Consider the following 72,089-nt stretch of genomic DNA (forward strand, 5'->3'; position numbering starts at 1 on the left):
GAAGCACTTAGGTCAAGATGCATTAGTTGCCTGTGGAAGGATTCTACAGCTACAATCCAAGTTCCAAACGCTGCCTACAGCCACATTTTATGAAGTGCATTCTAGAAGCATTAATCCCACTAGATATCCTGGAATAACAAAAGAATTCTTCACACAAATGAATTTAGAAGATTCTAAGTATTATGTCCATATCACAGAAGATCAATAATTTATTAAATTATCTTAGACATATTTAAATAAATAAACCAGTTTATCATTGTTTAGTAGTTCTCAAACTTTTGACTTTATAATTAAAGAACCATTTAATTTATCAGTGTTCTGATAAATACCACTTGGGAAAACTTTTACTTTTTGATCTAAGAAAATGGACCTGTCCTAAGTAAAGTCAATCCCCTTCATTTTCAGCACCCCCTTTTATTGCATCTTCTTGAAGATTCTTCAGTACGTTAATGGTAACATTTTTCATCCCTCATCAAAATGTTTTCCCCCTCAGAAAGAATCCTGAGATTAGATGTTAATAAGTATACTATCCATGAGTTAGTGTATTGTAAGCTCTATCCAAATCTTTATAAGACTGGCCACTGTTTCAGTGTGGGTGGTATTTATTTGGCCTGGTATTTATTTACCTTGATTAACTGAACTAATATTTATAGTCAGTCTCCTGTAGATGCTAATAATAGCAGTATTTTAAAGGTTCTATATTATCCTCATGAACAGAAAAGTGGCAAGTATATAACTCTGAAGTATGTAAAGTTTGGATTTAGGCCTGGTAAAAGAGATGGCTTTATAAGGATAACTTTGCACTGAAGTGGACAGAAATATAAATACCAAATCTGATTATTAGCTATTTAAAGATGATCAAAATTATCTTGTAAGTCCTCACCAAATCTTCACCTTCTGTAAAAACATTTTTTTGGAAAATGTAGCTAAACCCCTAAAAATGTAATGAATACTTTCCAAATGGCAGATTTTATGTTAATATCTGAAGAATATGTCTGAGGACAGGTCTCTAAGTATCAAACTAGTGTTTTGATAAATTTTTTGAACTAAAGAGGAAAAAAGTTAGACATGACATTATATTAGTGTTCTTCTATATGGTGGACACCATGTCTGATTTGTGTCTGCAAATACTATTTGATCTTGCACATACAAGACATTCAATGCACACATACATACAGACTTGGTTAAAGTCTGAGAAAGAAACTTAGCATCTGTTGCCATAAAAGAGTTTATTTTTTAATATTTTTTTTTATTTTTAAGCTTTATTTTATCACCCTTATCAAACAACACACATCAGAAAACGTATCAACAGTGCATCTTATGGTAAGTCAGTTTACAACAAAACTGAACAAGGCAATTGTGTTTACAGATAAAGTTTTCAGCAAAAAACTATATGCAATACGACTAATTGAAACACAGTGTCCATACTTTTTAGGTATATAGGAAAGTGGAAAATGAAAGTTCTTTGCTACTCAGCAAGAAAAAACAGGTTTAAAAGACTTGAATAGAAATCAGAAATATAGGGATTTGAGAAAAGAACTTCTTGGTACTGATACACATCTACATTTCTAGTCCCACTTAGTTATTAAAAAAAAAAAAAAACCACAAAATAATAAGACATCACCAAGAACAGAGAACCATAGTGCCAAGAAATGCCAAGACCAATACGCTATTGAAACAACTGGTAGAAATGTTATAGACAACTATTCACTATGTACTGTAATATTCTTGTAGTTCTCAGGTGAAGGTAAACCAACAGGAGAGAATACTCCTTATAACTGGCTTTGGTTTAAGTGATCGTTCACATTTTTTCTAACCATACCTTCTAATAAAAAACATAGCAATTACATGTTATTGAGGGAAAATAGTAGTAAGTTTTAATATTCACAACCAGCCACTCCAGTGCTGATATGGGAAGCCATAAACTGTTAAAAATCTATTAATCATAACTGGATTTCAAAGAGTGACCAAAACATAACAAAGCCCTTTGGGGAAGAATGAAGAATGAAGCGTGTTACATTTAAAAATTGTTTTCTAACCACAGGGCCCTTTGGGGGGGGAAAAAAAAAAACCCCTTCTACTCCAGATTTGCCACTGTTAAGAGGATATAAAGGAATGTTAAATTACTTAAGATTTTTTTTTCAAAAAAATTAAGAATGAAGGAGTTAAATCCTGTTGGAAAAAGATATGACAGCTTTACACTCAGCAAAGTAAATGTTCTACAGAGATGCAGCTTAACTTTTTTTTATTATAATAAACACTACTTACTTCATAAGGTGCTATAACACTGCAGCTAGTGCATACTAATGCCACCCACTGTATGCACTGTGCAAAGGGAAATACGGAGATGGCTAATCCCGTTTCTTTCTGATCCTTGATTTGCATAAGTGTTGATGCATAACAAATACACAAAAGATAGAGTTTAACTTAAATATTTATTTTAAAATAAATATTTATTTATTTTAAAAATATCAGATTATTTTTCTCTCCAAAACAAATTTTGAGACAATAAATATTAGGGGGAAAAAAGAATGATTTATGTTGTCATTAATGTGTAAAATAAATAAATATATATGTTTATAGATGCTTAAATTATTTTTTAAAAGAGAATCAAGAAACTAAAACTGTTTGACTCAAGAAGGAGAATTAAATAACTTGGGGTCTGAATTGAAGGAAAACTTATTTTCTAATATTCTGCCTTGTTTTGCTTTTGAATTTTGAAGAATTTTCTTACAAGAATAAGCACTTTTAAAAAACTATATGATTAAAACAAATAAGCAAATGCCCTAAATCTAGATTCATCAGAAATTAGCTCATCAAGTCTTCTAATAAGAAGTTAGACTTTTAAGAATAGGAATGATGAGTATTGAAATGTGTATAGTTTAGAAACTTTTCTAAAGATTAAAGGGAGGAAAATACATTTGACTACTGATTCTAAACCGTTGCTTTTCTGGCATTTTTTTCTATCAATTCCATACCTCCACATTTCATACTTCTACCTGAATTATAGACATGTAAACATTGTGACTGAAAGAAGCTGAATTTGGGGGAACCACCAATAATTTAGTTTTGGCTTCAGGAGTATATTATCTCAAATTAATGTATGATTCTACTATATGAAGAAAATATTTGACTTTTTCTCTTCCATATTTTCAAAAATATACTGTAGTTATTTAAGCACTATCTATAGACACAAGTGACATTGCTGTAATTTATTATCAGAGAAAATCAAATATATATTTGCCCTTAAAAATTACTTTCTTAGAGTTAAGAGATTCAGTTCAGTAGAATCTTTTGATGCCTATCTAACAGATCATAATACAATAAATTGTCTGATGTTAAACTGTTATATATCATGGGAAGCAATAAGTCATAGTAGAAGGTAGTAACAAAGTTGTCATTCAGGAGTCCCAAGACTTAAGTTCCAATCCTGCCATCACTGTTAAACTGCAGGGCCACCTGCCAATTTCCTCATCTCTCTAGGTAGCTATTTCCTCATCTGTAAAATTATTATAGTATCTCCAAGGTATCTTCCAGTTGGGAATTTCAGTAGTTCTATGACTTGTGACTCAGAGGTATATACAATTGTTTCTCATGAATCATAAATCATGCTTTGTTGCTACCTTATGGCTTACTAACTTAGAGCCCAATTTTCTACAAGCTTAAAATTAACTTTGCTGCCAAAGTCCTTATCAAATCAAATGTGGAGAAATTGAGAAATCATGACAAAAAAAGAAAAGTTAATATACACCCTACCATACTAATGTTGATGACAATTCTAGAAAGCAAACACCTATATAAACTGTTCTCAATTGGTGTGATTATTTTAATGGGGCAGCCATATATATCACGTTTACATTTCTAAATGGTGGAGTCTCTCCTAATTGAAGGGCAGCCTGTATGTAAACTAGAATTTTATTAGTTATTATAACTTTGAAGTCTTTTTTGAGTTATGCTCGAGATATTCCTCTAAAGTAGGTGATATTGGAAATCAGAGTGCCTCATTTGGCTCCCAGATCTGCTTGTTGTTTTTGGATTTGTTTTGAAATTTTGGTTTATGTTTAGGTTTTGGGCACCTTTATTATTTTATTTTATTTTTTTGTTTTTTTATTTTTTTTAATTCACCAGTTTGTTGTTGTTTTTTTTTTTAAATTAATTAATTAATTTATTTATGGCTGTGTTGGGTCTTCGTTTCTGTGCGAGGGCTTTCTCCAGTTGTGGCAAGCGGGGGCCACTCTTCATCGCGGTGCGCGGGCCTCTCACCACCGCGGCCTCTCTTGTTGCGGAGCACAGGCTCCAGACGCGCAGGCTCAGTAGTTGTGGCTCACGGGCCCAGCCGCTCCGCGGCATGTGGGATCTTCCCAGACCAGGGCTCAAACCCGTGTCCCGTGCATTGGCAGGCAGATTCTCAACCACTGCGCCACCAGGGAAGCCCTGGGCACCTTTATTATTTTTAATGTGGAAGTATGTACTCTTACAGTTGATCACCCTCTTCACCTTTCAATACTGTGTTGCATCAGGAAGTTTAACACGTCGATGATTGCCTGGATCCTGAAAGCATTTGAGTTTCAGATCTTGATGCTTGATTTTATTTCTGAATTAAGTGAGACCTTCAAGTATGTGCATACTTTGACATATTGCTTTGACTTCCCTCTTTGTACCTTAAGCCAGTTTCTTAAATAATCAGTTGATATGATTTTCTCTGTCATGTACTTGTATCAACATTACTCCCAAAGTAGTATATTAAATGTATTTGTGTTTTATGTATTTTAAGCTTTTACCTTATGGGTATAAATAATGTTTTGTTTTGTTTTGCTTTACTTTGGTTTGGTTATTTGGACCTCACATATGAAATTTCAGTGTTTAATTATGTAGGATAATTTGACATGCATTTTGCTTACTAGTTTTGTTCCTGGCCTTTCTTTACAATTTGACCTCTTGTTTATCTGGCTTGTTTATTATAATTATTAACTTTATTTTATTACATTGCATACAGTATTAGGCATGTAATACCCTTTGGGAATAAAGTAAGGAATTAAGTGCAGAGAATTTTGAGGAAAGACCAAATAGTATAATTTCCCCAACCATTTGAGAAAGCCTGTGGCTTTGGAAATGTTCATGTCAACTCATAAAATCTGGTTATGTACAGAGAAATGTCATAGAAAAGTGGTTCAAAGCTATGAACATGATTCCTCTCCTCTGCAGTTTTATACATTCTAGTTCTAATTGAAGGCCAGATAAAACTTTGAATTAGACAAGCTGACATGATCTGACTTTACTTAGAAATACATCATCTGAGTAGTTTTTGGTTTGAATTTCACTGCTATGTAAAAATGTGTCAGTGCTTCCCAAACTTACAGAAGTGAAATCTGCTGCAATTTCAATTGATCGTCACATAGAAGCCTTGTGTTAAATTCTTGGTTGGGAAGCAATAAATAATGGTAGAATATGTGAAAGATTGTTTAAAAAAAGAATAATTCTCTGCCTATGCTAATTTCATTGAATCAAACAATATCACAGTCCTGACATAATACAACCAAACATTTATATTATTTTCTAAGTCATGTCTACTCTGGTGCAGCCATAACATGTAAATATATAGCCTGCTTTAATTGTGCTCTTCCCCACTAAGTCATAATAACATCTAATTTTTAAAAACTTATAAAAATAAAAGCTTAAAAATTAAGATTCCGTGATGATCTGCTAAAAAGAGTAGGGGTGCATTTGTTCTATTTGATTATCAAAATCATTAAAATTACAAAGCTCTGATATTCTACCTCAGTTTGTGTATATTGTATATGTCATTAAGGATATTTTAAATTTTTAAAATGGTTCAATGGCCACACTAATTTTTCAAGTAGCTAGAAGAATTTTAATTTGGATACCTTAACTTGATCATGATTAAGAAATATACCTTAGCTATTGCTCATGTCTAAATCTGAAGTATTCTATATGAGTAACCAGTACCTTTTCTATGACTAGGTTTTAGTATTTAAGTGTTTGTTGACATTGAGTTATTAAAATGTCTAGTCATTTTATAAATAACTTGAATCCATAAAAACCCAAGGCCAGCTGGATCAGTTTTTCCAACTGTAACATATAACAGTGTTCATGTTCAAATGGAAAGTTCAAATTATTAATACTTGCATTTCTTCATTCTTTTGAAAATTTTTGTTACTTTGGTTTTCTGGTTTATATTGTAATATTTTGCAGAAGGATATCTAAGTCAGTTGTTTCCAATATCTGGACTTAGCTCGTGTGTACATGTGTGTACACACTAGCACACGGATGTGGATGATAGCTGTTTACCTCTCAAGAAATATTATGCATTAGAACATTAAAAAGGTGGTCACATATTTTATGATTTCAATGAAAACTACTATTTTTTGTGAGAAGTAAAGGTTATTTCCATTTATATTTGTTATAAGATATTGGCTATATTCCCTATGTAGTACAATATATCCCTATAGCTTATTTTATACCTAAGTTTGTACTTTTTATTCCCAATTCCTATGTTGCCCCTCCCCCCTTCCCTCTCCCCACTGGTGACCATTAGTTTGTTCTCTGTATCTGTGAATCTGCTTCTTTTTTGGTATAGTCACTAGTTTTTTTAATGTTTCGTTTAGATTCTACATATAAGTGATATTATACAGTATTTGTCTTTCTCTTTCTGACTTATTTCACTTAGCACAATGCCCTCCAGGTCCATCCATGTTGTAGCAAATGGCAAAACTTCATTCATTTTTATGGCTGAGTAGTATTCCATTGTATTTATAGACCATATCTTCTTTATCTGTTCATCTGTTGATGGGCACTTAGGTTGTTTCCATATCTTGGCTATTGTAAATAATGCTGTTATGAACATTGGGGTGCATGTGTCTTTTTGAATTAGTTTTTTTGTTTTTTTCAGATATATACCCAGGAGTGGAATTGTTGAGTCATATGGTAGTTCTGTTTATAGTTTTCTGAGAAACCTCCATAATCTTTTCCACAGTGGCTGCATCAATTTACATTACCACCACCATTGTACTAGGGTTTCCTTTTTCCACATCCTTGCCAACATTTGTTATTTGTGTTCTTTTTGATAAACTTTCTGACAGGTGTGAGGTGATATTTCGTTGTGGTTTTGAGTTACATTTCCCTGATGATTAGTGGGATGTTGAACATATTTTCATATGTCTGTTGTCCATTTGCATTTCCTCTTTGGGAAAATGTCTGTTCAGTTCTTCTGCCCATTTTCTAATTGAGTTGTTTGGTTTTTTTGATGTTGAATTGTATGAGCTGTTTATATATGTTGGATATTAACCCCTTACTGCTCATATCATTTGGAAAAAAACTACTATTTTTGAGTTTTTTGTGGTCACATCACATTGTGGGTAAATGCTTTACATCCAGTTTTACTTTTTCTTTTAATCTTCACTATAACCAGTTGACTGGGCTTATTTTGTAGAAAATGTTACAACTTTGATTCTATGCATCCTCAACATAACATTCGTGATATGATATGTTAAAATACATAGATTCTGTGGTTAACTTTTTAAAAATCCATGTTTTAAAAAGTAATATGGGGACTTCCCTGGTGGCGCAGTGGTTAACAATCTGCCTGCCAATGCAGGGGACACAGGTTTGAGCCCTGATCCTGGAAGATTCCACATGCCACGGAGCAACTAGGCCCATGCAATACAACTACTGAGCCTGTGCTCTAGAGCCCATGAGCCACAACTACTGAGCCTGCATGCCACAACTACTGAAGCCTGTACACCTAGAGCCCATGCTCCACAACAAGAGAAGCCACCGCGAAGAGAAGCCTGTGAACTGCAAGGAAGAGTAGCCCCTGCTCACTGCAACTAGAGAAAGCCCACGTGCAGCAACGAAGACCCAATGCAGCCAAAAATAAATAAATTAATTAATTAAAAAATAAGGAAATTGAAGTGAAATATTTGGTAGTAAAAAAAAAAAAAACTAATATATACACATACTAATTTAATTTAACAAATATTCCATGTCTTTTATGCACTATATTACTATTGCATGTGGTGATCTATTCAGTATTCTCATGCAAATAAGCCTTTAAGTACCCCCCCCCATATGATTAATAATTGCATTAGTTTCCTAGGGGTTCTATAACAAAGTAATACAAGCTGGGTTTCTTTTTTTTTTTAATTTTATTTATTTATTTATTTATTTATGGCTGTGTTGGGTCTTCGTTTCTGTGCGAGGGCTTTCTCCAGTTGCAGCAAGCGGGGGCCACTCTTCATCGCGGTGCGCGGGCCTCTCACTGTCATGGCCTCTCTTGTTGTGGAGCACAGGCTCCAGATGCGCAGGCTCAGTAATTGTGGCTCACGGGCTTAGTTGCTCCGCGGCATGTGGGATCTTCCCAGACCAGGACTCGAACCCGTGTCGCCTGCATTGGCAGGCAGATTCTCAACCACTGCGCCACCAGGGAAGCCCCAAGCTGGGTTTCTTAAAACAACAGAAAATTACTATCTCACTGTTCAGAAGGTCTGAAATCAAGGTGTTGGCAGGGCCATGCTCCCTCCAAGGCCTCTAGGGGAGGATCCTTCCTTGTTTCTTCCAACTTTGCATAGCCCCAGGTGTTCCTTGCTTATAGATGTATAACTCCAATTCCTACTTCTGGTGTCACGTGGCAGTCTTTTCCCCTATCTCTGTCTTCTCTTCTTAGAAGGAAACAAGTCATATTTGATTAGGGCCCACTCTAATGACCTCATCTTAGATTAATAACATCTGCAAAGACCCTATTTTAAAATAAGGTCACATTCACAGGTATTAAAGGTTAGCACTTCAATGTATCTTTTGGGGGGGATACAATTCAACCCATAACAATGACCAATTCATTAATTTTGATCATAAGATCAACCTCACTTTGAAATACATTGAGACATTTCTCATATAGACTCAAATAATCAATATATATATGTTAAATATTTTTAAAATAGCCATAGAAGCAATAGTAGATACAGAGTTCTGAATTTATGTACAAAGATTTTACTTCTTGTACAGCTGATTCATAATTCACACAGGTTGCCCAAAGATTCAGAGGATTGAGGTAGTGCAGACACAGCATCTCTGACCATGATTCCATAGGAATGATCTGAGGCTCCCTATCCTAGGTGGAGCCACTAGACCAGCAGCATTTACATCACCTGGAAGATTATTAGAAATGAAGAAAATAGGTTCCTGCTCCTGTCCTACTAAATTAGTATCTTCATTTTAATAAGAGTCCTAGGAAATGCATACTCATATCAAACATAAGGAAGTGCTTCTCTAGAGAATTGTATTGTCTTTTAACTAACTATGATGTTATAAAAATTCTTGTTTCCTGGTAATCTGTTTTGCTCACTACCTAATATAAAAGATATAATAATAGGCTAATCAATGTAAATATGAAAAAAAAGATAATTATAGTTTTGTGTAAGTGCTTCAATAACTTAATTTTCCCACATATTCCAATCTTCTGTTGAACATACTTTGGTAAAATTTATTCTAAAGTAATTGGTGTAACCACAGGAAATTTTAAAACATCAGACATCCTAGTACAAGTATTCTTTTCCCCAGTCATTTTCCAAAATTCTACTGTTCTATTGTTCTTCCTATTTGATTTATTAACCTATATACAATTTTAAGAGACCGTTCCCATAATCATCATTAACAATTGCTTTTATGACTATTAAAATAGTCATATTACACTATGACTCACAGTGGCTAACATATTTATAATAGATATTATATTTTCTAATACCTTTTCTCATTCAATAGAGCACAAATGTCTCATAATTTGCAAAACTGTGTGCCTTTTTATTCTCACGTAAAATCACACCATTATTTCAATGTATTATGTGGATTTTTAAAACCTCTTTCATATTTACTTAGTCTAAGCTACATGATAATTGAAATCTTTTATTCTAAAAGAAACTGTCACTAAACAAATGTAATTTTATTAATTTGGACTATTCATTTTGATATTGCACAAAAACAAATTTTGGAGTGTTTATATTTTAACTTGCTGTTCTAAAACATTACAAATTAAGCACAATTCCAAACTATATTTCCACACAGAATATTTTTGGGCTACTTGCCTAGAAATCCTAGGGTATTAATTTTTAATTGGATAATCTTTCATCTATACTTGGACAATTGACTTGGACAATTAAACCGAAAGAGAACGTAGTATAAAGTATAAACAAAATGATTAAGAATTTTTTTTGAGAATGAAGATTGATAAACCTGGAATAATGAGACATGATGAAAAATGCAATATTATTTATATATGTGGAGCAACACTAAACAAAGAAGACAGTTTAAATTTCCCTTTTGTGACCGTTTCAGGAAGACTGATAGCGTTTTGCTCTTGTATTCAAATGTATTTTTTTCTCCAGGTCATTTGAAAATCGTATTAAAATTGCATTAGTTTTCTATTGCTGCAAAACAGATTACCACAAATTTAGAAGTTTAAAACAACATCCATTCATTATCTCTTCATTTCCCTGGGTCAGGTGTCTGAGTATGGGTACTGAATCTTGTGTTCAGGGTCTTACCAACAGGAAATTAAGATATCAGCCAAGGCTGTGATCTCATTTAAGGCTCCAGGCCTCTTCCAAACTCATTGATTGTTGGCAGAGTTCGGTCCCTTGTGCTTGTAGGATCAAGGCCTTTTTTTTTTTTTTTCTGGCTGTCAAATGGAGACCATTTTCAACTCCTAGAGAATGCCCACCATTCCCTGCCATGTTGCTCTGTCTACATTATGGCAGTTTGCTCCTTCAAGGCCAACAGGAGAGCCATCTATTGCTTCTTTGAATATCTCAATTCTACTTCTGAGGTATAGATTCTTTTTTAAAAGGGCTTATCAGATTAACCTCCCATATTCAAGGGGAGACGGTTATTCAGGACATGCACACCAGGGAGTAGGAATTTGGAGAGCCATCTTGGAATTCTGTCTACCACAAAGGTCCATGTCAGCTTCTGCCTTAAGATTCAAAATGGTTCAAGTGTAAGTTCATTCCAAGGATTGCAACCATCTATAGTAGCAACTATTTATATGGTACTTCGTGTATTGCAGATTTAGTGTAATATAACTCAGTTTTCATTGTACTAGGACGCAGAATGCAGTATTCATCAGTGACACTATGTATAACCAAAATTCATTTGTCATTTTAGGGTATATTAGACACTTGGTACCGTGATTATATGCTTCAGTTCTCATTTGGAAGTGCCTTGATGAAAAGTAAATGTTGAACTTCTAAGAGGTTCTTTGGTTTTGTTTTTTGCATTTGAGATAAATGGACAGGCATTATAAAATTGGTGTTTTGATCTGCTTTTGTTGGGCACAGCTACACTGCAGAACTTCATGCCATTTTAAAAGCACCCTAGTTGCCAATTCTTCAGAAGTCTCTTTAGTTCATAAGAAGCTGTCTAGGCTTATATATCTCGATGGAGAATTAAATAGCCTGTGCTTTTTTAGAAATTTTCATCATTTCCAAATCTCCAGTGAGTCAATGAGACCCAGAAGGAACCTCAAGTGTAATCTTGACTGTAAAATATAATCACTCCACCTGCCTGAATCTGTTTAGAAACATGTAGGTGGAGATAATTGCATTCTGCTCTTAGTCATTTTACAGTTGAATAAGGAACATGGAATCTTTGGAACCCATTTCTTTCTTCAAAAGTATAAACCTTAATGAAGCTGCACTTAAGAGTAGATATAGGCTAAACCCAACAGATTTATACTTAACCACAGATAAAAGAGAATTTAAATCAAAAGACTCCAGCAATTGCCAGTTAATCTTGTACATTTTGAACTTGATAGAATTTCTAGAGAGTTGACTCTGCTCATTTAACATCTTTCCACTTACATTTATCTACATGTAGATAGAATCATCCTGCCAGATATTTGGTGTAAGCTTATGTGAAAACTGAATTCAAATAGTGGGAGATGAAGCAGCATTCAGAGAGCAAGATTCTTATATATGGTCTAAGAAAACTTAAAGTCTTTATTTTTCCAGAAATAATTTTGGTAAGGCATTTAGAAACACTGGTTTTATTTTATTTTGATTTGCTTTCTTTGATTTAAATGTTGTTACTTTTTTTTTTTTTTTTTGGCTGTGTTGGGTCTTCATTGCTGGGCACGGGCTTTCTCTAGTTGTGGTGAGCAGGGGCTGCTCTTCCTTGGGGTGCGTGGGCTTCTCATTGTGGTGGTTTCTCTTGTTGCGGAGCGTGGACTCTAGGCACGCGGGCTCCAGTAGCTGTGGCTCACGGGCCTAGTTGCTCCGCGGCATGTGGGATCTTCCCAGACCAGGGCTCGAACCCAAGTCCCCTGCACTGGCAGGCAGATTCTTAACCACTGCGCCACCAGGGAAATCCCTAAATGTTGTTATTTTTAACAACATGTTTAATATAAAAATGTTTGTCCAAGGAAACATTTAATTGGATGGAATTTTATGAAATATTATTGATGTGATCAATTCTTCAAAGCTGTGTTACTATTACTTGCAAAAAATACAGCCAACCCAAATTTTAAAAAATGGTTTAAAAAAAATACATCTTTCTATGTAGATAAATGTAAGTTGGTATTTTGTTACCTCCTTTAGGTTTTTATTTCATCATCTATCTGGATTAATTAATTCTAGCCTATGAAAAATCTCTCAGAAAAGTATTCTGTGGTCAAATAAATCCCAGTAAACTGTATATTTTGTGCAATTTTGGAGATATATAAAACAAATTAGCTTATTAAAGTCAATGAGAAATCATGCAGAAATTGTTAATTTATTAACTTGACCTTTTCAAAAATTAACAATGAAATCAGATATATTTCCTATATTACATCTGTCAAAAATAATTGAAACATTAATTTAAAAAATATATAGGTATTATTGATCTTGTACATTTGGCTTTTTCTTCTCATTTTCTATAGTGTGATTAACTTATATATGAATATGAATGTATAGTGTGTACATATATATAATATATATACACACATATATAACTAGTGTATTTATATATACTAACCCATATGCGTACACATACCTATAAATGTTTCCATAGTTTTCTGAATATATTAACATTAAAATGTGTTCAAACTAATATCTCAGACTTAAATTCAGCAATACAGGATTTATTTTATGCTCCCCTCTTGCTTATTTGTTATGTTTTCTCTGACAGTTAAAACTTGGCTATCTTTATCTACAGCTTATTTACTTAATTATATAACCCTAGGGTGTGTGTGTGTGTATGTAAATATAAATATATAGGGGTTTTATTTTATTTTATTTTATTTTTTGGCCTGCAGTCCTTTAAAGATATTGTTCCATTATGTCTGGTTTATGGAGTTTCTGACGATCAATCTGTGATTTCTTTTTAATTATATCTCAAAAAACTTATATAAGTTTTTTGAGATATAATTCGCTCATAATACATTTCACCCATTTAAAGTGCCCAATTCGAAGTTTTTGGTGTTGAACAGTTCACACAATTGTTGCACAGTCACCATAATCGCATTTCGAATTTTTCATTCCTTCCCCGAAAAACCACCCAACTCTAGCAGCCACTGCCCATTTCTCACATCCACCCACCCCCACCTGCAGGGATTCAGTAATCTACTTTCTGTCCTGTAGATTTGCTCGTTCTAGATGTTTCATAAAAATGAAATCCTACAATATGGCCTTTGGTAATTAGCTTCTTCCACTTAGCACGTTTTTAACACTCATCCATGTTGTAGCATGTATCTAATTCATTTGTTTTTGCTAATGAATAAGATTTCATTATATGGCTATTCAACATTTTATTTTTTCATAAATCAGCTAATGAATTATTTCCACTTTTTGGCTGTTACTCATAATGCTGGTATGAACATTCTTGTACAAGTTTTTGTGTGGGTATATTTTCATTTTTTTTGGGTGTATAAGTAGGGGTGGAATTGTTAGTCCATATGTTTAACATTTTGAGAAAATGAAAATAGTTTTTCTAAAGCATTTGCAAGTTTTAAATTCCCACCAAATTGTATGAGTATTCTAATTTCTCCACGTTCACCAATACGAGTTGTTACGTGTTTTTAAATACAGTCATACTAGTGAATGTGAAGCTATGTTTCATTGTGGTCTTGAGTTTCATTTCCCTAATGACTAATGATATCGAGCATCCTTACATGTGCTTTTGGCCATTTGTATATCTTCTTTGGAAAAATGTCTATTCAAATGTTTTCCCCATTTTTAATTGGGTTATGTCTTTTATATTAAATTGAAAGCATTCTTTATAAATTCTGGATAGAAGTCTCTTATTAGAGATAGGACTTTCAAGATTTTCTCCTGTTCCCTGGGTTGTCTTTTTACTTATTGGTAATATTTATGGCAGAAAGTGTTTAATTTTTACAAAATACAATTTATGTATTTTATCTTTTATTGGTCATAGTTTTGGTGTTGTATCTAAAAAACCACTGGCTAACCCAAAGGCATAAAGACATACATCTCTGCTTTCCTGTGAGAATTTTATAGTTTTAGCTGTTAGCTAAACTACAGTTTTGTGTGGTCCCTTTTGTGCTAACTTTTGTGTATGGTTTGAGTAGGGGTCTAATATCATTTTTTTTACATGTGGATATTCTAACTAGCACCATTTGTTGAAAAGCTATTCTTGGCACTCATGTAAAAAATCAATTGACCATAAATGCAAAGATTTATTTGTGAATTCTCTATTCTATTACATTCCTATATGTGTATATTTATGACGGTACATTACTTCATCAATTACTGTAGCATTGCATTAGTCTTGAAATTCGGAAGTTCTCCAACTTTGTTCTTTTTCAAATTTTATACACACAAATGTAAGATTAAATGAAGAAATAATTATAGCAAACTGTTGAGTTATATATATCTCACATATTTCCCCCTGTGCATTGGTCAAACGTTCTTGTTTTTTGTTTGTTTTTATTGTTGTTGAAAACCAAAAAATTTAGGTTACATATTGGAATTCTTGATACTGACACCATCTCTACCCACACTTCTGGAGGGTTGCTGTTGTTGCTCACCCAGACATTTACTTATTTGTTTAGTGACGTGGTGGAACTAATTCAATGAAGTCTATTTCCCCTGTAGTGTACAGCCTCTGATGTCCTTGTTCATATTGTTTCCCCTTATTATTATCTTTTATAACGGTTAACTAGAAATAGCCCCTGGATTGATGTAAACCATTTATTGGTCAAAGACTGCACCTAAGTTCCCATAGCCAGTTAGAATTGTCCATTTACCATTGCATATGTGGGTGATTTGGGCAGAGGGGCTGCTTTCACAATCTGAGGATTTATGTTTTTGTCCCTGGAACTAGAAGACTGTATATTCCCTCTCTGATCATTTCTGAGCATTTGCAGTTTGGGTCATTCACACATTCTTCCAGATGGCCGGGAATGACTATTTTTATTTTATATTCAAGCTTGTTTTCCTAGGTGTCATCCCTAGGTCAGAGTTATTGTTCAGTCAGTGTGTGATCAGAGGTAGTGTTTAAATTCCTTGAACCAATGAGGCTTTTGCGCTGTACTGATGGTTTTGTGTGCAGCTTGGAGAATGATTTCATGTAAGCTAACATGTCCTGCTGTCATTGTCCCTAAGTGAGTGCAGCTCAGCACACATGCACAGCTTTCTTGACTACCAGAGTTGAATTTGATTCCAGGAGACCTATTCTTAGCTCTCTTCCTCATTCAGTTCACTAAAGTGGCCACTCTGCCATTTTTATTTGTGTTATGGAGCTAACATCTCCTCCTCATTGCTCTCCACCAAGATTTCCACTATTTTTAACAATGGTCCTAAAAATAGAACTTTCCATATTCTGTTTCAAATAAAAGCAGCCCCTTCAGATTGAGCTGCAGATTCTTTCATTCTTCTGGTCTGTCTCTCTCCTTGACTGAGCGCCTGCACCATTGCAGGAGACTGGGCGAGGGTGACAGCCCCTGTATTCTTTCCCCACCCACCTCACCTTATGAGCAAGTGGGGCCAGGGGCAAAAGCCAGGGCCAATATTCTCAGCATGCTGCACCTAGAGCCTGTGTAGAATAATTGGATGGGAGAAGTGAGACCCAGTATCTCAGCCACAACTGCCTAGAATTCAACTTCTACAAATGAGGCTAGAGGCAAAATGAAAAATACTGGCAGTCTGCTCCTCCCTGGTGAAATCAGACACAGACTGAAGGGCAGGGGTAGAGGAGGCCTCGGTCTTCTCGGCCACACCTGCCAGAGGTAGAGCATCCAGGTTAGAGCTTCCAAAACCCAGATCTGGAAGACGTGGTAGGGGAGCAGATTGTGGCTCAAATACCACAGATTCTCACTATTCCTACTGAAATTTGGTAGACTTTTGAAGAAATGTTTCTCCATTTTCTGTTTGGCCTTCAGAAAATTTCCAAAGATTTTAAATAATTCTTAAGAATAATCTTCACCAGTTGTTATTTTACTGGGGAGAGGGTCCACTGAGTTTTTACCTGCAATTCCAGTCCTTCTATGATTGGTTTTATCTTTCTTCCCCTGAATGGAATGCTTATTATGGAAGTTTTTTTCAAATGTTTTTTAATCTTAGTTTATAGAAACTTCATTTTGACATGTCTTTATGTGATTTTCTTTATGTTTATCCTCCTTGGGCTTTATTGAGCTTCTTGGATCACTAGTTTATATTTTTTTATTAAATGTGATTTCTTAAAATATTTTTTCTGCCTTTTACCCATTCACTTCTGGCTAACACAGTTATACATACGGTAGACTTATATCTAAGTCAACTTGATTTTTGTGTGTGTAGTTCTTAGCTTTTGTAGGAAAAGTCTGAGTTTCCCTTACTCTAGGGCTAATTAGCTCTGCAGCCAATGTGTAGCCCTTCTTGGGTCTCTAGGCAAATCCCCCTATACTCAATGATGTCACTTCACCCTGGCTAGTGGGTGCTCAGAAGATTTCTATCACTTTGTGAGATCTGGAAATTGTTTAGCTTATAAGTCCACTGTAATGTTTCTTTCCTTAGCACTTGTTATTTGCCCAGTCTCGTGGAATTTAATATGCAGATTGTTATTCAACCACAGATTCAAGGTTAGCCATTGGTCTGAAGCTCTTTCTGGAGCTCTTTTCTCTTTACAGCTCCTTCTTCTACAGTTCTCTTACAAATTCTAGGAACCTTATATCTCTGAAGTCTGATCTGTGTCTCCTCAGTGTGGCAAAATCTCTGATTCTGTGTGTGTTCCCTTTCTCCCCTGTAGTTGTTAAATTGCCTCCTGGCAGAATGCTAGGAACTTGGCCGATTTACCTAGTGTATTTCCCGTCTCACGTGGATCTTCTGCTGTCTGTGGCCTAATGTATGAAAAGAGCTGTTTCATATATTTTTACCCAAGTTTCTTTCTGTTTATTTTGGGAAGGGTGCTTTTACAATAGTTTCATTGATAAAAACATGTTTTTAAGCAGAAAAACAACTTTTGAAATTGTTAGCAAAGTTTAGTTTTATTTTTAATCTTAGACACTGCTTCCTAAATTCATCTAGTTCCATTTATTTTACACTTGAAGTCATTAATTTCTCATATTTTAGATAACATCTAAAAAGAAGTTTAATTACTTGAGTCTGTATTTGTATAGCTTTAAATTGATATCAATTATACATTGAATAATATTTGCTGCCCAAGCCAACATAATATTTCAATGCTCTAGAGATGGCAGAAAAAAAATAAAAGACCATGGTTTTGCTTAGTCTGTGGTTAAATATGAACTTTAGGAATTTTGAAAGGAACATTTGATGTTAATTACTTATTTCTCTTTGATAAGAAGATATAAATGGAAGTGTTTCTTACTTGGCATGTGTGAGAGATTTACTGAGGTAACTTCCCACACCAGAATTATACATGGGGTAAAAGTGGGAAGTGGATTCTGCATTAGGAAGCTAAGTACTGCCTGTAAAGTGTAAGAACATATATTTTAAAGGGAAGATACTCTCTGAAAAAGTGAATACAAAAATGACATTATGGGATTCCATATTTATTTCTTCTCAATAGCTTTTAAATAAAATTTTATGGTATATCAAGACAGCGATAGTTTTCTAACTGCTGGAATGGTAAAGCTAACCTGTTCTCTTTCTGCCACATTTATCACTGGCAGAAATAAAATTCTGCAATCACTATTTAGGTGACAATTTTTAGATGATGTTGAATGATAAGTAATGCATTAACTTTTTATAACTAAATCCATATAATTGTTTCAGTAGGTAATTGTTTTTCTTTTAAAAGAAAATAAAAATTATGGTGGTTAAATTATTTCTAGTGCTAGCCATTATTACCCTTTTCTTATTTTTAAGTTTTTCTTATATATTTCTGTCTCTCAGTTTGAATAATTAATTTATTGTTAGTATAAATCACAGAATACAAGTATATTCTTAAGTATATGGAATATATCAATTATTTTATAATTAAATAATAAAATTCAATTTGATTTGAATGTATTAGTGCCAATGTCTTATTTTTTTTTTAATTTTTTTTAAAATATCTTTATTGAAGTATAATTGCCTTACAATGGTGTGTTAGCTTCTACTTTATAACAAAGTGAATCAGTTATACATATACAATATGTTCCCATATCTCTTCCCTCTTGCATCTCCCTCCCTCCCACCCTCCCCATCCCACCCCTCTAGGTGGTCACAAAGCACCGAGCTGATCTCCCTGTGCTATGCGGCTGCTTCCCACTAGCTATCTATTTTACATTTGGTAGTGTATATATGTCCATGACACTCTCTTACCCTGTCACATCTCACCCCACCCCCTCCCCATATCCTCAAGTCCATTCTCTAGTAGGTCTGTGTCTTTATTCCTGTCTTGCCACTAGGTTCTTCATGGCCTTTTTTTTTTTTTTTTTTCCTTAGATTCCGTATATATGTGTTAGCATACTGTATTTGTTTTCTCTTTCTGACTTACTTCACTCTGTATGACAGACTCTAACTCCATCCACCTCATTACAAATACCTCCATTTCATTTCTTTTTATGGCTGAGTAATATTCCATTGTATATATGTGCCACATCTTCTTTATCCATTCATCTGTCGATGGACATTTAGGTTGCTTCCATGCCCTGGCTATTGTAAATAGAGCTGCAATGAACATTTTGGTACATGACTCTTTTTGACCTATGGTTTTCTCAGGGTATATGCCCAGTAGTGGAATTGCTGGGTCGTATGGTAGTTCTATTTGTAGTTTTTAAAGGAACCTCCATACTGTTCTCCATAGTGGCTGTATCAATTTACATTCCCACCAACAGTGCAAGAGTGTTCCCTTTCCTCCACACCCTCTCCAGCATTTATTGTTTCTAGATTTTTGATGATGGCCATTCTGACCGGTGTGAGATGATATCTCATTGTAGTTTTGATTTGCATTTCTCTAATGATTAATGATGTTGAGCATTCTTTCATGTGTCTGTAGGCCATCTGTATATCTTCTTTGGAGAAATGTCTATTTAGGTCTTCTGCCCATTTTTGGATTGGGTTGTTCGTTTTTTTGTTATTGAGCTGCATAAGCTGCTTGTAAATCTTGGAGATTAATCTTTTGTCAGTTGCTCCATTTGCAAATATTTTCTCCCATTCTGATGGTTGTCTTTTGGTCTTGTTTATGGTTTCCTTTGCTGTGCAAAAGCTTTTAAGTTTCATTAGGTCCCATTTGTTTATTTGTGTTCTTATTTCCATTTCTCTGGGAGCTGCTTCAAAAAGAATCTTGCTGTGATGTATGTCGTAGAGTGTTCTGCCTATGTTTTCCTCTAAGAGTTTGATAGTGTCTGGCCTTACACTTAGGTCTTTAATCCGTTTTGAGTTTATTTTTGTGCATGGTGTCAGGGAGTGTTCTAATTTCATTGTTTTACATGTAGCTGTCCAGTTTTCCCAGCACCACTTATTGAAGAGGCTGTCTTTTCTCCACTGTATATGCTTGCCTCCTTTATCAAAGATAAGGTGACCATATGTGTGTGGGTTTATCTCTGGGCTTTCTATCCTGTTCCATTGATCTATATTTCTGTTTTTGTGCCAGTACCAAACTGTCTTGATTACTGAAGTTTTGTAATATAGTCTGAAGTCAGGGAGCCTGATTCCCCCAGCTCCATTTTTCGTTCTCAAGATTGCTTTGGCTATTCGGGGTCTTTTGTGTTTCCATACAAATTGTGAAATTTTTTGTTCTAGTTCTGTGAAAAATGCCAGTGGTAGTTTGATAGGGCTTGCATTGAATCTGTAGATTGCTTTGGGTAGTAGAGTCATTTTCACAATGTTGATTCTTCCAATCCAGGAACATGGTATATCTCTCCATCTATTTGTATCATCTTTAATTTCTTTCATCAGTGTCTTATAATTTTCTGCATACAGGTCTTTTGTCTCCTTAGGTAGGTTTATTCCTAGATATTTTATTCTTTTTGTTGCAGTGGTAAACGGGAGTGTTTTCTTAATTTCACTTTCAGATTTTTCGTCATTAGTGTATAGAAATGCAAGAGATTTCTGTGCATTAATTTGTATCCTGCTACTTTACCAAATTCATTGATTAGCTCTAGGAGTTTTCTGGTAGCATCTTTAGGATTCTCTATGTATAGTATCATGTCATCTGCAAACAGTGACAGCTTTACTTCTTCTTTTCCGATTTGGATTCCTTTTATTTCTTTGTCTTCTCTGATTGCTGTGGCTAACACTTCCAAAACTATGTTGAATAATAGTGGTGAGAGTGGGCAACCTTGTCTTGTTCCTGATCTTAGTGGAAATGGTTTCAGTTTTTCACCATTGAGGACAATGTTGGCTGTGGGTTTGTCATATATGGCCTTTATTATGTTGAGGAAAGTTCCCTCTATGCCTACTTTCTGCAGGGCTTTTATCAGCCAATGTCTTATTAAACACCATTGATGCTTCTGTGATTCTTAAACTATTTGAAATATCTCTTTAAAAAAATTACAACACCTTTTAATGCATTACTTTCTGAATATTATTCTAGTGTATTTCTTAACTCATTCTGAAATGAAAAACATTTCAGCTTACAAAAAACTTTTTTTTTGTGCTCTGAGTGTTCAATATCATATGCAAATTTTCTCTATTGGTAAATTAGAATATCTAAAATTGAATCGTTTTATACTTCTCATGATAAATTTTAATTTGATGATGATGATTCAACTGATCTTCTTTATTTAAAAATTATTTCAATAGTTAAACTAAGCTTCAATTAAGTTTTTAATTTCAATTAAACTAAGTTTCTTTTCCAGTTTTTTTCCCTAATTAGGTCTGAATGTTCTGGTAATACTATACAAATTGGGCTACAAATGAAATTCAATATTTAACTCATAATAATGATCTCAAAAATAGTTTCATCAAGAGAAATGGACTGTCTAATATTTTTATTTGAAATGTCTAAAATTAAAAATAAGCTTTTCTTCTGCTTTTAATGAAAAAGTTCAGTTCAGTTCTTCTGCCCCAGCGAATCAATGTGACTGCCTAAGTTGCCGTCCATAGACTGATACTAGGATAAGTTCTTCTGATGTGTTTAACTGCTGTTCTGTTTAGATAACTACATTGCAATGCTGACAATCTCATATGTAGGGATCAATTATTTATTGAGAAACTAAAAACCTCACCTATAAGAATATCTTAAATTAATCTCAGCCAAATAATCACATTATGCTAAGAAAGTATAAAGCCACATTTCAAATTTTGAAATATTTTTAATTTTTAAAAATTATACTTTCAGTTAAAATATGGTGGGTGGGATACTTGTGACTTGGAGAAAATTACTATGTATTTATTCATCTCAACATGAATTGACGGTGATCTATTTGGAAATTCTACCTTTACTTTCATATTAAGCACTTATAAAATAAATGACACATTTGATTTGATCAATCCTGCCGGACTGAACCTACTTACATTTGAAATAATTATCGATACTATTTTTTTATCTAAAATTAAATTTCTAATCCTTGATTGTGACTTTGAATTTATTGAAACATTATGTTTGCTTCTTTTTGACTCGAACACAAGCTTAACTATACAGAATTGTGAAAACAAGTATCATAAATTAAAATTATAATGTGTTGGTTGAAGTCAGTCTTACAGAACAGACTCTAAAAGACTTTTAAGCTCTAGAAGTGGACCCTACAAACATGTAAGTTTTTAATGCTCAAATACATGTTGTTGATGATATGTAGGAAAATCAAATAATAGATAGGCACCTGAAATTAACTGTTATACATGATTGTGGTGTCAAATTTCATAGCAGCCCTCAAAAATGGTAAATATGACAGCTGGATTTAACCAGTTTATCAGAGAGCATTCAATAAAAGGACAAAATAGCAAGAATGTTATGAGCTCTGGTTGTAGAGTGGTTAGATATGCCTCAGGGAGATGCTCTGAGAGGAAGGAAATAAAGAAAGGAAGGGAAGTGACATAAAAAGTAACTGGATGGGATATCTCATTTTTTTGTATACTTGACTAACGGGTGTGCACGTTTTAAAATTCAAGGGGTTTTCTCTAGATATATGCCCAGGAGTAGGATTGCAGGATCATATGGCAGCTCTATTTTTAGTTTTTTAAGTAACCTCCATACTGTTCTTCATAGTGGCTGTACCAATTTACATTCCCACCAACAGTGTAGAAGGGTTTCCTTTTCTCCACACCCTCTCTAGCATTTCTTGCTTGTAGATTTTTTGATGATGGCCATTCTGACCAGTGTGAGGTGATATCTCATTGCAGTTTTGATTTGCATTTCTCTAATAATTAATGATGTTGAGCATCTTTTCATGTGTTTTTGGCCATCTGTATGTCTTCTTTGGAGAAATGTCTGTTTAGATCTTCTGCCCATTTTTGATTGGGTTATCTGTTTTTTTGATATTGAACTGCATGAGCTGTTTTTATATATTGAAGATTAATACCTTGTCAGTTGCTTTGTTTGCATGCACCCTAATATTCATTGCAGCACTATTTACAATAGCCAAGACATGGAAACAACCTAAATGTCCATCAACAGAGGAATGGATAAAGAAGATGTGGTACATATAAGCAGTGCAATATTACGCAACCATAAAAAAGAATGAAATAATGCCATTTGCAGCAACATGGGTGGACCTAGAGATTGTCATACAGAGTGAAGTAAGTCAGAAAGAGAAAGACAAATATAGGATATCACTTACATGTGGAATCTAGAAAAATGGTACAGATGAATTTATTTGCAAAGCAGAAATAGAGTCACAGATGTAGAAATAAACTTATGGTTACCAAGGAGGGGAGGGAGGGGTGAGATGAACAGGGAGACTGGGATTGACATATATACACTACTGTATATAAAATAGAAAACTAATGAGAACCTACTGTATAGCACAAGGAACTCTACTCAATGCTCTGTGGTGACCTAAATGGGAAGGGAATCTAAAAAAGAGTGGATATATGTATATGCATTACTGATTCACTTCCCTGTACAGCAGAAACTAACACAATATTGTAAAGCAACTATACTCCAATAAAAATTAATAAAAAATAAAATAAAATAAAATTCAAGGGGAAGGTTCAAGAAAGCAAATGTTGAATGCAAATAAGGTGGAAGCCATCTGATAATGAAAAAGCTCTGGTGTGGTTATGGAATTGTGTCAATTGTGTCGCTGAACGTGGGTGAAGGTGGAAGATATTAAAGCTGAATAGATAAGGGCTCAGAGCTAAGTTTCAGTGCTCTGTTTGACTGTCAGTGAGTACACCAGCGTTTCACTGAAGCCATGAAGAACACCCATATATACCTGAATAATTGATCAGACAACATGACCCTAATGGTAGGCAGGATTTGGGATTATGAATAGAATATAAATGATTGAAATTACTGTAGGCAAGGTAGAGAAAGTTATATTTGCTTGCAGTCTTCATACTTTGTATGGTCTTAGAAAATAAGCATTAAGGAGAGTGCTTTTATTCTCTGATGAAAGGGAAAATGCATGTTTCATTGAAGTCAAGCATGAAGGACAGCTATTTTGTGAAAATGCTGAGGTTTTAGGTAGTAGGAGAGGTTTTTTACCCAGTAAAATATTAGTTCTAAATATACAGTGAAACTGCCTAAAAGGAAAATGAGCAGTGGGGAGATGCCTCAGAGAGGAGGCAGAGACTAATACAAATGTCAGATCCTATGTATGAAAACATATATAGGCCTGGGAGTTTCATCTTAATGGTATCCTGGGATGACAGGAAAGGAATCAATTGTCATTTCTTTCTCCTGGGGACCATGTATGAACCAAGACTAAGGCCCTATGTTTAACATTTTGAGAAACTGCCAAATTGTTTGTCAAAACAGCTGTGCCACTTTGCATTCTTACCAGCAACACATGAGTTAAATTTTTTCAACATTCTTGTTGACACTGATAATGTCAGTCTCTTTAACTTTAGCCATTATGGCATTGTGTGTTTAGTGGTTTCTTATTGTTGTTTGAATTTGCATTTTTTCCATTACTTCTTGTCCACTAATGTATCTTCTTTATAAAGAGTATTTTCCCATTATGTTAATATGATATTTTATTATTTGTTTGTTTATAAGAAATTTAAAAAAAATTTTTTACATATACAACTCCATTGTCAAATATAGGTTTATGGATATTTTCTCCCAGTCTGTGGCTGACCTTTTTAATTTTTTTTCTATTACATCTTCCAAAGAACAAATGTTTTTAATTTTAAAGTACATTTTATCATTGTTTTTCTTTTATGAATTGTACTATTTTTTTAAAAAGAATCTTTGTTTTAACTAACATCACAAAGGGTTTTTTTCTACTTTATTTTAGTATTTTAATAGTTTTAGTGCCGATCTTAGGTCTTAAATCCATCATGTGTGTCTGTGGGTTTAATGCATTATGAAGTAAAAGTCAAGGTTCATTCTTTTTCCAAACAGGTATCTAGTTTCTCCAGCATCATTTATTAAAACTAGTATGTTTATTCCACTGATTTGCCCAGACACTTTTGTCAAAAGTCAATTGACTATATAAGTCAGGATCTATATCTTTATTCTATTGATCTGTACCTCTCTGCTTATGCAAACAAGGGACTTCATTGATTACTGCAGCTTTAGAGTAAATCTTGAAATCAGGTAGTGTAAGTGCTCTAAACTTTTTCTTTATGAAACTGTTTTGGCTATTCTAGTTTATTTGCCTTTCCATTTAAATTTTAGAATCAGTTTGTCATTTTATTCAAAAGTTCTCTTGTGAATTTTACTGGGAATGCATTGAATCTATAAATCAGTGTGGGGAGAATGTTGTGCCCAGGTTTTATATGTGTGTTTTGGGGGGTAGTTGTCAAAAGGGTATTACTTATCATTACCAAGAATGGAAGTCATGATCTATGTTATTAAAATATAGACATTTTCTGAGTTTTAAAAATCCTTTTATAGTTATCTTTACTGTATGTTTGGGAAAATGTAAATGAAAAACAAATAGCAAGTCTCCCTAACTTACATTTTATCATATTCTTGGTCAAGTTAACCTTTTTGCCTTACTTTTTTTTTTTTAATTAATTAATTAATTTATTTTTGGCTATGTTGGGTCTTCGTTTCTGTGCGAGGGCTTTCTCTAGTTGGGGCAGGCGGGGGCCACTCTTCATCGCGGTGCGCGGGCCTCTCACTATCGCGGCCTCTCCTGTTGCGGAGCACAGGCTCCAGACGCGCAGGCTCAGTATTGTAGCTCACGGGCCCAGTTGCTCCGCGGCATGTGGGATCTTCCCAGACCAGGGCTCGAACCCGTGTCCCCAGCATTGGCAGGCAGACTCTCAACCACTGCGCCACCAGGGAAGCCCCTGTGCCTTACTTTTTTTGTGTGTGAAATCCAAATGACACCTGATCTCACTAGTTTATGCATAAATAATGATACAATATTTATTTTCATGCACAAATTACATGGACTCAGTCTTGATTTGGCTAAAGGAAAATTTGCTTCAACACAGGAATCAACAAAGAGTTTCTTGCTTATATCCATAGTAAATAGCACCCATCTGACTAGGAAGGGTCCTCATGTAGTATGTTCCATATTCTTTCTCCTCTGTTAAGGCTTGCCCTTCATTCATCCATTCAACCTGTATTTATTGGGTACGTACTTTGTACAAAGTATTGTTCTAGGCATCTGAGTAGAGCATTGAACTCAGTAGGCACAGCCTAGGCCCTCACAGATTATTGCATTCTAATCAACATCTAAGCCCAAAAAAGCCACTTGGAAACCCTAAATGATGGCATGATAATGTCATCTATTGTGATATCATGTGTTAGTACCAAGCACTTTGTTTCTGCCATGCTCCCCAATCTATACTCCACAGCATTTCAGACCATTGATGAGTTCTGGACTGGCATAGAGAAAATGACCCTTTTCCACTCTGCCAGACTATATCCTCTAAGCACTGAAGCAACCCTACTTATGATCAGAATCTAATAATTCTCTTTTGAACAGTTTTTTGACTTGGTTCTCAAACCTTTGTCCTTAATCTCATACTTTCTCCTATACAGACATTGTGTTTGAGTTCTGGCCCTCCTCCATTTAAACACAGATGTTCAAACCCAGTCCAAGGAGCTATACTAAAGAGAAGCTACACAATACATTTAAGGCTTCACTTCTGTGCTCTATTCCTCTGCTGCAACCAAATGCTTTTTTCCTGTCTAGGAGTAAAAGAGATACCCAAGCCCAACAAAAAGAATGATAGCTATATTCTAATATTTGGATCTGTGGGGAAAAAAGGAAGGGGTATCTCTTCTCAGTGAATCTGGGTTCTTAATCAGTCAAGGATATACAATATACAGAGATAATTTATTGTTTCACATTCGAGTACATTAAAATATAAGTTGACGGTTTGCATGCTGTTTTACAAAGGAAGGATTTTATTCTAGGGTTAAAATTTCATGAAAGGAATGTAGGAATGGATTTGTTTTTCTTAGTTTATGAAGGGAAAGATTGTTAGGCAGTTCAATAATTGAGGAAAAAAGATAATTGGGGGGAGCAATCTACAGAATATTTATTGTCATGTGTAAGTACAATTGCCATTCTCTTACTTATATTTTTAATACAAGATAGCTTAGAAGAAAAATTGTAGAGCTTTAAATTGCCATAATAAGTAAGCATTAAGCAGATTAAATAAAATGGGATTAATTTTCTTCATGTTTAAATTTTTTGAGAACCAGATAATACAGCAATCAACCTGAAATTTCTTTTTCTGCATGTTTCTTTACTGTTCCTTTTGAAACTAGATTTTCCAAGTATATACTAATGGAAAGTCATTCTATCATTCTTTCCATAGCTGTATTGTATTTTATATGAAGGGCAAAGTTTGGAGCATTCTCCCATTTCATTTTAACTTCCTAGGGCATAAGACAATATTCTTGGAACATTACCAACTTTCGTCAACTAAAATATCAAATTTTCAGAAGATCCTGAACTACCAACTAGTTTTGGAATTGGCTATGTGATGATGAAGTGAGAGACTGAATTTCTGGAAATGACTCATTTGCTGCTTTATCTTATGCTTCAGATGCTTCTCTTTTAAATTCTGCTCATGACTGAAATCAATTCTGTTGTTCCATTCTCATAGGCAGCCACTGAAATCTTCAAGTATCATTTGGGTAGTGGAAGATTTAAATGACCAGGAAATGGATCCCTTTGAAGCCTTCTTAGAAACATAATTCACACCCTGGCATGTTCTGTAGCAATCAAATCCATTCAATAATTGTTTTTACATATATATATTGAGCTCCTGCTATTATTGCTCTGGATAATAAGTAGTGAACTAAGCGAAGTTCTTAGTGCGAAGAACCGCACTGTGAAGTAGTGCGGTCATAAAGTCAACAAATAAATGAATATGTAATTGTGAAATGAAGTAAAACCCTGAGACAATGCACCTGAGATAACTTGTATTCAAATATAATGTGACTGACAGTTAATTGTCAGTCTGCCCAGTTCTGTTCTCCAATATGGGCTGGCTAAAATTCTGATCTTCTAAGGGGTGGGAGATGGATGAATGTAAGCTAGGATTGCCTTGTGACTGGGACTTTCTTATTGCAGTATACAATTTCTGCCAATACAAACCACATCTAAAAATGATGTTTTTCAGTAGCCTCACAATAGTGTGACTCCTTAATAATTTTGGATGTTATTATTACAAGGTTTTACTAACTAACGTGAGTTAGAGAATATTGCTGAGTGAAAAAAGCCAGAGGTTAGAAAGTAATGTTAGGGGTTACTAATTTTAATAGGATGGCCAGGAATGACCCCTTTAAAAAGGTAACATTTGAACAGACAGCTAAAAACCCAAGGAAGCAAGCATGGGGAAAGAGTATTTTGAAGGTAGAACCAACAGGATTTCCTAATGGAATTGAGGTCCATTATGAAAAAAAGAAAAGAATTAAGAATAATACTAAGGGTCTTTTTTAAACTTAAACTACTGTTTTATATTTCAGAATCTGTTAGAAGGATAGTTTTAAGCATCAATTAATTATGGCCAATAATATGATTGCCAGTATTAAACTATGTCATTAATACACTTCAAATAAAAAATAAATTCCGTATTTCAAAATTACTTTTTGAACTTATGACTTCTGACCCTGACTTGAAACTAACAACCAAAGTTTAGAGGCAACAAATTTTTAGAGTCAACATTCCCCAGCCTATTTGAGAGGGTGACATTTGATTACTCTTTGTGTTTTTTTACTTAACATTCCTTCAAATTGTATAAAGACATGCTATTATTTAAATTAAGTGAATTATAATAGCTTTTATTTTGAGAATGTTGTAATAATTAAAGTTGTGCTGAGACATACAAAGTCAGGGATAAGAATAGATTCCTATCTCTGAATAAGAGAAAAACCCATCTAAAAATTTAATATGTTGCCATCCTGCCAAATAATACATATTTCAGAAAATTGCTAAAATTTTTCACAGAGAAAAATAAGCTTTTCAAGGGAAAAGAAAGATGTCTCTATCTCAACTTTTATTTCACATTTCTTCTAGTTAAAGTAAATAAAACAGCACATTAAAAAGAATACATATTTTTAAAAGAAGACATCATTCTTTTCATATGAATATAGCATGATTAACTTAAATATAGTAAACAATTAAAATGTCTTTAAACTTAGTTTAGTATTAATAATTTCATTGCCAACATCATATACACATAAATGAGTAACTTTTATCTACAAAGTATAATCCATTAGAAATACGATAAAAAAACCCTTTAAAAATATTAATACTGGGCTTCCCTGGTGGCGCAGTGGTTGAGAGTCTGCCTGCCAATGCAGGGGACACGGGTTCGAGCCCTGGTCTGGGAAGATCCCACATGCCGCGGAGCAACTGGGCCCGTGAGCTACAACTACTGAGCCTGCGCGTCTGGAGCCTGGGCTCTGCAACAAGAGAGGCCGCGATAGTGAGAGGCCCGCGCACCGCGATGAAGAGTGGCCCCCGCTTGCCACAACTAGAGAAAGCCCTTGCACAGAAACGAAGACCCAACACAGCCATAAATAAATAAATAAATAAATAAATAAAATAAAGGAGTTCCTTTATTAAAAAAAAAAAAAAAAATTGGGTCATTTAAAAAAATATATATATTAATACTAACACAAACTATCTCTGAGTAAATGTAATCAGCCATGTTTACTACGATATATTGGGTTGGCAAAAAAGTTCGTTCGGTTAGTGAATATGTTGTTCAGTAAAGTTCTTGGTGAAAATGAAAAATGTGTTTTTTATTGTTTCTTAAAACCGAACAAAATTTTTGGCCAGCCTAATATAATGATATATATAAATTATTCATAAATTATATGATTCTACCAAATTCTACATGATATAGTCTCTTCATTTGAAAATGTTAGTACCTAATAAATTATGTTCAATCACACCCTAACAAATTAACAATACCTTTATAATCATTAAAATGGAATGAAAATTGGTTTGAATATATGAACATAAAAACTCAGATATAAAATTTTGTGGGGAAAAAGAGTAGTGAAATAAGACTAAGATTATGAGCTATTGAAACTATTGTTAAAGTATAGTAATCAGAATAGCATATTGATAGACAGGCTACTTGAACAAAATAAATAGCTTGAAGAATTTAAGAATATACAGGTTTCTGTTCATTTATCAAGCTAACAATGAATTGTTTAATAAATGGGGTGGGTACAAATATTTAACTATTTGAAGAAAAGGGGAGAAATTGAATTGGCATCTGCTGTCTTAAGCCAAAATATATTCTAGATAGTTCAACAATTTAAATGTTCTTAAAAAGTGGAAAAAATAAAACCATAAAACCCTAGAGGAAAAGATGCATAAAACTGCTTTAATATCATAATATCTTGAGTTTAATATTTTATTTTATATTATGGCTTTTCTAAGTGTGGCATAATTGCCAAAAGGCATGAATAAAATTATTAAAAGTTGGAGCAAATGAAAACAACTTGGAGGAAAATAGTTGTTTCAATATGACAAAGACCTAATATTTATAATAAGTATATTATTCCTGCAAATTAAACAGTAAAAAGGTAACCTTACATGTAAAAACAGAAACCTTGAAAACTTTTAACTTCACAAAGAATCTGTACAAAGATGATAAAATTCACAGCAGTAATTGTTAGGGGAAAAATTAAGATACAAGTTAAATTTTCATCAGTGGGTAATAATTATATATAACATAGCAATGTTAACAAATATTCAATATCAATATAAAATAATAAAGTATATGTATGTGGGTTGTAATGAAGAAGACTCTAACATACTGGCAAGGGATAAAGCAGAATATTTTCATAAAAAATTGTGAGTTTATGTACTCATGTAAGTACATAAACTGTAAGTACAATATAAGAATATATGTACATACGTGTATATTCCTAAACAATTTACTTAGAAATAATGTGGAAAAATAACCATGGAGCAAATTGTTGCAAGTTAATGAGCTAGAAGATAAAAAAATACATTGTAATGCTGAAATGTGGCAAAACCAGGAAAATGAAACTTTTCCATATACATGTTTTCATGATCATTTTTTCCCTTAAGCCATTTGTGGCCTCCATATTGTGTTTCCTTTCCTCCAGTGGTATCATTCACAATCCATGCTCCTTCTGCCTTTGCATTTTAATCCTTATAAACATATAACTGTATTCATTCTATATATCTCTTTCCTTGTTTCTTTCTCTTTGGTTCCCAAGATGACAGCGTGGAAAATTAATCGGATTCCAACATATCAGTTTTTTTTAATCCAAAACTGTTTTTTTTGATTCACAGTGACAGTTGATATTTTAGCAGCTTGTAGTTGATGAATGGAAAGCTAATTTTGATGATTTAGGAAGAGAATCAAAGCACAATTCCCCAAGTTTTTGAAGAAATTAATTAGGTGACAGTGTGTGAAAATAAGAAATAATTATGCTTTTTCTCATGCTTCAAAGCTGGAGATAATGTAGGTTAGAGTTTTTTTGCTTAAATTTTGGTAGGTAAAAAGGCCCTTTAAATGTGTTAGGTACGTTCATTGGATTATTTCCCATCTATAAAATCTTGAATGATATCCAAATATTTTTAGAAGTAGGCATTTTATTATTTTGTCACTGAAGACTAAACCTTAGATAAAATGTGTAGCAGATGACAGCAATTAACAAATTATGAAAAGTGCTTCACTTACATTCTTTATATAAATATTTGCTTTAATTACATTTTATTAGGTCAATAACATGTATTTTCATTTTAATATTAAGATAAATTCCACAACCTATGTTACATAGCAGGGAACGTGCCTTGAAGCAATTTTCACTTTTCAATTTACAGTACACAAGACAAAATTTAAACATATAGTGACCTTTTCCTGGTGGAAGCTTAAGCTTAAGCAGCTTAAGCACTGCTCAGGAATTACCTTTTAGCATAAACTTCCAATCAAAGTTTAGATTATGCTGGAAAAAAAAATCAAGATATCCTAAATTCCATTTCCCTCTTCCCTTCTTGTGGCCTGAATTCTTTTTAAAAAAATTCATTCAGCAGACCCATCTGGATTCTATGTTTGGGAACCTTCGGCAATTGATCTCAGTGTTTTCTTGAGAAGCTCGTCCTTAAGAATCAAACAATTTACACATATTCTATCACTGATTTTTTTTTAACACTTGAAAAACTGCTTCTTTAATAAGTGATTTCTGACAATCAACAAAAATCTTCATTTATAGTTTTTAGGGCAAAATTTCTCAGTTAAGAAAGTACCATTGGGTAGATGGAAAGGGTCTGAAAAACTCATTTATTTTTAATTCTTGGTGAAACTTGTTGCTTTTTTTCTGATTATTTTGTTTACTCCTGAACAGAATTAGGATTAAAACTTATTGCTAATTTCTAAGATTCTTTTACAGGAATTTAACTTCTGTTTATTTGACAGCGATGGACTATGACTGAAAATGAATTCATAACACTAAAATATATATTTAAACCATATATATATATATATATATATATATTTGTTTTTGTTTTCAAAGGAAAAAAGGTAAAAGGCAGACTGGTACTAATGAAACAGCCCTTCTGGGACTGACGGCAGGATTAGAACAAGGAGAATTAGAAAGCGAGTATATTTCTTTACAGAATACATTTATGAATTCATTTTTTGTTTAATGTGAGTTTATATCAGTAAATATGTATATATATGCACATTTCTAAAATATTCGCTTAGAAAAATGTGGAAAATATAGATGAGTGTTTTCTCATAGCTTTAAAACAAATTTTGGAATTCAGTCATATTTTCACAATTTCATCGTGCTCTAGATTTGTGAAGGATTTTATAGTTCAGGCAAGATTTATACTTCTCTTAGAAATCTCAGTGTTGGGAGCCTCTGCTACTTTGTGAAGAGCCAGGATGATGCCTGACTTCCCAGGTTTAACTGGTTTTCTTTCCCTCCTCCTTTCCTTCCAGCCTCTTTCCATGACAGCTAGGGGTCAGTCTACCTTCTCTCTGTTCCAATCCTGCGGCCCACTCTGGAAATCCTACTTCACTAGCCCCACTCCGTCTTTTCCCCTCTTTTTCTGTTTTGTTTATTTTGTTTAGTGTTTTTGTTTTTCAAACCTTGGACATTGTCCTCGTTGGAGATTCATTGTTTTATTGAGCAACTTGGGACATAAATCTCTGTAAGACTCGAACTCTGAGGGTACACACAGTCCCTGAGAGGAGACAGGTTTGCCAATAAATAATTAAACTCCAGTGACACAGGCCTGACACGTGAAAAATGTTATGAGAGTCAGCAGATAGGCTCTGGCAGAGAGCCTGAAGAAGCCTCCCAGGGGAGAGAGAAAGAAACATTCAGCATGGGCAAGAAAGGGGAAAGAGTACAGCTGGGAAAACAGGCTATTTTCTCTCTAGGAATCATGGGTGAAACACTAGGCAGTTATAAACAGGCGTGCTTGGGACTTCCCTGGTGGTCCAGTGGTTAAGAATCCGCCTTCTAATGCAGGGGACGCGGGTTCGAACCCTGGTCGGGGAAATAAGATCCCATATGTAGCGGGGCAACTAAGCCCGTGCACCAAAACTACTGGGCCTGAGCGCCTCCACTAGAGAGCCTGCGTGCTGCAACAAAAGATCCCACATGCCACAACTAAGACCCAACACAGCCAAAAAAAAAAAAGAAAGGTGTGCTTTGCTTGGATAATACACTTGATGAAGATTGCTTTCAGTATAAGATACTAGAGAAAAGTAGAGGAAAATAAGAGTGGAGAATCTGGGGAGAGTGGGAAGCATTTTGTATATATTCTTTTCTAGGTAATTTCAACTCCTCCCTATACCTTTCAGGGTCATCTTTATGTGAATGATCAGCATTTCCATGTCAGACACTTCTTGACCTCTTGTTCTCAGTTCCAGTTTTCCCTGTTTCTATTTTCGTTCTAATTCTGTCAGTAATTAGCTGTATAAGAGACAATTTAGTTAATATTGTATACCTTGGTTTCCTTGTCTGAAAAATGGTAATTACCACTCATACATGTTATGAGAATCGAGTTCATAGATATAAGTGCTTAAACAGAGTTTAATATGTGGTGTTAAACAAATGATAGCTGTTGTTATTATTTATCAAGCATCATCATATGATATTTCACTCATCTTTAATGTGGTAGTCACCTCTTTCAATGCATGGATTATATCTATATCATTCACAGGTTTTAATATAAAAACTAGGCCAAAATAGAGATTTGATGAATGATTGGTAGCTTTAATTTATGTTAATTAAGCTTATTAATTTGATTTTCATTTTCACTACATGACATTTTTCGTGTTGCTTTTCAGCATTTTGTTCATGTTTATGATTTCCTTGGACTACATTACTATAAATATTTAAAGAAATGTAAAGAAATGAATATCATGGATTTTACATTGTTTTAATTTTCTTGCACTTAGCAAAATGTTTCAGCAAACTGTTTTGTGTATAAGGTAACATATCAGTGTCAGAAAGGGAATTACTTTGGGGGATTTACCACCTATACCTAGGAATGCTCTGGTAGCCCTGGGCCAACGCTGAAGGCAATGTGATGCTGTATAGTCAATTCGTGAGCTAGAGCAGTGCTTGAGTTTATATCTCTGATATAAAGGGATGACATACTTTTCCTATTTCTAGAATAATCTCTTTTTCCAGCAAAAGTGGTTTCCAACGCTGGGTGCACATTAGAATCACCTGGGGAGCTTTCAAATTAAGTAAGACTGGGGGGAAGGTGTTGGTATTAGTAGGTTTTAAAAGCTCTGTAGGTGATCCTAGTTGCAGTCAGGTCTGAGAATCACTGCACTACACACCTGTATCCTCTCCTCCTAACTCCCAATACAAGACACCTGTGCAGTGACAGGGTTGCCCTGGGAACTCCACGAAGTGCTTAAATAGGCCCCACAGGAAATAAATTCTAGGAAGAAGGTGTTCTTCCTCCATACTGCTCGTCGACTCGAGGCTGCAACTGCGACTCTTCCCTCGGTCTCCAGACTGCCGGCCTGCCTTGCAGATTTCAGACTTATCAGCGCTACGATAGCGTGAGTCAGTTATTTAAGATAAATTTCTCTCTCTCTCACATATCATATTGGTTCTGTTTCTCTAGAGAAGCTGACTAAGCTTTAGTCTGACACAGGCTTTATCTTTAAACCTTAGTGCCCGATTTACAGGTGGGCAAACTAAAGCCTGGAAGGATTAAATATCTTGTCCAGGTCTCTCAACTAATGAAAGACTGTGAGTTGTCTAAACTGTCTGGAGACAGAGTTTTGTTCATAGCCCTTTATGGCCAGTGAGAACATTTGGGAAGCATTGTGTGATATGGTACAAATTAAAATGAAATAGACTTGTAGTGTTTTGAAGATATGATTCAAGGTGTTGTGCTCTCCAGTGCTCGGTCCCGCCACAGAGTTTGAATTTACCCCAGTGACTTGTTTAGAGAAACTGACCCTTCAGTGTATCCTTCTTCTTGATAGAAAACACTGCAATGTCTTTATTTTGATGACAACACATTCATTACCACTATTTCCATCTTTTAAACTGTGAAAAAAAACCCAAGGGTTGGGATAAGGAGGATTAAAATAAAACGCTTAAATAGAAAGGACTACCTCGGAACTAATGGGGTTTACACAAGCACAGTTTCTCTCAATATATGCTTGCTTATATAATTTTTGCCCCAACTTGCTGTGTTAGGCCATTTTTACAGCTTTTGAACCAACATGAAGTAGCCTTGTGTTTAGCTGCCTTGTGGAATAGAGTTGTTAATTACCTCATTCACATACCTATGCTATGCGTGGGTGAGCCCTAAAATCCCCCAGGTGGACCCAGGCCATCTTTTTTGCCATCTGTTACTCAGGTGCTCTGGAGCACTTATCTTTCTTTTTTTCCTCAATATTTTCCCCATTCTCATTCAGGATGGCATTTACATTTTTATTAAACTGCAAAGTAACAATAAAAACCTAAACAGCCCCCAGAGGAAAAAATGCTTAATCATAACAGTATTGTACAATCTTTATTCATCCTTATGAGGTTCCTCAGCATCATTGTTTTGGTGTTTGTTTATAAATGCATACTTGCTTTGTAGTTAATTATAAAGCTATGAGAGTCTCCTGGTTGAAGCTATTGACTGCAAGCTCATTCCCAGTTCCTTTCTTTAAAACTTAAAAAAAAATTGCTGCCTCTGTTAAAAAATGAGTTGATGAAGTGAGGGGTGACAGAAGGAATACAATATTTATATTCTGGTCTTTGACTTATTATGGATTTTTGAATGAGTTGAAAATATATTTGTATACTCATGCAATGGCTCTCACATTTTTCTATGTATTTCTTCTGGGAACAATGATGTTTAAACAATGCAACATTGATTGATCCAGCCTTCAACAGAGAATCTTCTATTTATGTCCCAGTTCTCCCACTCTTCCCCTCCCCAAATAGGCCAGAATACATATTATTGGGGAATAAAATATCTACAGGATGATAAACATTATGGTGGATTTCCTATCAGTGTAACTCTACTCACTCTAGTACATGAAGTTAAGTCTGAGTAACTTGCGTTGTTCACGTTTGTTCTAGAAAACTGGGCTGATCTCATTCAGTCTAAAATGATTGAATTGTAGCTGATGTCATCGCCAGTTTTCTGGTTTTTGGTTTTTTGCTGCTGGGTCCTGACCCTTCTTCTATTTGATTTTCAACTGTATTTACCCACTCGTTTGCTCATGTTTGCTCACATGCAGACAGATGAAGGTAGCAACTGTGCACAGTGAAGATTTTGCCTCAGATAAACACATACTCCATAAAACTTCCATACACAACCAGAAAAGAATAGTCATCTGTATATTTCTCTTAATTTAAACCAACTCATCTTGAAAAGAAATACAGACTTTGTATCACTTGTGATTCTAGAAATATTATGGATTTAGTATATTCTATATTCCTTGCGTTTACTACAGTTGGCAAACTTGGCAACCTTCAAGGCTTATTAAATTTGTCGAAGCCTAAGGAAAAGAACAAATATATTGATGAAACTAGACTTTGTAGCGATCACAGAAGATGGCAAATGTAATTGAGCCTGTCCTAATGAAAAAAAGTAATGCCGGAGTTAAGATTGAACAGGTATAATACATTTAGCAGCCTGGTTTTCGCAAGCAGTTTTAACCTCACCGTGTTAGGTACATTTCCTTTGGTTGCATACTGGTTAGCAACCTGAGGTGACAATATTACTGATTGAAACCAGGTATGAATGCTTTAAAGCAGCAATGGGATGTTAGCAACCTGAGATGACAATATTACTGATTGAAACCAGTTATGAATGCTTTAAAGCAGCAATGGGAATACTGCCACTCCTTGCCGTATGTGGAAGAACTTCTAAACATTCCTGGCCAGTAAAAATTCTTTTCCTCTACCTTTAAATTGTTACTTTCTAGAATGAATGAGTGACATTTCCATTTTTACTTGCCTGTTGCATGTGTGTGATGTGTTATAGGAAAAATACCAAAGGACCTGTGGTTTGTGGGCTATTGACCTCCTTGAAGTAAGAGCTGAGTGTGAGTTATATCCTAGTTCTGGCATAAAAATGAGCACATCCTAAGGATATGAACACATATATCACAATTCTATATGTCCGTTACTTTTGGAAATATATAAAACTGTAATACAACATATTTTACATCCATGAAAATTCATTATATTCATCAAGTCTTTAATTAGTAAAGTGGTTCTACTTGTGGTAGTGAATCTATGATGAGATCAATATATATTTATCTTTGTCTCATAGAGTCAATAAAAAGAGCAATGTCTCTTTCACAGACACAATGGTCGTCTTGGCCATTAATGAGTGTGATTGAATTTTCTAAACTTGGCAGTGGCATAGTGATGTTTCCATGGTAAGAGGATGACTACTTCATTAGACACAGCAATTCCACCTGAGATGATTTATTCAGAATATAGTATTTTTGGCAAAGTCTGTTTCTGTTCTGTGCACAAGTGAGAATTAAATTATACTGAAAAATAAGTCCTAGGAGTCTTTGAAACTATGAGTCTTCTGTTATATTAAAAATCTTAAAAACTTGGTTATTGTTACCTCGAATGTCCTATGAAGTAAATAAGCAACTGAAAACTTTATATTTGGGGTATTTCATCAGAGATACCTCTGTATGAATGTTAATTATATATGACTTTAAAATAAGCCCCAGAAGAATAAAAGAAAGAATAAAATCAACATTATGTGCTTCCTGATGACATATATTAGGAAATGTACAGTACAACTTATAAAATAGTCTTTCTAAAAGAATTAAATTTAATCAAGTCCCTGGATCTCACCATAAAGGATCATAGTATTAAAATACTTTGATGTGGAAGCTTTCTTGGCTAAAATAGAGTAATGGGAACTAGATTTACCTTTCCGCCTGAAACGGTTAGGTTAGTGCCCTGAGAGTTACTGTAGTGGTATGGGGAAGAGCAACCCCGGGCAAAGCTGAGAAGACTCCCTGGGTTGAGGAAGTTGATGTTGAGGGGAGGAGGAGAGCCTGAGTAAGCTGAGGTAGAGAGATTTCCTAGGGCAGAGTACTGAAGAAAAGACAGCTACGCAGAGAACTCCAGGGATCTTGAGAGAGCCACCTCAGGTATCCACCTGAGTATTGATCAGTGCGTATATCTGAGGAAACCATGTGAAGCTGAGAACAAACAACCCAAAAGACTGGAGATAATAGTGCCTGGTGCTCACACAGTGCTGAGGATGGTGACTTTTCATATCCACTACAGCAGCAACCTTATACGGAAGGCTCTTGCCTCAGCTGTGGGAAATAATTGAACCTAGATAAGCATTGCATGGGACCTATCTATGTAATTATAATGTCAAGTCCTGAAAATATTGAAATGGTTAATTTTAAACTGCTCCCGTATTTCCAGTCTTGCTTTGCTCCAGTCTCCTCATTTCAACCTTGCTCACAAAATCACAGATGAGATAATGACACTTTTCTAGTTAAAACTATTCAAATGGTCCTCATTTTTCTCCAGAGAAAATTCAAACTACATACAAAGTTTAGGAAGTCAGTGGCTGGCCTGTGCTTAACTTTCCCGTCCCATCTCTTTCCTATCACATCATGTGTTGTAAATGATTTCACGTAAGCAGGAGGAAACCATACTCATGTTTAGCCAAGGATTGAGACCTTTACAGAAATGGAATAGCTACATAAATTGGGGTCACATATAGTGGAGGTTTTACAAGGTTTTTCCTTGTCTCCAAATTCTGATAGGGTACTCAGCTACTGACTGCCCTTTCTATTCATGTGGGGTCCACTTGAATTAAGAATGAAAACCAATTATTGCCTTAACATCACTCTGTTGTACTTAGGTTTGCATCATCATTCCATAAGAGCTTAAAATAATGATCTCTTGTACTTCTACTTATCTGGTTCTTAAACCAAACTTGGCACCAACAATTCTGCATCCTTATCCTGCAAAAGAAAGCAGAATCATTGTGTAGCTGTTCTTCAAAAACATTTCTGCATCCCAAATTACAGTCCACATTGCCCGCAGTACTGTATTGCATGTTTTTATAGTTATAAACTTTTTGAAGACAGCTATTTTACATACTATACTTTTAGTCTTTTACTTTTTTCATCTTCTAGTCTTACTAGTCTTCTACCATACTATCTACCTAGCAATTGTAGATAGCATTGTCTGTGATTTAGCAATTAGCATTTTACTAAATATTTGATTAATGAATGATGTTTCCTGCAGAGGAACTTTTTTCTTCCTGTTCATTTTGTTCCTTATCTTTTGATTACTTCTGATTCTTGGCTTATTGATTTTACTCTTTAGGGATCTTAGTCTTATTATTTACCTTATTCTTCCCTAGAAATGCCATCTTTATAGTTTAGGGTCTGAATTCTGAGATGTTATAGACACTAGGATTTCTGAATTATCTGCTCCCAATAGGACACTAATTATATTGAATGAGGCCTTAGCCTATTTTTAAGACCATGCCGTAAGTTCATATTTTCCTCTAAAACAAATTTAAATGTTATCAAGTGGGATTATAAGATTATTTATAAAGATTTTATAGATAAGGAAAGTTAATTGTCTTTTTCAAAATCCAATGACTTGTTTGCAGAAGAAACAAGCTTAGGTAAACCCTTTCATTGTGCCATTATTATATGTTCTTGTATTATATTTAGTTCATGGGCAGAACATAGGAGCATGGATTCAATAAGATTTTATTGAGTTCTAGGTATGTTATATTTGAAGGTGAAGATATTCAGAGATTAATGATAATACATTTGGGATTTGTGATCAAGCCACACAAAAGCTTACCTTATATATAATTCCTTTAAAACAAGCTAATGTTGGAAAATACAGACAGAAAACTCAATTTGGTTATTAGATCACTAGTAATCTAGTATACCTGTTTTTTAGTATCTAAAAAGCATAAGAGATTTCTGCCCCCTAAATAATAATCTAAGAAAGTAGTTTTCAGGTGATTTATATAGAGACATATATAGTGACATTTGATGCATAGACTCCAAATGTAATTTTTCCTTTGATTATGATTTATGAGAAATAATTTGAATGACTAAGAGATTAACTTCAAAGTAGTTGAATGATGTTCTTCAGTGTATCAAAATTATCTTTGTATCAAAATAATGATAGCAGCAAATCACAAAGACCATCTTTGTGACAGCTTAGTAACTAGGATGGCCTAGCACTCAAAAGTTGCTTTGTTTTTCTCTTTTTCTATAACTGAATAGGTACAACCTAGATTATCTTAATGAAAGTAGCTGGCAAATAGAATAATAAACACTGTTGTTCGTATTTAAGGACTCTAAAGTAGTTTGACACCTCTGTAGTATACCCATGGGTCCCTTCCAAGTCCTGATAGATGCCCCAGCAATGCCTTCACATAAGCACGTGTTCATATTTCTTATTTTAAATTTGTAACATAATACTATGTCTTTTCTCATTTAAATAATCACTTTCACACCCAAATTTGTTTTCATAAGTTTATAGTCTTTTACACACTCCCCCAAAACTGAGGATCCTTCAGCATCTCCAAACCTGAATTTACCCCTGATTGTGTATATGAATTGTGTGGCAGACATTGCTATTTAGCTGCATAATATCTCTTCCTCCCTTCTTACTAACAGAACATGGATTTTGTTTGGGAATGAAATAAATTTTGTTAAATCTACATTCTGCCCCTCATTGTTATTACAGATAGATAGGTAACAAAAGTTGAGCTCAAAACCCAAGGGAAGTTTTCTGTGGATCCTGGGTTATCAAGATGAAAAATCAACTTCTGTCTTGTTTCTTATTCCTGCCTAGCAGTAGGAGGCAGTAGATGAAACAGTTGTTTTCTTACAAGGAGACAACTATGAGACTGAAAATCTCATACTAAGCAAAGACATAGGGATAAGGAACATCAATGAGCCACTACACCTATACTGTTTCTCTCCAGGCTTTTTATTAAGTGAATACGTAAATGTCCATTTGGGTAAGCCAGTATAGTTGGGTTTCTGTTAAACACAGTGCAATGCAAGACCAATCTGTTACAAACTGCTATTTAACCTTTGGTTTCTCTGTTTTGCAACTTTGTTTTCCCATGACTTGACAGTGTCAGTCTAGTGCAGGCCCCAAATCAAGCAAGCTTATGTTAATTGAATGCAGATTATAATCACAAGGTAAATACAGAATTTTGTTTCTGCCCCCTTACTACCTTGAAAGGAAAATGTTTTGACTTTACAAAATAATGTATCTTACTGGCTGGCTTCTTTGCCTATGAAATATTGAATATTTGGTGTTAAGGTTATAACCCAAATTTACTGTAACATCAGCTAGGTTACACAGGGCAGATAAATTAGACAAGGACCATAGCATTTGGCTTAAATATTTGACCCTGGGATGCTTTAACAGTGAGTGTAAGAGTGGTAGGTTGGATATTTAAAATTATGCCCCATTACTGAAACTGTAGAAAACTGAAATTCAAAAGGAATGAATGTTAGTGCCATGTAAGTTAGCTCCGTATATATTGCCATGGCTGTGTTTTTTGCAATTATTAGATTTAATTCTTAATTTTACACATGTGTGAATAGAATCCATTTTAGGCTGGGAAGGAAAGATTCCTAAAGCCAAATATTTCTTCTCTCACTGTATTAATACTGACAAATGTTAACATATTTGGTAAACACTGGCAAACTGGGCAAAGGCTCAACTATGATGAAGTTATCAAATTGGTACATGTTATAAAGACAACCAAATTCTGAAGAGAAAAATCTGAGAGACACAGCTAAGAAGTTGTGACTCAGTTTCCATAAATATCTTGACATGTATCAATTGATGGATGAAATCTAGCAAAGTGTAATGAAAAATATTGAAACCAGCACTTGAGTTAAAATAACAAGCACAGTGATAATGAGAGAAAGTCAACATCATTCAAAAAAAAAAAAATCAGTTGAACAACACCATCTAAATATGTAAATACACATAAAATTCCAAGTCATTACAGTTTGGAGACCTTGTGAGTTAAAAACAGAACGTAGAGAAAACACTTGGAGATTCGGTTGGTCACCAGCTCTATTTGACTCGTCAGTGTCAGGACTGTGATTTAAAAAAATAAAAAAAAAATCAAGTGTGCTCTAAGGCTGATTTAATAAAGAACAAGGGGAAGTTCAGAGTTATTCTCTAATCCAATCTGGTGGTCTCAAAGTTCATTTTGCCAGATCAGCAGCCTCAGTAACATCTGGGAAATTACTACAAATGTAAATTTTTGCCACTACCTCCTCTCCCCCCTACCAGGGAATCAGAATTACTGCAGGTGGGGCCCAGTCATCTTCAGTTAACAAAAGCCTTCCAGGTGATTCTTTTTTTTTTATTTTATTATTTTTAATAGATCTTTATTGGAGTATAATTGCTTCACAGTACTGTGTTAGTTTCTGTTGTACAACAAAGTGAATCAGCCATAGGCATACATATATCCCCATATCCCTTCCCTCTTGAGCCTCCCTCCCACCCTCCCTATCCCACCCCTCTTGGTTGTCGCAAAGCACCGAGCTGATCTCCCTGTGCTATGCTGCTGCTTCCCATTAGCTAAGCATTTTTACATTTGGTAGTGTATATATGTTGATGCTACTCTCCCTTCGCTCCAGCTTCCCCCTCCCCCACACCATGTCCTGAAGTCCATTCTCTATGTCTATGTCTTATTCTGCCCTGCCACTGTGTTCATCAGTACCATTTTTTTTAGATTCCATATATATGCCTTAGCATACAGTATTTGTTTTTCTCTTTCTGACTTACTTCACTCTGTATGACAGACTGTAGGTCATCCACCTCACTACAAATAACTCAATTTCATTTCTTTTTATGGCTGAGTAATATTCCATTGTATATATGGGCCACATCTTCTTTATCCATTCATCTCTTGATGGACACTTATGTGGCTTCCATGTCCTGGCTATTGTAAATAGTGCTGCAATGAACATTGTGGTACATGACTCTTTTTGAATTATGGTTTTCTCAGGGTATATGCCCAGTAATGGGACTGCTGGGTTGTATGGTAGTTCTATTTTTAGTATTTTAAGGAACCTCCATATTGTTCTCCATAGTGGCTGTATAAATTTACATTCCCACCAACAGTGCAAGAGGGTTCCCTTTTCTCCACACTCTCCAGCATTTATTGTTTGTGGATTTTTTGATGATGGCCATTCTGACCGGTGTGAGGTGATACCTCATTGTAGTTTTGATTTGCAATTCTCTAATGATTAGTGATGTTGAGCATCCCTTCATGTGTGTGTTTGGCAATATGTATATCTTTTTTGGAGAAATGTCTATTTAGGTCTTCTGCCCATTTTTGGATTGCGTTGTTTGTTTTTTTGATATTGAGCTGCATGAGCGGCTTGTATATTTTGGAGATTAATCCTTTGTCAGTTGCTTCATTTGCAAATTTTTTCTCCCATTCTGAGGGTTGTCTTTTCATCTTGTTTATGATTTCCTTTGTTGTGCAAACTTTTAAGTTTCATTAGGTCCCATTTGTTTATTTTTGTTTCCATTTCTCTAGGAAGTGAGTCAAAAAGGATCTTGCTGTGATTTATGTCATAAAATGTTCTGCCTATGTTTTCCTCTAAGAGTTTTATAGCGTCTGGCCTTACATTTAGGTCTCTAATCCATTTTGAGTTTATTTTTGTGTATGGTGTTAGAGAGTGTCTAATTTCATTCTTTTACATGTAGCTGTCCAGTTTTCCCAGCACCACTTATTGAAGAGGCTGTCTTTTCTCCACTGTATATGCTTGCCTCCTTTATCAAAGATAAGGTTACCATATGTGCATGGGTTTATCTCTGGGCTTTCTATCTGTTTCATTGATCTATATTTCTGTTTTTGTGCCAGTACCGTACTGTCTTGATTACTGTAGCTTTGATCTATAGTCTCAAGTCCAGAAGCCTGATTCCTCCAGCTCCGTTTTTCTTTCTGAAGATTGCTTTGGCTATTTGGGGTCTTTTGTGTTTCCATACAAATTGTGAAATTTTTTGTTCTAGTTCTGTGAAAAATGCCATTAGTAGTTTGATAGGGCTTGCATTGAATCTGTAGATTGCTTTGGGTAGTAGAGTCATTTTCACAATGTTGATTCTGCAATCCAAGAATATGGTATATCTCTCCATCTGTTTGTATCATCTTTAATTTCTTTTACCAGTGTCTTATAGTTTTCTGCACACAGGTCTTTTGTCTCCTTCAGTAGGTTTATTCCTAGGTATTTTATTCTTTTTGTTGCAGTGGTAAATGGGAGTGTTTCCTTAATTTCTCTTTCAGATTTTTCATCATTAATGTATAGGAATGCAAGAGATTTCTGTGCATTAATTTTGCACCCTGCTACTTTACCAAATTCATTAATTAGCTCTAGTAGTTTTCTGGTCACATCTTTAGGATTCTCTTTGTATAGTATCATGTCATCTGCAAACAGTGACAGTTTTACTTCTTTTCCAATTTGGATTCCTTTTATTTCTTTGTCTTCTCTGATTGCTGTGACTAAAACTTCCAAAACTATGTTGAATAATAGTGGTGAGAGTGGGCAACCTTGTCGTGTTCCTGATCTTAGTGGAAATGGTTTCAGTTTTTCACCATTGAGAATGATGTTGGCTGTGGGTTTGTCATATAAGGCCTTTATTATGTTGAGGTAAGTTCCCTCTATGCCTACTTTCTGGAGGGTTTTTTATCATAAATGGGTGTGGAATTTTGTCAGAAGCTTTTCCTGCAACTATTGAGATGATCATATGGTTTTCCCCCTTCAATTTAATATGGTATATCACATTGATTTTGCGTATATTGAGGAATCCTTGCATTCCTGGGTTAAACCCCACTTGATCATGGTGTATGATCCTTTTAATGTGGTGTTTGATTCTCTTTGCTAGTATTGAGGATTTTTGCATCTATATTCAGCAGTGATATTGGCCTGTAGTTTTCTTTTTTTGTGACCTCTTTGTCTGGTTTTGGTATCATGGTAATGGTGGCCTCATAGGATGAGTTTGGGAGTGTTCCTCCCTCTGCTATGTTTTGGAAGAGTTTGAGAAGGATAGGTGTTAGCTCTTCTCTAAATGTTTGATAGAATTCACCTGTGAAGCCAACTGGTCCTGGGCTTTTGTTTCTTGGAAGATTTTAAATCATAGTTTCAATTTCATTGCTTGTGATTGGTCTGTTTATATTTTCTATTTCTTCCTGGTTCAGTCGTGGAAGGTTGTGCTTTTCTAAGAATTTGTCCATTTCTTCCTGGTTGTCCATTTTATTGGCATATTGTTGCTTGTAGTAATCACTCATGATCCTTTGTATTTCTGCAGTTTCAGTTGTTACTTCTCCTTTTTTATTTCTAATTCCATTAAGTCTTCTCCATTTTTTTCTTGATGAGTCTGGCTAATGGTTTGTCAATTTTGTTTATCTTCTCAAAGAACCAGCTTTTAGTTTTATTGGTCTTTGCTATCATTTCCTTCATTTCTTTTTTATTTATTTCTGATCTGATCTTTATGATTTCTTTCCTTCTACTAACTTTGGGTTTTTTTTGTTCTTCTTTCTCTAATTGCTTTAGGTGTAAGGTTAGATTGTTTATTTGATATATTTCTTGTTTCTTGAGGTAGGATTTTATTGTTATAAACTTCCCTCTTAGAACTGTTTTTTTCTGCATCCCATAGGTTTTGTGTTGCCGTGTTTTCATTGTCATTTGTTTCTAGGTATTTTTTGATTTCCTCTTTGGTTTCGTCAGTGATCTCTTGGTTATTTAGTAGTGTATTGTTTAGTCCCCATGTGTTTGTATTTTTTTACAGATTTTTTCCTGTAACTGATATCTAGTCTTATAGTGTTGTGGTCAGAAAAGATACTTGATACGATTTCAGTTTTCTTAAATTTACCAAGGCTTGATTTGTGACCCAAGATATGATCTGTCCTGAAGAATGTTCCATGAGCACTTGAGAAGAAAGTGTATTCTGTTGTTTTTGGAAGGAATGTCCTATAAATATCAATTAAGTCCATCTTGTTTAATGTATCATTTAAAGCTTGTGTTTCCTTATTTATTTTCATTTTGGATGATCTGTCCATTGGTGAAAGTGGAGTGTTAAAGTCCCCTACTATGATTGTGTTACTGTTGATTTCCCCTTTTATAGCTGTTAGCATTTGCCTTACATATTGAACTGCTCCTATGTTGGGTGCATAAATATTTACAGTTGTTATATCTTCTTCTTGGATTGATCCCTGATCATTATGTAGTGTCTTTCTCTGTCTCCTATAACATTCTTTATTTTAAAGTCTATTTTGTCTGATATAAGAATTGCTACTGCAGCTTTCTTTTGATTTCCATTTGTATGGAATATCTTTTTCCATCCCCTCACTTTCAGTCTGTATGTGTCCCTAGGTCTGAAGTGGGTCCCTTTTTGACAGCATATATATGGGTCTTGTTTTTGTATCCATTCAGCTAGTCTATGTCTTTTGGTTGGAGCATTTAATCCATTTACATTAAAGTAGTTATTAATATGTATGTTCCTATTACCATTTTGTTAATTGTTTTGGGTTTGTTATTGTAGGTCTTTCCCTTCTCTGGTGTTTCCTGACTAGAGAAGTTCCTTTAGCATTTGTTTTAAAGCTGGTTTGGTGGTGCTGAATTCTCTTAGCTTTTGTCTGTAAACGTTTTAATTTTTCTGTTGAATCTGAATGAGATCCTTGCTGCGTAAGGTAATCTTGGTTGTAGGTTTTTCCCTTTCATCACTTTAAATATGTCCTGCCACTCCCTTCTGGCTTGCGGAGTTTCTGCTGAAAGATCAGCTGTTAATCTTTTGGGGATTCCCTTGTGTGTTATTTGTTGCTTTTCCCTTGCTGCTCTTAATAGTTCTTCTTTGTATTTAATTTTTGATAGTTTGATTAATATGTGTCTTGGTGTGTTTCTCCCTGGATTTATTCTGTATGGGAGGGACTCTCTGCACTTCCTGGGCTTGATTTACTATTTTCTTTCCCATATTAGGGAAGTTTTCAACTATTCTTTTCAAATATTTTCTCAGTCCCTTTCTTTTTCTCTTCTTCTTTTGGGACCCCTATAATTCAAATGTTGTTGCATTTAATGTCCTAGAGGTCTCTGAGACTGTCCTCAATTCTTTTCATTCTATTTTCTTTATTCTGCTCTGCAGTAGTTATTTCTACTATTTTATCTTCCAGGTCACTTATGCATTCTTCTGCCTCAGTTATTCTGCTATTGATTCCTTCTACAGAATTTATAATTTCATTTATTTTGTTGTTCATCATTGTTTGTTTGCTCTTTAGTTCTTCTATGTCCTTCTTAAACGCTTCTTGTATTTTCTCCATTCTATTTCCAAGATTTTGGATCATCTTTACTATCATTATTTTGAATTATTTTTCAGGTAGACTGCCTATTTCCTCTTCATTTGTTTGGTCTGGTGAGTTTTTACCTTGCTCCTTCATCTGCTGTGTATTTCTCTGTCTTCTCATTTTGCTTAAGTTATTGTGTTTGGGGTCTCCTTTTTGCAGGCTGCAAGTTCGTAGTTCCCATTGTTTTTGGCATTTTCTCCCATTGGGTAAGTTTGGTTCAGTGTGTAGGCTTCCTGGTGGAGGGGACTGGTGCCTGTGTTCTGGTGGATGAGGTTGGATCTTGTCTTTCTGGTGGGTAGGACTGTGTCTGGTATTGTATTTTGGTGTGTCTTGAACTTATTATGATTTTAGGCTGCCTCTCTGCTGTTCCTGTCTTGCTAGTTGTTTGACATAGGGTGTCCAGCAGTGTAGATTGCTGGTCGTTGAGTGGAGCTGGGTCTTAGTGTTGGGATGGAGATCTCTGGGAGACCTTTTCCATTTGATAATACATGGGGCCGGGAGGTCTCTGGACCAATGTCCTGAGCTTGGATCTCCCACCTCAGAGGCTCAGGTCTGACACCCAGCCAGAGCATCAAGACTCTGTCAGCCACACAGCTCAGAAGAAAAGGGAGAAAAAAAGAAAGAAAGAAAAATAAAGTTATTAAAATAAAATTATTAAAAATAAAAACTTAAAAATTAATAAAAGAAAGAAAGAGAGCAACCAAACCAAAAAACAAATCCATCAATGATAAGAAATGCTAAAAACTATACTAAAAAAAAAAAAGACAGTACCCTAGGACAAATGGCAAAAGCAAAGCTGTACATCCAAAATCACACAAAGAAGCATATACATATGCTCACAAAAAGAGAAAAAGGAAAAAAATATATATATATTAAAAAATACGAAGAAAACAACAAAATCAATAAAGAAGTCTACCAATGATAATAAGCTGTAAATATTAAACTAAGAAACATAAAACCAGAAACAAATTAGATGCAGAAAGTAAACCCAAGTCTACAGTTGCTCCCAAAGTCCACTGCCTCAATTTTGGAATGATTCATTGTCTATTCAGGTGTTCCAGAGATATAGGGTACATCAAATTGATTGTGGGGATTTAACCCACTGCTCCTGAGGCTGCTTGGAGATATTTCCCTTTCTCTTCTTAGTTCGCACAGCTCCTGAGGTTCAGCTTTGGATTTGACCCCGCCTCTGCATCTAGGTCTCCTGAGGGTGTCTGTTCCCTGCCCAGTCAGGACGGGGTTAAAGTAGCAGCTGGTTAGGGGCCTCTGGCTCATTCAGCATGGCGGGAGGGAGGCGTACGGAATGCGGGGTGAGCCTGCGGCTGCAGAGGCCAGCATGACATTGCAACAGCCTGATTCGTGCCGTGTGTTCTTCCGGGGAAGTTGTCCCTGGATCACAGGACTCTGGCAGTGGCGGGCTACTCAGGATCCTGGGAGGGGAGGTGTGGATAGTGACCTGTGCTTGCACACAGGCTTCTTGGTGGCTGCAGCAGCAGCCTTAGAGTCTCATGCCTGTCTCTGGTGTCTGTACTGATAGCCGCAGCTCACGCCTGTCTCTGGAGCTCGTTTAGGCAGTGCTCTGAATCCCCTCTCCTCATGCACCTTGAAACAGTGGTCTCTTGCCTTAGACCATTCACTCTAAGGCAGTTCCAAACTTTTCCCCGGACTCTCTCCTGGCTAACTATGTCGCTCTAGCCCCCTTCAAGCTGTGTTCACGCAGCCAACCCCAGTCCTCTCCCTGGGATCTGACCTTGGAAGCCTGATCCTCAGTTCCCAGCCCTCACCCACCCCGGTGGGTGAGCAGACAAGCCTCTCAGGCTGGTGAGTGCTGGTTGGCACCGATCCTCTGTGTGGGAATCTCTCTGCTTTGCCCTCTGCACCCCTGTTGCTGTGCTCTCCTCCATGGCTCTGAAGCTTCCCCCCCCACCACCCACCCCGTATCTCTGCCAGTGAAGGGGCTTCCTAGTGTGTGGAAACTTTTCCTCCTTCACAGCTCCCTCCCAGAGGTGCAGGTCCCATCCATATTCTTTTGTCTGTTTTTCCTTTTTTCTTTTGCCCTACCCACGTACGCGGGGTGTTTCTTGCCTTTTGGGAAGTCTGAGGTCTTCTGCCAGCGTTCAGTAGGTGTTCTGTAGGAGTTGTTCCACATGTAGATGTATTTCTGATATACTTGTGGGGAGGAAGGTGATCTCCACGTCTTGCTCCTCCACCATTTTGAAGGCGCCTCCTCTCTTCTGTTTATTTATTTTTTAAATGTATTTTTATTTATTTATTTTTGGCTGCATTGCATCTTGTTGCTGTGCTTGAGCTTTCTCTAGTTGTGGTGAGAGGGAGCTCAGAGTTGGGGAATTTAAGACCATTATTTGTAAAATTTTAAAAACAGCATATGAAAGAAATATATTTCCCATATTCTTAACAATTAAAATATAGAGTTTAAAAAATTCAAACTATATATAAAGACAAAAATAACTTTTTCTTGCTCACCTCTCCTGTTCTCTCCATAAGTAACCACTATTAATATTTTCCTGTGTTTTATTTCAAAATGCATATGCAAAGAAAAATCTACAAACATACATGTTTACATACACATCATGACTCTTTTTTACACAAAAAGCATCATACCATACAGTTTTGTAGTTTGCCTTTCTCCTGTCATAGATATCTCATATTTTTAAAGAACAGGTCTTCCATTGATAGCTAGACTCTATCACCTTTTGTTGGGTGCTTTATCAATAAATATATCCATAGATTAATATGGAATTATTAGGTCATTAGTAAGTATATATTTTTGATACAAGTAGCCCTCAAAGAGTTACACTAATTTGTATCTCACCAACAATGAATGAGTGTGTTTTTAATTGGATATTGCATAGAAGGTAAGTAAAGGTACTGACTGACTTTTTGTTTTAAATTGATGCCTATCATGGCAATGAGGAAGGAATATATTGATCTTTCTAAAGTTTTATAAAGCTCTGATAATGATTTTTAATATCATGATTATGCTATGATTTCTATAAATGGTAAATGTTAATATGATATAGTAACTTTCAAAGCATTTTCTAGTGTATATTGAGGATCTGAATGCTAGAATTTGCTTGATATAACAGGAGCTGAACAGTAACCTTAAATTAAGTTTATAAATAGAGTCTGAATGCCCAGAAGGGGTAGGGGTCTGGGGCTTCAAAGGGGAGGAAGATAATTCACAGGAAGATGAGGTAAACAAATGTTTACTATGCCATGCAGATAATTTATATAAGAGAGCCTTATCTCTACTAATAGCTCTCTTCCTGATACAGCTCCCCCTACCCCTGTCTAGACTCTTTTAGGCAGTTAAGGGAGAGTAAGAAGTTTTTCCTGAGTCTGCTGGGTCTTAATTGCCTTCAGCTCAAAACAGTCCACATGCCAAAGTGGCATATTTTGTAGATGGCATATTCTATTCCTCAGTTATGCAAGATGAATGGGTTCTGGAGATCTAATGTACAGCATGGTGACTACAGTTAATCATACCATATTATATCCTTGAAATTTGCTAAGAGGGTAAATCTTAAGTGTTCTTACCACAAAAAAATGGTTACTATGTGAGATGATAGGTATGTTAATTAGCTTAATTGTGGTGATCATTTTACGATGTATACATATATCAAAACATCAACCTGTGCACCTTAAATGTATATAATTCCTATTTATCAGTATAACTTAAAATGTAAAGAAAGATATTTTAACACAAGAGTGAGTCTGTTGAGCATATTGACCTAAGGTGTAGATATTGGAGAGGCTTGGAGCTCAAATGGAACTATATTTGAGGAAGTATTTGCCTGTTACTTGTGCCAAGTGCCATATAGCCTGAGTGAATATCTAGCGTTATTGTCAAGAGATGCTGCAGTCAAAGGCAGGGAAATGGGAGTGAAAATAGAACACAGTGACTATTTGACCCCCCCAAACAAGAAACAAAGTCAGTATACAGTGGAAAAACCAGATCCAGAATTCAGTAAAAGAAAGTGGCCAAGAAAGTGAACAAGGGTCAAGAAGGAGGTAGGCATGAGGACTTAAAGGAACCATGAGGCTTCAATGAGGAGGTTGGCTTTCAGTTATATTTCATGGGTAAAAGTAGCTTCCTATTCGGTTTCTTTTATACTTCCAGAGAAGAAGGTCTTTATGCATGTTTAGGTGTCATGTCAAAACACTGCAGCAAGGAACCTTCATTTTTTAATGTCTACTTTTCAAATCAGAATATGTTAGTACTGTGAGAGTGCATCTAATCCATTTATCCATTGGCTGATCTCATATTTTCATGTGAGATGTCCCAACAGTCACCTTTACAGAATGCAGAGACTGGAAAACCAAATTGAAGGCCTAGTACTAAATACTTTATATGCAATAATACATCAGCTAGTTTAACCCCTAAACAACTCTACAACTCTAGGTGATAATATCTTTCTTTCTTTCTTTTGCATGGAAATGGCCATATGTAAAGGCACTTAATTTATTTATATTTATTGGTATTTGTATAGTTTCTTAAATCAAACTATAAATTCAACAGATGCAGAGATAATGGTTTAAATTTCTTGGGGCCTCTGCCCATTGCCTACCATTACTGTTCTGTATTCCAAGGCCCCTCCTGGGTGAGTCCTCCTATGAGTTTGATATTTTTAAAAATGCATAGTCTTTGAGTGGGGATGCATTTGGAGATATCAAGGTTGATTATATGACCCCCTTCTTTATCCCCCAAATTTCTCACTTCTCTATTTCAATAGCAAACTGAGTCACAATGCACAAATGCTAGTTCTTGTGGCTATATACAATTAACAAGATACCAATGGGAAAGTTTTATTTGTTGGGGTTTTGTTTGGTTTTATTTTTTAAGTCCATATCTGTGTGTCAAACTCAGAAGTTAAATAAGAATTTTCAATGCGATATTTCAGATTCTGCATTATATATCACAAAGGGACACGATATATCGATATGACAAATGCATTTCAATTATTTTCTGAACAGAAGAATAAATTATTCACTATTATTCAACTGTAGACTTGGTGTCAGGTTAAGAAAAACTGAAATCAAGATTTCTTTAAAGAAAAAAAAAAAAGGAATGTAGTTGGGTATTAAAACAAACCTCCCTAGGTGAATTCAGGATGGGATAAATACCCTAACTTTGGCCTGCATATGCTCTATGGGGTCCTGTTATTTTGCATTTTCCTGAGTTAGTTTCTGGCTATGGGTTAAGGTTGACATGCAGGACAAACAAGTAGATAATTAGGTTTACTTCAGAGACAACCTAACACAATGCTGAGTTATGCTCCAGTCTTTGGGTTTTAGAGCGACTCATAAAATGCAGTTCCAAAGGTACTTGAAACAGGCATGTAATCATTTTTCAAACCTTCTCCTCTTTCAAGAACACTCTTGAATATATCTGTCTAAATCAGAGTGTTATGTCTAATACTAGAGTATGCAATAATGGAAAGACAAGAATCATCTCCTCATCCATAATACAAATGTTTCTTAAAATGCTAAAGAACTATGTAGCAATAATATTTTAATATATTTTCTCACACCTCATACAACTATACAGATATAACCTTATTCTTAGGTACCTAAGAATGTGTTGTGGTATCTTCCCTTTATTGAATATAGGAATAGAGACATATCTGGGAAGACAGAGCTTAAGCTGTATAATTCTAAGTGTTCAGAAACAACCAGATAACCATTAAACATAGATACATAGGGAGCTATATACATGCATGTACTTTTTGTTTGCATCTTCACATAGTGTAAGTATGTTGACTCAGTAGCAGCGTTAGAAATAAGACAGATTTTCTCTGTCACAATCATTTTGGACAAAGCAACTTATATTTAGTCTCAGATCCTTGATAATACTGTACATGATTCACACTTTTACTGAGGAGTCCACTTTTACAGCTTATGGTCAGATATTTATGTGCTACAGTATAAACACAAACTGTTTTCTTTTAGAGGCAGAGGGGATCGGAAGCGACACTTAGGCCAGGGCAGTATAGCATAATAAAACGAATATGAGCTCTGGATTCAGAAGATCTGTATTTGAATATCACTCATGCTGATTCCTATTAGCTGTATGGCCTGTTGTGCCACTTTCTCCGCCATCTCCTTTGCAAGACTCGATTTAAACGTTAGAGATAGCTTATGTAGCAGGTTTGGAATCATACCAGGTACATAGTAGATGCCCCTTATTCCATCTGCCTTTTTCTTTAAAATATTTTCACTATTCTTTTTGATGTTTTAGAGACCTAGAACAGTTGTGTGTCAGAGGAATCGGGGGGATGTGTGAGATGGATTTGCCTGTTTGTGGGAACCAGTCTTTCAGTGTTAAGATTGATAAAGCTTAAACAAGGCAAAAATAGGTTGCTCAGTAAAGTATATACCTTAGCAAACAACCAAGAAAACACCTGCACTTGAAAAGAAAACCTTGAAGTGTAAATCTGTACTCTTCCTGAAGGAGCATATCAAGACTCGTATCTATATGATAATAAGTAATTACTGAAAATTCTAGTGACATTGAATAGTTGACTAATTTGAAGAAGACAATCCCAGAACATTTGGTGTCTTAGATTATTCTCATTAAGCTCCAAAAGAGTTCTGGCTGCTCGGCTCCTGTAGATAGGTGCCCAAGAGGGCTTGACTGAGCTGAAGTTTAACTATTAGTTACCTCCTGACGATTTCATGGCTGTCGCCACTCAGCAGGGGCCTGCAGGCTGTTTCTAATTTTGCTCCACTTGTTGTCTTAAACCATCTCCTGGGACTGCATGTGAATTGTTATCCAAAGTGACAGTGCCTCCCGTCACTGACAATTTTTTTATTCCTTCAGACTGAGAATGATAACCTTTTCCCCTGTATAAATGAGCCTGAGAAGTAATTATATTTTATGATGACATTGAGCTGAGATGTCCATTCATTCCCAGATTGTCTCAAGTTTCAATCCTGTAGGGAGATGACCTTCCTTAGTTTCTGGCAGCCTAACTAGATTTTCCAGGTTACATTCGATGGCATTACCTACATTATGCATTTAGCTTGATATTATGGAGCACTATTGTATATCCCCTTAGCTTCCTAAAAGGGACAGAAAACATTTCTACATGATAAGCAAATGTTAAAATAGAGGGAAAATACTTTAAGTCAGTCTGGGCCATGCATGTCTTTTCCATTTGTTTATATCTTCCTGGAGTCCTCAAAAATACCTATGCTCAAAAAGATTGGCTTATTTAGTCAGTTCTGTAAATTCTCATCTTTATACTGGGGGCGTGGGGTGACAAAGACTACTGAGAACTTTTCCTGACACAAATAAATACTTACTCCCTTGTAGAAAAAATTGGGGCCAGCAAAACTTATGAACCAAAGTTTAAAATGAGAAGCCTAGAAGACCTAAAATGTTGCCATCAAGTAAGAATAATTAAAAAGGATGTACTGATAGTCCTAAGAGGTTTCAGAGGTCTTTAAAATTAATATGGAAGTCTCTAAAACTTTATTTTTTCTATTGTATATTCTGCGTGTAGAATATTTTTTACTGGAACTTTCTGTCTTCTCCCCATGTCCAGGTTTATATGCAATTTTAGTTTTCTTTAAAAAATTGCATTCCTCTGTTATTTTGCATGTATCTTCCTAACCACCATATTTTTTTTCAAGGTGATTTTCATGGTATCTTTGTTTTTCCTTTTTCCTTTTGGTAAGCATATGTATCTTGACTGTAAAATGTACATATGCCATTGTACGGTGATGGGGGAGGCTCTGCTGTATTAAATAGAAATGCACTGCTCTTTATTCTCCAGAGTAACTTGGTATAGTTCATTTGTTTCCTTTCTGTGGCATATGCATTGTCATGCAAATTGTTAAATTAGTTTTTTAGCTGCTTGTTATTTTTCTGATATACACTTATACCTTTATTATAGTGATCCATGTTGATTTCAACTTCTGTGCATTTCTTTCCCATTCTTTTTATTTCTCCTTTTAGACAGGACAGTCTGACATCTTCAGTACATGTGGATAGACACTGCATTATAGGTGTACTCTTAAGTTTCATGTGATTTAATATGTTAAACTCTGTACTACCTTGATTCCTGGAGTAATTGAAAATCAGCATTTGTTTTTAATGCAACCAACATTGTACAAGATAGTAAAGAGAATCCCAAAGTCCTGAAATAATAGACATTGGTGCCATCTATATAGAAACCTGGAGAGAATATGAAGTAAGTAGAGGTTTGGATTTAAAACAATCTGTTGAAATTGAAATGAGATGATTAGTCAAATTTGTGATTTTTCTTTCCATTTAGAAATATTTAGAATTACTTTTATTCACTCTTAGAATTAATATTTAATGTAAATCATTACTCTGGGTTTATCAATATGATGCATATTTGATTATAAATATATTAAGCATACTCATTGATACACATTGGGGTTAAATGTAAAATGTGGGATCTAGACTGTGATTGCATAAGATTATGAAATCAAATCTGGTGAATAAGTTAACCATTCTGTTTAATTTCACAACCATTTTGACTTACCAGTCCCCAAATAGAGTGGCTTCTTGGTGTGACTAGAATGGCCAATTAAAAAGCACATTAGCTAGTCAACTGATTGCTTTGATTGCTAAATTTGATCTCTTCAGTATACGAGTCTGAATATATTGTTTTTAAAATTTTCCAAACTCCTCTATATTCAGAAATATATCTTGTATTAGGAAGAATTTTTATTTAAGCAATAATGTGTTTTGACAGATTTGCATCAGAGAAACTGAGGATATAAACAAGTTTCTATACAAAATCATTGTTCTTTCAAATTTCATGCTTTGTCAGTAATAACAAATCATAAGTTCTAAACTTGAAAATGTTTACTTAGCCTAAAGTTCTCAAATTTTCCACAAAGAACACGGAAACAATCTTTATTTGTTGCAGTAATCATTTGTGAGCCCCATTCTTTGATAAATAGGGGATTATTTTGTGGGTACAAACTAGTCATATAACACAAATCTTCCCTGGACATGGAAGAAAAATATTTTTAAAGAATGAATTTGCAACTTGGAAATGCAGAAATCTTGATTCATCTTATATAGGTGAGCAATTCATTACAAAGGTTTATGTTAATATACAGCAAAATATGACTCACTCTGTGATTTTGCTGAGCTTAGTTTTTGTGGAAAAAGCAGATTGTGTTTGATTCCTGATGAGTGAGGATGGTAGGAGCAGCCTAGCCAGATCCTTACATCACCTTTGGAATTATGTCTCTTTTTTTAAAAAAATTTTTTAGGTAAAAACTATATTTTGTTCTTTTTAAATTAAATAGTTGTCTTTAGTTGTCTTTTTTTGCTTCCTTGATGTCTTTACTGAGTGTAACAATAATGTGTCTTAAAAGAGGGCAAAGTCATAAAATACTTGGAAGAAAATGTGCAGCCAGCAAGTCACGGGATAAAAGGAGACTGAGTCAAACCAGCGTGAAGCAGTTAGTTTCTGATTGCCGCAGTTGATAACGTTAAGGAAAGTTTATTTATGAGGAACTTGTGAAAAAAATGATTTGAGGCAAATTCCTCACAGTTAATATGGTCATGGTTGATTTTTAAATCAGTACTTAAAAATCTTATCAGTGGCATTTTCTGTACTTTACACCCCTAAATCTCATTATTCTTTCTCAGCATGAAGTAGGTAGTAACATACCATCTACTGATGCCAAGGTAATCAAAGGTTTTTCCTGCTTTGTTGCTTCATTTTTAAAAACATTTTAATATAATTTTTAAAGGTTATACTCCATTTACAGTTATTATAAAATATTGGCTATATTTCCTGTTAAACCATTGTCTTTTTTAAAAAATAACTTCTCTCCTTTGTTGGATGTCCTCCTTAAGGAGTTGACCAAGGAAGCAGGTTTACGAATTAGGCATTCTAAGGTATTACTTATCTAACGTATCTTGATGCTACTTTCACCCTTGAGGGTAGATTGCCTGTAATAAAATTCTCAGGTGAAAATAATTTTCCCCTCAAATTTTGAAGTCATTTTGTTGTCTCATAGGCACTTGTTGTGATTCACAAATTTAATTCTTAATGATTTCTGGCTTTTATACTTTGTATGAAAATCCTTACCAATTTTACCCTTAACAGTGCTCTAAGAAGATATGGCATAATTTCTTAGCCATTTTGTTTAATATCATAATTATGTCATTGGTTCATATTATTTATTGCATTTGACACTTAGTTGTTGCCTTTTGAACTGAAATATTACATCTTCAGTTCTAGGAAGTTTCCTTTATTATTTCTTTGATAATTTTAAGACTTCCATTTATCTTCTATTTTAGTTAGCAGTTGCTATGTAGCAGACCACCCCCAAACAGCATCTTAAAGCAATGCTCATTTATCTTTTCTCACCTCTCTGCTTTCCTACTGTGGCTTGACTGACTTGATATGGCTTAGCTGAATGACTCTGCTTTATAGTTAAAAGGTCTGTGAGTCAGCTACTTTGACTGTTTCCTGTGTCTCTGAGTAGCTGGCTAGCTAGGTGTGTTCCTCACATGGCAATGACAGATAAACAAGCAGGCTTAGAACCAGCACACTGTAATTTCCATCCTATAACAGTGGAAGAGAATTGTACTTTGCCCATGATGAGACCATAGCAAATCTGTGCATGTGGAGGACTAAAGAATCAGGGCCAATAATGCCACCCACCATACTTTGGAAATCATATACATTGGATCTTGTATCTCCTCCTTGATTGTTTACCCCTCCACCTTTTTTCCATTATGCTACATGTTGGGAGATTCCTTTTGCTTTTCTCTTTTAACCCTTCAATTGAGTTTTTCTATCATTTAAAAAAAAATTCTCAAGAATGCTTTCTTCTGTGAATATTTTATTTTCGTGGGATCTTGTTTTTATTTTATGATATATTTTTGTCTCTGAAAATGCTACTTGTGTGTCTATACATATATATTTTGAGGTATGTGTGTGTAATACATATATACTTTTTGTGTTACTCTTGCTCTTGAACATGACTATTTCTTCAGGGTTTCTTTTTTCTGTTTCTGTTGGTGTGGATGTTACCTGTCTTTCGTGTTAGAGGTCATAAGTATCTTGTGATGGTCATTAATTCATTTGCATTTAAGATTGAAAGAAAAAATGTTAATGTACACCCTACATATAGATATGGTTGCCTACTGGTGCATGTCCGGCAGAGATGAATCCTCTAATTTGCTGTTTGCAGGTAAAAGTTGACTACCAGCAATCTAGGTGGTATGGAATGGAAGGAGTGTTTGGCATCCCATTGTTCAACATAAAAATTTCAGTTAAACCTCTTACTTCTAATATGTCCCCTCTGTTGAGTCTGGCAGGCCTCAGGTTCAAGTATTCTCTGATTCAGTTGTTCCAAAAAATAACTTTACTCAGATCTTCTCTTAAGGTGGAAGAGGGTTAGTTTTATAACAGCTTAGAGTAGATCAAATAATTATGAAGTCCCAAATACAAAGTTGCACTGGACTCTTCCTGTTTTCTAGGCCCAGCTCCACATCCTGTAATTTGGAGCATATCACATCTTCATTTGTGAAGTCCTTGGCATTTTAATGTATTTTTAGTACTTATCACAAGAATACAGTCTTATTTCAGCTGTTCTGTAGATTTATTTTTCTGTGTCTATTTTATGTGATTGTGACTGTGGTATATAAGTAGGTAATATTAATATCTCTATTTTAAAGATGAATGAACAGAGATTCAGAAAGGTTGCATAACTTGCCCTGTGTCTCAAGCAAAGATGAAACTGAGACCTGATTCACATTTCATTTTCTGGTGATAGAAAGGGATTGAATGTTTTTTTTTCTCTGGTTGGGAACTTCCCTCCCTTTTACTCACTGTAATTTAGGTAATTCTCCAGGGAGGCAGAAAAGAAGCAGGAAAATCAAGGTGTTCAGACACCAATCTAGAAGCTTAAACAGACTGCTCTGCCTCATTAAGCAAACATTGAAGAAAAATAGAGAAAAAACAAGCCATTGACACCGACATTTCTATGTTCATAATTTCGACATATTTTCCAACTCAGACATTCCAATAGGTGTGATTAGGACTTTAAATATGAATGAAGCTGTCAAAAAAGAAGAGGGGAAAATTAATCTTTCATTTTTTTTTACTCACTTTTCTGTCTCCATTAAATGCTATGCATTCTTGCCTATGATACAACTATAGAATACTGAAATTTTAAACCTCTCCAGCTTAACTATTTTTCCTCTTCATCAGCCATAGGATGGACATGTGTTTAAACATCATTTGGCATAGATATGAATGTTCTTGAGTATTTTCAACTAAATTTCCAACTGATATATTATTCAACAGTTTGTCAATTTTAAACAAATTGATAGAAGAGGACTGCCCCATTTAATGTTCAAATCTCCAGCCAAATGAGAGGCAAATCATGGAAAATATTCAGGACATTTCCATTTTCTTCACGATAGCAGTGCTGGATTTTAGATTCCCTCTTTCTGTTTTGGGAAGAGAATCTAATTTCAATAAACTTTGACAATTTCTGTGTTTTACTTTAACCAACCCAAAGGAAATGTTTTATTTTTTTAAAATTTTACTTGAATTAAATACCAATTATTTTTTATTTCTTTCAGTATGTTGACTATATGTGAATGGCTGATTCTAGATTTATATTCCACATAAAATATAACTGATTTTAAATTAACAGGCCATCAAAATTAATGAGTTTTTAGAAAACAGGTGACTTTTATTAGTAGCCATGTGTATATACTTATAAAAATAGAAAAGGCTTTAAAAATTAAAAAAATACTACCACTGTCCCATCATTTTCACCAAAATAACTAAATTCTAAAATGTTGATTTCTCTATTTATCCTGGGTTTTCTCTCTTTATGCTGGATTTCATATTACAATAGCAATGCCTTTTTTTTTCCTTCCTGCTATGGAATGTTAATTCCATACTTCTGCTTCTTAATATTGGGTTAAAGTGTGTTATAAGATTATCATTATACTTTTAATGGTACCAAAATCTCAAATCATACTTTTTAATTTAGTATTTTTTCAAACATATGTAAAAGTGGAAAGAATAGTACAATGAGTGTCTGTACATTCACAATCTAGTTTTAACTATTAACATTTGCCACACTTGCATCATCATCTAGATGAATAAATAATGGATACATATTTCCGCTGATTTAATTGAAAGTTACAGAAAATTCATTTTGAGTCATAGTTACAAAGACTTTCCCCATTTACAGATTATAAATATAATACAAATGAATTCATCACAAATTCACTTATGACTTTCTAGTTGCTGTGCTTTTGTGTTTATATCTTAGATCCATTTGGGGTTTATTCTGTGTATAGTATAAAGAATAAATAAAATTTTGTCTTCCTATAAAGTACAATCAAGTTTCTAAAAACCATTTATTAAAATTACTATTCTCATATACTAAAGGTTTTTTTCCTAGAATTTTTTGCAATTATAAATTCAATCACTTCTTCCATTGTGTTATCTCTTTGAGGTTTTTTAATACATGCTAACTTTTGACTTTTATATATCAACTAATCATCGTGCTGCTCTACTGAAATATTTTTCAAATTAATTTTTCACTTGATTTGTTTTTCCAAATTTATCAAATCATTGTAAATAATATTACCTTTACCTCTTCTTATCCATCACTCAGTTTTCTCTTTTCAGACTGAATTGAATAATACCCCCAAATAAGTAAAAATAGTAGAGATTGCAAGTTAATCCTTGCCTTTAACCTGACTTTAGATGTCATACTGATTTGGGGGTTGAAATGTTTTCAAGTATGAAAACATCTGTTTCTATTCTATTGAGTTTGTTAATCCAGAAATTTTTATATATTTTTGGCAACTCAAGGAAAGGAACATATGGGTAGATAGGATTTTTTTTTCTATATCTCATAAACATATTAATGGATTTTCTGATGTGAACCATTCATGCAATCCTAGAATAAATCTCACTTAATCATGGTATGCCTATTTTTAATCTGTTGATACACTGTTCTTTTTAATGTACTCTTTGTTTTTACATTGATATTGTTCTGTAACTCTCCCTTTTTCTTACCATCTCCAAGATCAAGCTGTTTGCACAGCCACATTCCCCCAGAGGTTACAGGAGGAGATAAGCTAGTCCTTGCCTCTTGCCCTTCCTGCTGACTGTCAGCATTCTTTGCTTTGCGGCTGCATCTCTCTCCATCTTCATCGCTTTCTCCTGCGTATATGTCTAATTTCCCTCTGTATGTCTCTTACCTGAATACTTGTGATGGCATTTAGGATCTGCCTTGAAATTCATTAAAATCTCGTCTCAAATTTTTTAACTTATTTACTTCTGCAAAGGCCCCTTTTCCAAATAAGGTCACATTTATAGGTTCTAGGATTAGGACATGGACATATCTTTTTTGAATCACCATTCAGCCTACTACAGGTACCACCATTGTTTTCACCATTGCTGCGTTTCTTAAAGTAGCATTAGGATTATCTAGTTTTTGAAGGTATGGTGGAATTCCCCTGTGAAAATATGAGACTGTCTTTTTTGAGTGTGGGTAGGGTACAGTTGTTCTTACATAAGTTCCACTACTTCTTCTAAGAAAATTGGAATTTAAACTTGTATATCTCTACTGGATTCAGTTTTGGTGAATTATATTTTCTTAGAAATGTAGTCAGTTTAATTAGGCCCCTCCCTTCCTCCTGTCCTTTCCCTTCCTCTACTGCTTCCCTTCCCTTCCCTTTTTTTTCTTCCTCCCTCCCTTCCTTTCTTCCTTTTGGTATTTCTAAATTTGTCTCTTTAAATTTTGAATGTATCAATATTTATTTACTCTCCTTTTTGTTTTTCTGCCTTCTCCTCTTTAAAAAATAGATTTTTCAAAGAAGCAGCATATTTATTTACTTAGAAGCTTTATTTTTTCTATTAAAATGCATTATTTCTGCTCATATCTTAATTTCTTCCTCATTTTATTGGTTTACTTTACTGTTGCCTCTCTAAATTTTGAGATAAGTGGTCAATAAATATCCACTAGAACTACCTCATTAATTATTGTTTGGCTCCTCTATATCCTTATGTATTTTTTATCCACAGGCTTTGTTTTACACAGAGGTGTATGAAAGTTGCCTACAGTTACTGCATTTTTTTTGGTATCTCCTTTTATCCATTATAATTGTGTCACTTTATGAAGAGTGTTGCTCATTGCTGTTTAATTTGGTATCCTGCTTTGCTTCACTTTATTTTCTGTGAATTCTAATTCATCAGATATCCATATCACCACCCTAATTTCTTTTTGTCTGCATTTGTTTTGCATGTTAACTCTTCATTTCTTTTAACCATTCTGATTGTAAATAAAATACATCTCTCTTATAGAAAGTAGACTGAGTTTTCTTCTGTATGCCAATAGAAAACATTTTTCTTTTAATAGGTGAGCTGAGCCTGTTACCATTTACCTATACAAATAAACTTTAGTCTGTTCTTCAATAACTATTTTGTTACTCTGCATGTTGCATTCTATATGCACTGTATCAACTGTTGTCTACATTACTATTTAAAATTTTAGTTTTGTACTCCTTCTTACTAAGTTCTGCTTTATTCTGATTACATTTATACTAAAACCTTGATATAGTGCCCTATTTTCCTTGCCTTTATTTCATTCTGCTACCCTGCTTGTCAGCTTTAAATGAGATTCTAGTCTTCTACCTATTACCTGTCAAGTAGTCAGTGAGCTATTTTAAGTTTTTCCTTCATTCATGTTTAAGTTATATTTTTCTAGCTTGTCATTATACATACAGACTCTAGCCCTCACCTTTGTTTTAATCTTGAATCTTCAGCTACATGTATTCAAATTGATTTTTGTCTGTGCTTCCTTCAGCATCTTTTATGGAGTGAGGGCCATTCTCTAGCAGAATCTTCGGGATGGCTCTTGGGCATAGCATTCATTGAATGGTGACATATTAAAATGGTATTTCTGTAGCTTTGGTCTTAAAGCCACTTGGGTGAATATATGCTTGTCTGATAGTCCTTTCATTGGGTTTCTTGTTACTCCACTACTGTCATACCCTGTATGTTACTGTCCAAAATACTGATGCACATGTTATTTTTCTTTACTTTGTATGTGACTTGGTATTTTTTGTTTGGAGGTCCATATATTTTCACTGCTCAAGGCAAATTTTCCTTGGCCTGAGGTGGAAACTTTCATTATGTAAATTTAAGCCATCACCCCATTCCATGAAGGTGTTCTTGAGTTAATGGTTTTAATAATAATTTTGTTCAATACCAGTCTTCAATATTCATCCTTTCTGTGACAACTTAAAGCCTGTGACATTGTTTCTATTTCTTGGCCCTTTCTATTTCTATACTCAATGTCCCTTACTGTACTCTTAGTTTTATCTATTTGTGCTTAGGCATCTTGCAATGTTTTTCCTATGTTGAATCACCTACATTTTACCTCTTCTTATTGTTGGCCCACTTGTTGGAAATAAACCTGCAGCAGTTTTCTCAGGACATTGTGACCAATGGCATGAAGGCAAAACATATTACTACAGCAATTACACTTTAGACTAATTAGCAGATTTTTTTATAACAAAGATATAAAACAATATAGATACTAAACTGATTATTGATGTTTGTACTTTAATTTCTTATTAAAATTTGCTTTTATATGCTTCTAATGCTTTTTAAACTAGTAGAAAGATATTTTGTATTCTACATATAATGTTAATAGTTGTAACATATGCTTAGCTGGCACAGCAAAATTGTGTTTAATAAGTACTTGAGTATTTGTGTGTGTGTGTGCAACTTACTTTTTTCTTAATATAATTGCTTAGAGATGAAAATTATATTGGGTCTACTTTCTATTGCTTACATTCCAAGGGAGAAGTGCAGGTTCTCTAATAAATGGTGCTTTCTGTAGGTCATCTTTGAAATATTTAATACTTGTAACAGTGGAGCCCTTTATTTCTTTGTTACCCTTTATCATGCAAACTAGGGACATCACCATCCAAAAGTGTCCTACACAAAATTGTCATTTCGAGCCTACACACTTTCCAAGTCCCTTCCTTATAGCTTCCTAGTGATGATAATTCTGAATCTCCGGAACTCAAATGTGCTCTTAGTATTTCCCACCTAGATGTGCCGGATAACCTTCTGGTGGTAAACCCTAGGTATATTTTCAGGGTTTAACCGCTAGTAGAGATCCACCACACTCTTCTGTGTAGGCTCTGCCTGATACTCTGCTAAGGGGCTGACTCAGCTAGTCTTTTCTTTTCCTCCAGGCACATGCATATTGAAGCTTGCAGTACTGTTTTCTCTTATTCACTCTGTAAACTTGAGATATGACTGATATAATTTGATTTCCTTATTGACATGTATGGTTTTTAAAAAGGAGGTGGGAATATTCAGGATGGCCACCATTATCCTCATTAAATTTTAATATTACTGTAAATCCCAAACTTGGACAAAATCACATGTACACATCAACAAGTAACAAATTATTCTAGCAAAGTAACTGTTCTGGGCTAAAATAAAATGTATAATATAACATAATGTAATATAATTCAGAAACTAAGATTTGATGGAAGTTAAATAACTGTTTTTAACATTAGAAGATCCTTCATAGTGTTTACTACAAGAAAGACAAAGGTCCCTTTCTTTCTAAAGGATATACAATGGAATTTTCCTAGCACAGTAGATAGCCCCACTTATAATCACCTATCCCCAAAGTTACCAATTCCGAAATTTACTTATCTGAACAGAAATGCCAGTTCTTTAAATATGTTGAACTTTCCATAAGTGCATAATAAATACATATTCTATATGCAAACTCAGACAATAAGTGTCAGGAGATTTACTTTCTTTATACACACTTACACTATTATTAAGTAGCATGGGGTCTTTGTGAACTGAACTTAGACTCCTCATTGATGGTAGTTAGGATCGCCTAGGGTAACTTCCTTTCATCTTCCTACATAATAGAGAATTCTCTGAAAATGACCTGCAGGCTAAGAGAAAACAAAACTAAGCAAAACAAAAGCAAAAATAAACCCACAGCCTACTAGACTCTATACAAGATAATAAATAAGTTATATATCTGTAATGCCAAAAATGTTTAAATGCAGCATTGAGATTGCTGTTTTATGAAAATTAAAATAGGTTTTTAATCTTTTTTCTATTTTCTATTTTTTAAATATGGCCAAACTAAATCAATTTTAAGTCTATTTTAAAAGCACTGACTCTTACCATTTTATTTTTCCATGTATGTTTAGAGGAGTTTATTCATGTGTTTATCTTCTGCAATGTATATTTTAAAGACGTGTCTAAAGGAATTTTAAAATAAGGTATTAAAAATCTAAACTCTTGCAAACAAAATATGTGTGCTTGAGGTGAGAGGCTAAGTCCTCTCTTTGCAGTAATATCACTGAACTCCTTAACTTGGTTGAATGTAAATTAATTTGATTCATTAATTTTAATAGGAATTTTCACCTTTGGATTAAGAACAAATAATTGTGTTGTGGGATATTTTAATACATTAATTACACATAACTTGATTGATAAAATTTGATAAGAACTATGTTTGCCATACACTCAACTATTTCATGCCAAGTTAGGAAACATGTTTCTCAATTACAGGAAATGTTTGCAAAGTTCTTTCCTTTATTAATTTTTCTCCTTATTAATATAAATATATACAGAGTCTCTGCTAATGTACTCTTTCTAGTTTTTCAATTCTAAGCTTTACAAGCTTTCTATTTCTCACCCTTTTTTCTCTACTTCTGTCTCATTTTAGTTGACCCTGGTTAAATGGTTTTCCATTTTCCTCCCATCCTTCATATTTTACTTTTTAATTTAATCAAGATGCTATTTCCCAGAGTAGGAGGATATAGGGTTAAAACAGTGAACCTCAGCATCCTTAATCTGTGTTTTTTTGTATTAGGGAATATATAAATTAGATGAAGTAGATGAAATCATGGTGATGATCCCAAAAGTATAAGCAACAGCCTTGTTAGCTAATGGCCAACTGCTACCAGATGCACTCATGATTAATTTACTTAATTTGTTTGCTAATTTTCTAAATAACAATACATGATAAAAATGCAGATAAAAATACTATTATATTAAAAATAATGATCTCCACTTCTTTCCCAACACCTTAGTAATGCCACACTCTCAAGTGACAAATATTGATCATTTGTAACAGTATTCTCACATATTTATCTAGTTTATATCAAAAAAGTATATACCTATATAGTATTTGTAATTAGGAACACTCGTATCTTATTTATTTTCCCCACAAAAGCATCACACTAAGCTTATTCCTTTTTTTTAACTGTATCCTTTTACTTACTGATTTTTTTTTTAAATTTCTTAACATGACACATATTCACCTCCCCTTTCTGACCAAAACTTTGCTTCACCACTTCTTTCTACATAATAATACACCAACTTAATGTATTGCTGTTCTAAAAGTATATGATTATTGGTTTTTATGAGATATATCTTAAATGGGAACCTTCACTTTTAAGTGTTGGGTTTAAATATTATAAAAATATCATGACTTTATAAAGATAATTGAAAAATTAAAACATGCTTTTGAAAGACATTAATAAACACATAGCAATACTATTCCAGTGGATGGTAAATCTTACATCATTATATCAGTAATCTCCGTATTTTAACCTATAAACTCACTGGAATTTTAATTAAAAATTACATTAATGATACTTGGCAAATTATGAATCTTATTTGAACCTGAATGTGGAAATATAAATTTCCAAGAACAAAAACAATACCACTTTGAAACAGAAGGGAGAGAAGATTTCTGTCTATATTCATACTTACCAAGCTACAGTAAATAATTCTGAGTTATATGATAAAGTATAGGTAAAGACCATTGGAAGAAATTATAGAGCCCAGAAATAAATTACTCACATATATATAAGCTTTATATGACAGAGAAGGCATTGCTTCTTAATGAGAAAAATGTGGATTGATCAGTAAATGGTTCAGGGGTAAGTGGTTGTACATATGAGCAAAATAAAGTCAGATCTCTGCCTCAAACCAGGCACAAAGCTGAACCCAAACTGAATTAAAGTCTTAAATAATAAAACCTTTACATTTTTATATGAATGTTTAGGGAAATGTCATTTTGTTCTTGGAAGAAGATGCAAAAATTACAAATCTTTAAAAAAAGATGCATTTTAATATAATAAAAATTAACATTTGTCCATCAAATGACTCCATAAAACACAGAAAAGTGTATCTTTTAAAGACGTCTCATATACCACAAAGCCTGTGAACTGTTCCCTCATATTATATCCAGAATCTATCCGATTCATATCCTTCATGTTCTTCCACCTTTACCAGTTGATCCAAGTCATCATCAGTCATCTCTTGCCTGCATATTTGCAATAGTCTCCAAACAGGTCACCAGATGTCCATTTCTGCCTTTCTATAGTCTGTTCTCAACAGCTGCCAGAGTGGTTACGTGAAGTGTAAATTGAATGATGTCAATCCTCCACTTAGAACCATGCAATGCCTTCCATTCAGGATAAAATCTAGGTACATTTAGAAGACATGTTGATCTGCAAACCCCCAACGTATCTATAACTTCATATCTCCCCCATCACTCATTTCACTCAGTCACACTAGCCTCCTTATTTTTCAAACAAAAGAATGCTCTGGTTTAGGCCTTTGAACTTGCTTTTGCCTGTAATGCTCTTCCCCAAGTAACCACATGGCTTATCCTTTAACGTCTTAGAGTCTCTGCTCAAATACTAACTGACCAATGAGGTCACTCATTTGATAGCTCTTCCTATCCCAATTACTCATTTTATTTTTCTTTTTTTCCACCTATCACAATCTGACAAAGCATATATGCATAAAACTTTTACAGTATTGTTCACTATAATCTCCGTAGAGTTTAGAGGAGTGTTTGTTTGGAATAATATGCATAGGAATCTTCAGACTTAGGATAGTGGTTACCTCTGGGATGAGGAGGAAGGAAATGGAATTTTTGGACTTATATAAGAGGTTTTAATAATCTATATGGGCTTTTTTTAAACTGAGGATAGTATTTGAGTACTGAATATTTTATCATTCTTCTTGTTTACATAGGATATTCCATTAAAAGAAAAATACAGTTTTGGAAAAGAGACATAAATGGCTCATTTATTAAATCTTTTACTTAGTAGAAGAACAAAATAACAGCACTAACAACAAAAATTTAGTCTTAGATTTTGCTTTGTGCATTAAACACTTATTGCAGTTTTGAAAATATATTTTAACATTTTAGTGCTTTCTATGGATTTTTAAAGTAATTTTCATTATACAATTAGTTAAACTTATTATGAACTGTAATAATTAGCTTTAACACAGATGCAATTTGTAAGAAACAGTCATACCTAGTATCCATTGGCAAAATCTTCTGGAAGCTGAAGGATGGAGCTGTAGTCATGACAAGGAGATTTTGTATTAGGTAGGAAATTAGCTATTTGATTTTTGTTTCATTGTAATTGCATTTCCATACATCAGACAAAAGCAAATTAAAGAGAACAATGAAATTTTATTCAGAGAATGAATATTCTGGACATCAAATGTTTCAACAAAAAGTAATTTTTACTTTACTTACTTTAATTGTTGCATATATACATTCTTTTTTCCTAATCTGTTTAGGATTGATATCTAAATATTACTTAAATTTCTAAAATTCTCACAAAATGGATTGTTTGGGCCTGAAACAGATTATTTATAATTTTTTCTTTTAAAGAAGAGATGACAATTGTTTATTCCTTACTAAATAGTCTTTCTAAATAATGGCAAGTAAATAAGTTCTAGCCAGTTTCTTCAGAAACACATTTGAATTCAGCTGGGTGTGGAGATTTGCATATTCAAAGTTTGAAATAATTTTGACTCCTATGTGTTACTAATATTTACTTTTCTATAGATAAACTAGGTAGTAGTGAATTTCTAATATAATTATTAATTGAAACCAGCTTAATAGGCAGTTGAATTATCAATTGCTGGATTAATTAATTCAAAATAATATAACAGTTTAAATTTTTTTGACAAATAGAGAACAGTAACTCTACCAAATGTTTTAATATGCTTTGTTTCATACTATTTTTATTTACTTTGATTGATTGATTGATTGATTGGTCATGCCATGTGGCATGCAGGGTCTTATTTAGTTCCCCGACCAGGGATCGAACCGTGCTCCCTGCAGTGGAAATGTGGAGTCTTAACCACTGGACTACCAGGGAAGTCCCTTATTTAATTTTTAAATTTAAAAAAAAATTTTTAAATGTTTTTGTTTCATATTATTTTTAATTTCATTTAATTATCTTCTTCCAGCTTTATTGAGATTTAATCAATGTATAACATTGTGAAGCTTTAAGATTTTAAACATGTCTAACATGTTTAACAGTTGTGTTTTAACATGATGATTTGATACACATATATTGCAAAATGATTACCACCATAGGATTACTTAACACCTGTATCACATCACATAATTTCCACTTCTTTTTCATTCTGAGAACATATAAGATCTACTCTCTTAACTTTCAAGTATATAGTACAGTATTATTAACTATAATACTTATGCTGTACAGTATATCCCCAGAACTTATTTATCTTATAGCTGGAAGTTTGTATTCTTTGAACATCACCTCCCCTTTTACCCCACCCTGAGCACCAGTAACCACCATTCTAGTTTCTGTTTCTACATGTTTGGATTTTTAGATTCTACATATAAGTGGAATCAAAAAGTATGTGTCTCTCTCTGTCTTATTTCACTTGGCATAATGCCTTCAAGGTCCAGCCATGTTGTTGAAAATGGCAAAGGGTTCCTTTTTTATAGTTGGACAATATTTATAAATATATATATATATATATCACATTTTCTCTATCCATTCATTGGTCGATAGACATTTAGGTTGTTTCTGTATCTTGGCTATTGTGAATAGTGCTGCAGTGAATGTGGGGGTGCAGATACCTTTTCAAGACAGTGATTTCATTCAGATAAATACCCAGAAGTGGAATTGCGGGATCTATGATAGTTCTATTTCTAATTTTAAGAACCTCCATACTGTTTTTCATAGTGGCTACACCAATTTATATTCCCAGTAATAATGCACAAGGGTTCCCTTTTCCCCAGAAACATCCTCCCCAACACGTATTATCTCTTTAATCTTTCTGATGTTTTTGATAATAGCCCTTCTAATAGGTGTTTGTTGATATTTCATTGTGGTTTTGATTTGCATTTCCCTGATAATTAGTGATGTTGAACATCTTTTCATGTACCTGTTGACCATCTGTGTGTCTTCTTCAGAAAAACGTTTATTCAGCTCCCCTGCTCATTTTTTAGTTGGATTTTTTGCTATTGAGTTGTATGAGTTCTTTATGTATTTTAGATATCAACCCCTTATCAGATATGATTTGCAAATGTTTTCTTCCATTTGGTACATTACCTTTTCATTATGTTGTTGGTTTCCTTTGATCTCCAGAAGCTTCTTAGTGTGATATAGTACCACTTATTTTACCTTTGTTGCCTCTGCTTTCAGTGTGGAATCTAAAAAATCAGTGCCAAGACTGATGTCAAGAGGCTTACCCTCTCTGTTTCTTTCTACAAATTTTACAATTTCAGGTCTTATGCTCAAGTGTTTGGTCCATTTTGGGTTGATTTTTGTGTATCATATAAGCCAGGGTCCAGTTTTATTCTTTCATGTAGCTATCCAGTTTTCTCAACATAGTTTATTGAAGAAACTATGTTTCCCCATTGTATATTTTTGGCTCCTTTGTTATGAATTAATTGACCATTATGCATGGATTTATTTCTGGGCTTTCTATTCCATTCCATTAATCTTTGTGTCCATGTTTTTATGATCTGTGTGATCTATGTATTCATGCCACTACCATACTGTTTTGATCACTAATGTTTTGTAATATAGTTTTAAATCAGAGTGTGATGCCTTCAGCTTTGTTCTTCTTTCTTAAGATTGCTCTGGCTCTTTTGCGGTCTTTTGTGGTTCCATACAAATTTTATGATTTTTTTTCTATTTCTATGAAATAGGAATGCTGTTAGAATTCTGATAGGAGATAACGTTGAATCCGTAGATCACTCTGGGTAGTATGGACATTTTCACAATATTCTTCCAATCCATGAACACAGAATATCTTTGCGTTTATTTGTGTCTCCGATTTTTTCATCAATGTCTCATGATTATCAGTTTACAGATCTTGCACCTCCTTAAGCTTATTTCTAAGTATTTTATTCTTTTTGATGCAGTTGTAAACAGAATTGTTTTCTATGTATGTCTGAT

Source organism: Balaenoptera borealis (assembly GCF_965194805.1).
Source record: "Balaenoptera borealis genome assembly, chromosome: 10".
In the NCBI taxonomy this organism is placed as follows: Eukaryota; Metazoa; Chordata; class Mammalia; order Artiodactyla; family Balaenopteridae; genus Balaenoptera; species Balaenoptera borealis.